Source organism: Martes martes (genome assembly GCF_963455335.1).
Source record: "Martes martes genome assembly, chromosome: 4".
NCBI lineage: Eukaryota > Metazoa > Chordata > Mammalia > Carnivora > Mustelidae > Martes > Martes martes.
The window spans coordinates 162,954,372-163,015,319 of record NC_137891.1 but is presented as its reverse complement, the minus strand read 5'-3'; the positions used below and the strand labels follow the sequence as shown (position 1 = coordinate 163,015,319).

At 48.1% G+C, this 60,948-nt stretch overlaps 4 protein-coding genes across 4 annotated transcripts in view; 1 reads left to right on the top strand and 3 right to left on the bottom strand.

The window, feature by feature from the left end:
• Window positions 1-261: 261 nt before the first annotated feature.
• Window positions 262-11,417, bottom strand: SNIP1 (Smad nuclear interacting protein 1). Its single transcript, XM_080800385.1, has 4 exons — window positions 11,128-11,417; window positions 9,774-9,876; window positions 4,038-4,636; window positions 262-3,139 (listed from the first exon to the last, which is right to left on the bottom strand). Exons 1-4 carry the CDS (start codon window positions 11,352-11,354, stop codon window positions 2,875-2,877), a joined length of 1,194 nt encoding a protein of 397 aa, XP_080656511.1. The 5' UTR covers window positions 11,355-11,417; the 3' UTR covers window positions 262-2,874.
• Window positions 11,418-13,010: 1,593 nt separating this feature from the next.
• DNALI1 (dynein axonemal light intermediate chain 1) lies at window positions 13,011-19,172 on the top strand (the record flags this gene model as incomplete). Its single annotated transcript, XM_080799951.1, has 6 exons — window positions 13,011-13,156; window positions 13,674-13,819; window positions 15,578-15,747; window positions 16,729-16,907; window positions 17,241-17,405; window positions 19,137-19,172. Exons 1-6 carry the CDS (start codon window positions 13,076-13,078, stop codon window positions 19,170-19,172), a joined length of 777 nt encoding a protein of 258 aa, XP_080656077.1. The 5' UTR covers window positions 13,011-13,075.
• A 1,701-nt stretch (window positions 19,173-20,873) lies between these two features.
• Window positions 20,874-44,133, bottom strand: GNL2 (G protein nucleolar 2). Its single transcript, XM_080802767.1, has 16 exons — window positions 43,951-44,133; window positions 42,204-42,288; window positions 41,152-41,246; window positions 39,416-39,555; window positions 36,413-36,597; window positions 33,624-33,690; window positions 32,622-32,780; window positions 31,989-32,102; window positions 28,634-28,762; window positions 27,687-27,791; window positions 26,750-26,908; window positions 26,198-26,311; window positions 22,820-23,277; window positions 22,372-22,451; window positions 21,715-21,800; window positions 20,874-21,068 (listed from the first exon to the last, which is right to left on the bottom strand). The coding sequence occupies exons 1-16, from the start codon at window positions 44,012-44,014 to the stop codon at window positions 20,916-20,918; spliced, it is 2,193 nt and encodes a 730-aa protein (XP_080658893.1). The 5' UTR covers window positions 44,015-44,133; the 3' UTR covers window positions 20,874-20,915.
• Window positions 44,134-58,295: 14,162 nt separating this feature from the next.
• Window positions 58,296-60,948, bottom strand: part of RSPO1 (R-spondin 1) — a gene marked incomplete at its 5' end in the record, with an annotated part of 12,536 nt that continues 9,883 nt past the window's right edge. The window contains 3 exon segments of the mRNA XM_080802253.1: window positions 58,296-59,045; window positions 59,799-59,987; window positions 60,253-60,402. Of these exon segments, the coding sequence (XP_080658379.1) occupies window positions 58,879-59,045; window positions 59,799-59,987; window positions 60,253-60,402 (506 nt within the window). The 3' untranslated portion in view covers window positions 58,296-58,878.

Here is a 60,948-nt window from a genome sequence, read left to right as displayed (position 1 = left end):
CCACAGAGGTTTTGGGAGAGGGACTCAGAAACAAAGGTCTGCTTTATAGATAGCTTGGTTTTGACAGCAATGTTTTGCAGCCAGTGGGGAGAACAGGTAGAGAATAAAGAAGTTGCAAATGGCTAGGAGGAACATGAGTTACCAAGAAAAGAATTCAAGAAGAAAGCTGTAGTCAACTTCAAATGAAAAGTCCACTGGCTTTGGAGATGGGTAGTGTCTTTTCTTTGAGCCTTTTTTTTTTTTTTTTAAAAGATTTTATTTATCTATGGGGTGCCTAGGTGGCTCAGTCAGTTGGGCATCTGCCTTTGGCTCAGGTCATGATCCCAGCGTCCAGGGTTCAAGCCCCACATTTGGCTTCCTGCTCTGGGGCGTGGGGAGAGCTCTCCCTCTGCCCCTTCCCGCTTGTGCTCTCTGAAATAAGTAAAATCTTAAAAAAAAAAAAAAAAAAAGATTTTATTTATTTATGAGAGAGCACAAGCACATGCACAATCAGGGAGGGGGGTGAAGGAAGAGGGCCAAGCGGACTCTATGCTGAGTGAGGACCCTGACCCAGGGCTTGATCCCAGGACCCTGAAATCATGACCTGAACCAAAGTCAGACAACGCTTAACTGACTGAGCTGTCCAGGTGTCCTGACCCTCTTTCGTTAAAAAAAAAAAAGATGTCAGCGTATTGGAGGAGGGTGGAGGGGGGCACCTTCCCAGATGTTTGGCATGAATCTTTTAATGCAAGAAGGTATTCCTCCACTAAAGCAAGTTTACTTCACAATTGGGACCTTTTACTGAAGAATGTAGGCAAGTGGTCACACCTAGTGTGCTGCCCAGCAGGTTGGTGTTTGCAGCAAAGCCAGAGGCTACCTGGAAGCAGTAGTAGGAGCACAAACTGAACAGGAGGCCCTGATTCCAGCAAGAGAAAGCCATCGGCTGGGATACATCAAAGCAAAACCTACCTTTCAGACAGACACAGATGCAATAGGGGCTCTACGGCAGATAGGAAAATGAGGAAAATAGCAGTCACAGTGGCCACTGTAGAGCACATGGGGGGGGGGGATGCTAACTGCTCTCTTGACATTAGAGCTTCCCTATGTCTAACTGACCTCATTGTGTATTCACTCTTTAAGGGGACCTTTTCCTTTCTTTGGCATAAACACTAGTCAGCACTTAGTCCTGAGTCCACATGGGTAGGTGGGAGAAAAACCATCTCACAGCATCACAAGTTTCCAAGAGGAGCAAACAGTGGACTGCAGCACTGAGCAGCATCACCCCCTCCCCACAAGTCCCCCACCCCCCGCAGGCAACACAGCAGGGACAGGGATTCACTGGTACAAGACCTGCTATGTAGAACCTGCCCCAACAGACTAGGAAAACCCTTTTGCTGCCAATTCAGAAAACACTGCTGCTGCCACAGGAGCAGGACTCACTCACTGACGTGTGAGGGTCTGGCTTCCAGAGCTGCTGCTGGCCCCAACTTCACTATTTCCTGGTCTCACCGCAGCATACCCTCTACAACTACTAGGCGCTTACTAGGTAAACTACAGTTTACCTCCAAAGTCCTGATGCAAAGACGACTGTGGCTGCACACAGACCTATAAACACAAGATCCTTCTGCCAAGAAAGAATAACCCTTTGAAATGGGGCTATATTTACAAATTTTATTATTTTTTTATCCCAAAAATACATATAAATGAAAACCTGCTATTCAAATGCAGGGAGGCCTTCGCCTATAATGTAGTATCACATTTACATCACAAAACATTCTCATATGAAAATCAGTACGCAGCTCTTTCACTCACACTTTTATGTATACACACACACACCCGCACACACACACACCACACACACACAGTGTATGTAAGTAGTTACAACTCTGCTACTTACACATATTCCTCTGTGGAAAATTAGGAAACAGGGCAACTCCCTTGCTTTCCGGCCTTGGGAAAGTAAATACAACCTCTCTGAACATTTTCTAAAAAGATGAAACGTGTCAACTATACAACCTCCTTTACACATATACATACGTTGTTAGAATAAAGCAAGGACCGTGCTACATGAACGACACTGTTTTGCAAAGAAGGAAAGAGAACATTTGAATAAAAATGCAAAAGTGAACAGATATGATGATCAAAATGGTTATGTACATGCTTTACGGAGAAATTGGAATTCTCTCACAGGAAACCGATCCATGACACATTTCAGCCTCTTGTGACGTTAGATCAGCACCCACTGGCAGGAGCCAGGATCTTCCTGCCCAGCTGTAGCTTCAGCACGTCCCATAAAGCATCTGTTTAAGTCCAACAGTTAATAATGAGGTCATGTGGTAAGTTCCCACCCTCCAAAAATGAAGTGCAAAATCAACTTCTGTGACTCAAGAGCTCAACCAGGTCAAAGCTTTGGTATATAATGGAGGCTGTTTTGGTGACAACCAAAGCTTAGTAAGATTCTCTGTATTGGGATTTGCCCCAAAAACAAAAAAACAAAAACAAACCCAGTCCACGAAGCTTAACACCTATATAAATAAAGTAACTGTACAACGAGAACAAGCCACAATTCCCCTTGAGCCAAGGGTCTGTAGTTTCCTAGGAAGCAGTTCTGAAAGCACCAAGGACAGCCACGATGCTTCTACTGCAACACGATGTGTTGGTGAGACTGTTCTGAAAACAAATGCCCACAGGCAAGGGGCTGATGTGCCACAGAAAAAAGTTCAACCAAACAAAAGTCAGTTTTCTTATGCTATAACGTAAGGTGGTCAGCAACAGAGCAAAGACTTAAGGCAATAAGAGGCATTAACAGAGAGCACCGTGGTGCTCTCTGACTCAATCCCAAAACCTTTAAAGAAAGAAAAGGTCTCTCGAGAGTTTGGGCTGCTTCCGAGTTTGCTAGCTGTCAGATACTTCCTCCTCCTCCTCGTCATCCTCATCTTCTTTCCTGTCTACTTCAGAGGTGTCAGAGGACTCGTGAAGCAGGACATACTCTCTGCTGCTGAACCCAAATTTAAGTACATCCTTTTCCTTTAGTTCATAGTATCTCTGTGGCTCAATGCGCTTGTTGTTCAAGAACGTTCCATTGCCTGAGCCAAGGTCAATGATGTAGGGCCTCACCCTTCGGCCAACTGTCCCATCAGCACGGGTATATTCCACAAGCCTAGCAGAGATAAAAGAGAAACTTATAAGCAAAATCCCACCTCGGACCATCTGGCATTTTGCTAACACAGCCTATGTGATGTAAATTACCTGGCTTGAACACAATTCAAGTCCAAACTCTAGGAAAGCAAGGGGAAGGTATGGCTTGGATCTGTTAATTGGGAGCGTTAAATATACTTAGAAGAAAAGGCGGGAACTGGTTGCTGAGGGAGTAGAGGAGAGAAATTCATGGTAGATCAAAAGCTTAAAGTCAGAATCCAAGACTTCTTGCCATGATTAAGAAAATACATTTTTGTGTTGTTTATATTCAAGATGATGCTTCTTTCACCTTTATTTGAACATATTTTAGCTCCTGTCCCAATGGGAATAAAGCAGTGGATTTTACCTTCAGAGTCAAGGGAGCTAAACTCTGAACCAGATCATTTACTAGGCTCTGCTAAGCTTCAATCTTCTCACCCGCTGAATGGAGATATTAACAGCTGACCTATCCTCCTCATAGGAGTGTTGTGATGATCAAACAGTAACAGATGTCCTACACAAACGGTCAAATACAGCTTAGCTGACATACACACCAGCCACTCAGGTACACTTCCATTTAACTCCCCAAATAGCCCTCTGAGGTAGGGAGAAACTGAGGTACAGACAGTGGCTTGCCCCAGGCCAAACCCCTGGGACGTGGCAGTGGCAGGATTCAAAATCTGGATCTCTGACACCAAATGTGATGCTTTTAGACACATGTAAGTGATAATTCAAAGGGTGGTTAGATTCATAAACTTAATCCAAAGATTAGATCTGTGAAGCATGGGATTCTTCTGTACACACGTGTACACAAATGTTAGTAATCCCGAGACTCTCGCTTCTGCCCACACTTCTGGTTCTTCCTGCAAACGTGTACTCACCGATACTGAAAGACAGCGTGCTGCTTTGAGCAGGAGGGATGATCGATTGGGATGTCCGCTATGCGGCGGTGCCGGCCTAAGAGGTAGGCACTCTGCCGATGGATGTACATGACAGGAAGCACCTCATCATTTTTAAAGGGGTAGAGGCGCCATCGTTTCTTGGGGATACGTGCTTCTGGGGGCTCACTGTACTTAATGACGACACCCCGGAAGGTGTTGGTGTCCTCGAGAAGTGCCCCAGAGAGTTCAAAGCTTGGCTTTTCTTTAGCGGGTGCCTCTTTGTCTTTATTGTTGCTCCCAGGTCGGGGAACCGACCCCTGAGACTCATTACCACCAGCACTAACTTCGTTCTTCTGGCGATTCTCCCGTCTTCGGGCATTGTAAAACTCCCGCTCTGCATCCTGAGCCTGTAGATTCTGAACATCTCGGTCCCGTCCCTGAGCCTGCCCACTCCCGGGCCTCTCATTAGAGCCTCTCCTCTGGTGAGAATGGCCCCGGTGTCTGTCGCGGTCACTGTTTCTAGCTCGCCTGTGTTCCTGGCCTGATGATTCCCGGTGCTGCCGTTCCTCCCGTCCTCTCCGGGTATGATCCTCACGTTCCTGAAATTCAAACAGATCCAGTAAATGAGAGGCAGTCCACACTCTGTCAACAGATGCATTCAAAAAGCCATTTATGATTTGGACTTTGGCATTCAGAGCAAAATGTCCCACAGAAATCAGGTTAGCAGTGGTGGCTGTATTCCCTTGCAAGGCTCCACACACTATTTCCATAGTCACCTGACTACAGCTCTAACGCTGCAAGTCCAGGTTCAGAGCCCTAGAAACTAGAGGAGCTATAGGCACACTCATAGGGAAGCATACACATAAAACAGAACTAGTGGAATTAAGTAGTCATGTACAAAATAAACACACAAAGAAAAACAGCTAGTTTTCTCTTACGACAAAAATGAAAATGTAATTAATTTTAAAATATCTCATTTCAACAGTAACAAAAATTGTTCAATACCAATACTTCAGAAGTATGTAAGACATATAAGAAGAAACTTGTAAAAATTTGATTTTTTTTAAGATCTGAAAAAAATTAATAAATAAATCATGGTTTCTTGAAAAACAGTATTGAAAATCAGGTTTGCAAAAACTGCAACACATAACATCTATTAATGTATCAATAAGAAAATAAATCAGTAAGACAATTCAAGAGAAAAAAATGGGCAAAGGATATTAACAATTTTTCTAAGGAATAAGTATCTAATGAACACACAAATATAGTAAACTTATCCTTACTAATAACTAAAACATCAGAGATCAAGAGGGAGTCCTGCACGCTATGAGCAAGTCCACCCTACCTGGAAAGGATAAAGAGGATCTGAGCACTGAGATCTCACCGCCTCCCCTACTCCCAGGGCCTTCTCCCTGCTATACACACAGGGGTCAAGCGCAGGCCTGCTTACTCAGAGCAGGACTCAGTTTTCCTAGACTTTCTAGCTTCCAAAGACAAGCATCAAGAGGGAGCCTCAGACGCACATCCTTCCTAACTTAAGGAACTCACAAGCTTGCCACCACCACCTACCAGAACTAATGTCATTACGCCCTTTATCCCTGATTAAATGAGTCACTCAAAGAAGCCACAGACTTCAGGTCATCACCCCCACCTCCCCCATATCCTAATCCCCATAAGGTTCTGTATATCCACTATTCCAATGACCAATTAATCCTCAGTCCTCACTTTAAAGAGGTGCAGACTGTGGCGCCTGGGTGGCTCAGTCGGTTAAAGCGCCCGACTCCTGATTTTGGCTCAGGTCATGATCGTAGGGTCATAAGAACCCCATGTCAGGCTCCACGCTCAGTGGGAACTCTGCCGGAGATTCTCTCTCCCGCTGCCCACCCCCCAACCCCTGTCACACAGGGTAAATAAATAAAGATGGGTAGACCAGGCAAAATTAGTAAGAACTATGGAAAAGGATAAGACAAATTATATAGCCAGATGACACAAAATAACTAAGATTTCAATTATTGGTTAAGTAGGATAATATATATAATACGGTTCCTTTAAAAAAAAAAAGATTTATTTATTTATTATTTATTTGAGAGAGCGAGAGAGATATCACAAGTAGGCAGAGAGGAAGGCAGAGGGGGAGGGGGAAGCAGGCTCCCCGCTGAGCAGAGAGCTGGATGTAGGGCTCGATCCCTGGACCCTGAGATCATGACCTGAACTGAAGGCGGAGGCTTAACCCACTGAGGCACCCAGGCTCCCCAATATGGTTCCTTTTTAAAAATTTTTTAGAAGATTTTATTTATTTGAGAGGGAGAGAGAGAAAGCAGAAGCAGCAGGGAAGGGCAGAAGGAAAAGCAAGCTCCCTGCTGAGCAGAACCCCTAACATGGGGCTGGATCCCAAGACCCTGGGATCCTGACCCAAGCCAAAGGCAGACGCTTAACTGACTGAGCCACCCAGGTGCCCCATGGTTCCTTTTTTTTTTAATTGAAAATTTTGCATGGAAAACACACAGAGATACATACTAAAACATAAAGGAAAAAAGGAGAAGGTAAGTATAAGAGAGCCGTGAAATATAAATATCAAACTATTAACATGGTTGCCTCTGGGGACTTAGGTGATTTTTTTTCTTTTTTGGGAGGGAGGAGGGAGCCTGCAACTTTGGGGATAACGGGAGAAGTAACCATACACTACATATCCCATACTCTCACTTTTTACTTTATATGCTTTTATATACCTCTGTGTTATTACAATGAGCACACAATCAAATTTATTTTTTAAATGGTGGTTCAGGTGTGGAGAAGAGAATGCCTGCAAGCACAAATCATGCTTAAGTCAGAGGCTGTGTGCATTCCTCCTTAGGATTAACCCATGTGAAAGTCACTGAGTGTCAACTGCCTGTCAAGCCCTTTTACTTGAGAACCATTTCCAAGTTTCCAACTGATTAACACACAGAAATTAGCTTTTAAAGAGATAATTTAATGTCAGAAGAGAAGTTAACATAGATAAACAAATGAAGACACATCAAAACAATAATAAACACCGAAAAGTTCCATTTTAGGCATGCCTGGGTGGCTCAGTCGGTTAGGCTTCTGGTGTCAGGCTCTTTGTTCAGCAGAGCCTGTTTCTCCCTCTGCCTGCTGCTCCCCCTGCTTATGCTCGCTATTTCTCTCTCTCTCTCAATCTGACAAATAAATAAATAAATAAAATCTTAAAAAAAAAAAAAAGAAAAGAAAAGGAAAGCTTCATTCTAAAAGTCCCAGAACTTACTGTAAAGGGTTCATTTAGAAACCGCAGGTAGGGAGCTGCCAGTTGTACAGTGGAAAAAAACGAAAACCAAAAAACGAAAGGCCTCGTCCTGGTGGTGTGGCTCTGGGAGCTGCATTCTGAGAGCTAAAGCAGGGCCTGATCAATTCACACTGCATACCACCAAGGCTGTCTGGCTTTCTATCTTTAAGATACTAGGAAGTTGGTCCACAGTCTCTCAAAGTTAACAGGAAAATCCATTTTTTTAATGTCTGTTTGCACACTGTAGCATAGTCTCTTTAAAAACACGGAATGCTTGTCTCTCAAGTTTGAGGGAAAAGCAAGGGTGTCCCTTCTCACTACTCTCATTCGACACAGTGCTGGAAGACCTACTTAGTACAATAAGACAAGACAAGGAAATACGATGCATAGAGATTATAATGGAAGAAATGAAACTGTCCTTATGTGAAGATATGATTGTCTATGTAAAAAAAATCCCAAGAAATCTACAAAAAACCTTCCTGGACTAAATCAGCTGAGTTCAATGAGGTCACAGGATATAAGAAAAACACAGAAAAATTAAAAATCAATTATATTTCTATAGATTAGCAATGAACATGTGGACCAAAACTTAAAAATATCACTTATAATCACTCCCCCAAAGAAAAAACTTCATGTAAATCTAATAAAATATACATAGAACGTAAGTGCTAAAAACTATAAATGCTGAAGAAAAAAATCAAAGATCTAAATAAATGACTTAAACAGTGCTCATGGACCGGAAGATTCGATATGATAAAAAGCCAATTCTTCGGGCACCTGTGTGGCTCAGTCAGTTAAGTGTCTGCCTTTGGTTCAGGTCATGATCCCACAATGAAAGGAGCACCTGGCTGGCTCAGGTGGTAGAACATGGGACTCTAGAGTTCACGCCCCACGATGGACATGGAGCCTACATAAAATGAAAAATAAATAAAAAGTAAATAAAATTACAATGAGGTATCATTACACATCTACTAGAATGGCTGAAACAAAAAATAATGTCAACACCAAATGTTGGTGAGGATGCCGAGAAATGGCTTCACGCACAATACAGGTGGGAACTGTAGGATGGTACAGTCACTGCTAAGGACTGAATAGTGTCCCCCCAAAATTCATGTGTCGCGGTCCCAACTACCATCCTCAGAATGTAACCATTTTTGTGGTACCTTTTTTTTTTTTTTTTGCTTTTGTTTTTGCTTCTTATTGAGATAAGGTCTTGAAAGACGTGATTAAGTTAAGATGACAGCAAAGCCCTAATCCAGTATGACTGGTGTCCTTGTATGAAGAGGATGAGACACCAAGGGTATGAGCCCACAGAGGAATGGCCATATGAGGTCACAGACAGGAAGGTAGCATTTGCAAGCCAAGGAAAGAAGCCTCAAGAGAAACAAAACCTGCTGACATCTTCATCTGGGACTTTAGCCTCCAGAGTTGTGAGAAAATTAATTTGTTGTTTAAGGTACCCAGTCTGTGGTATTTTGTTAGGGAAGCCCTAGCAAACTACCACAGCCACTAGCATACAACCTGCACTCCTGGGCATTTACCCCAGAGAATGAAGGTATGTTCACACAAAAACCTGTACACAAACTGTTACAAAGCAACCCTACATATAATAGCCCAAAACTGGAAACAACCCAGATGTTTTTTAGTGGGCAAATGGTTAAATCCATGTCACCGAGTATCACTCAGCAATAAAAAGAAATGAGCTACTGAGAGATACAACAACCTGAATGAATCTCCAAAGAATTATGCTGAGTGAAAAGAGCCAATCCCTAAAGGATACATGTATGATTCTACTGACATAACGTTCTTTTTTTTTTTTAAACATTTTATTTATTTATATGACAGAGAGAGAGAGAGAGAGAGAGAGAGAGATCACAAGTAGACAGAGCAGGAGGCAAAGAGAGAGGGGAAAGCAGGCCCCTGCCAAGCAGAGAGCCTGATGCGGGGCTCGATCCCAGGACCCTGATATCATGAACTGAGCCGAAGGCTGAGGCTCAACGCACTGAGCCACCCAGGAGCCCCTGACATAACATTCTTGAAGTGACAACATTATAGATACAGAGAACAGATTAGAAGTTGCCAGGACTTGAGAGGTAAGGGTGAGAGAGAAGTGGGTGAGACTACACAAGGACAACATGATGGATCCTCGTGATGATGGAAATGTTTTGTATCTTGACTAAAACAGTGTCACCTGTGATATCGTACTGGAATCCTGTAAGACGTCACCAGTGAGAAAAACAGTAAAGAGTATACCTCTGTATTTTTTTTTAACCACTGAATGTAAATCAACAATTACCTCAAAAAAAGTTTAACAAAACAAGCAAGGAAAACAAAAACCCAGTTTCTAGAAAAATCCATTGCAGTACACGTAGACACACATGATTGATTACGCGTTTGTCAGGATGGGAAGAGGTTTTAGATTTGGACCTGGTATCAAAACATCTCAATCCACTTACCTGCTTCACTTTGACTGTTGAGTGGTGAGGGCTTCGGCTTCTCTTACTCCGAGGAGACTTGCTTCTTCTCCCTGAGGACTTGTTTTTCTTTTTGGCTGGGGACCTTTTCAGAGCATGGTACACACAGGGTTTTATCTCAATTTCCCTTCCCCCAAATAAATTCACCTCAAGTAACAGGCTTACCTACTAACACAAACAGCACATTTGTGAAGGGCTCTGCTTTTCACATTAAAGGAGGCGAGCACTTCACTCTCCAGCCCTGATGTCTTCCTTGAGTTCCAGACCCACATACATGGCTACCTACTAAACCTTCTCACAGAGCATAACTCTTGCTTTCTCCAACCCCTCAAAACCCTTTCCTCCCTCAATCTCTGCCATCTCAGTAACCACCTTCCACCCTGCTCAAGACAAAAACCTAGAAAATGCCCTTAACTCTTTTTTTCCCTCACCACCAATAGCTCCCCACTCCCTCCCCCCACAACCACATTAATCCATCAGTGAGTCCTGCAGCTCTATCTCCTCCCTCTCCCACCTCACTCCTACTACTCTCCTTCATCACCGGACAATCCCCCCCCCCCCATGTCTAGAACAATCACATTAATTCTGCTTCAGGATCTTTGAGCGCATTGTTTCCTCAGCCCAATCCTTATGAGGCTGGATTAGTCTTATCATTCGAGTCTCAACTCAAATGGCACCTTTTCAGGGAGCCCTTCTCTCACTTCCCTTCGAACTCCATCACATGCCTATTTTAACCTCTTCTTTAACCTAATACTTGTTACTAACTGAAACTATTTTCTTTATCTGCTTACTATTTTGTCTCAAGGTGAGAGCACATCAATTTCCCCACAGCAAAGAGGACTGCTCACCCTTGAGGTCCCTGTACCTAGGACACTCTTTGGCACGCAGTAAGACCTATGTTGAAGGAATGAATCAACGAGTCCAGCAAGAGACAATTTTCCTTCCAAATCTCTACCAGGTAGCTCGCCTAAGCTCTCAACGTGGAAAACTTTGGGGGCAGATAACTGGAAAGCCAAAGCCGGCACTCCATTTGCAGGCAGATGGGGAAAATCTTTTATTTCAATTCGATCAGTGCTATCTGCTGGGCCCGTACTCGGCCAAGAGCTGGGCACAGAGATGAAGGGGTGGGATCCTACCCATTAGGCATCAGGCGCTTAACCCAAATAACAGGTACCAGAGTAAACATTCTTCAGCACAAACCCGACAGGCTCACTTCCACCGCTTTAAGATTAAATCCAAGCTGCAGCGCGCGGCATTCAAGGTGTGTTTCTGACGCTAGCCCTGTCTCTTCTCAAGGAGCCAGACCCAAGTCCATCCCAGGCGCCTTCCCACTTACCGGCTACCTCCTCGGGCTCGGTTCCCGCGGTGACCAGGGCGGCCCGGGTCGCCGGCTGGCGGGGACGCGCTACCGCCGGAGGAATCTGGGCGGCGGTGGGCGGGAGGCGCGGCTTCCGGGCTGAGGCGCTCCTGCTTCACCTTCACCACCACCGCCGCCGCCACCACGTCCCCGTCGCGGTGCCTCCGCCGGCTCCCCCGCTCCCGCTCGCTCTTTACCTCCTTCATGCTGAGATACGAGCCGAGCGAAGGAAAAACAGGTCCGTTGCGCTCCTCTCGCTGAAGGAAATGACGGCCCTGACCCCTGGACTTCCGCTTCCGGGTGCGCGTTCTCCCAGAAACCCTCGCGGCGGAGATCTAAGCACGTGACAACCGCTCCGCAGCTGGCGGGACTGTAAGGACCTGCTCGGGTGGCGGGAATTTTAAGTGTCAGAAAGAAACTTCGGGAAACAGCTCCCCTCGAGGCTGTTTGTTGCCGTGTTATTAGTAATTACTACACGGAGACAATCTGAATGCCCAGCAGTAGGAAACTGTTTAGCCAACTGACAATGGTCTGTCTCCGTTCGTAACGCGGTTTACAAGCTCTGTGACGGAGGAAAGAACCCCTGCTTTGCTCAACGAAAGAAGCGGGATCAATAATGGTGCGCAAACTGTGATTTGGAAATACGAAGTTAAGAGAGGAGTAAGTGGAATCACAGTACTGCCCGTGGGCCAGTCATTAGTATTCCCCCTCTATTCTCGAACTTTATGTTATGCTGTCATTTCAACATCTAGTTAAAAACAAACACTTTTTATTTTTTTTTTTTAAAGATTTTATTTATTTATTTGACAGAGACAGAGATCACAAGTAGGCAGAGAGGCAGGCAGAGAGAGAGGAGGAAGCAGGCTCCCCACTGAGCAGAGAGCCCGATGCGGGGCTCGATCCCAGGACCCTGGAATCATGACCTGAGCCGAAGGCAGAGGCTTTAACCCACTGAGCCACCCAGGCGCCCCAAAACAAACACTTTTTAAACATGTTTTATTTTCAAGTCATCTCTACAGCCAGCGGCAAAGCTCGAACTCACCACCTCCAGATTAAGTCTCACGCTCCACCGACTGAGCCAGCCTGGTGCCCCAAAAACAAATACTTTTTAACCTGGACCTCCAGGGGGCGCCTGGGTGGCTCAGTGGGTTAAAGCCACTGCCTTCTGCTCAGGTCATGATCTCAGGGTTGAGGGATCGAGCCCCGCATCAGGCTCTTTGCTCAGCGGGGAGCCTGCTTCTCTCTCTCTCTCTCTCTCTCTCTGGCTGCCTCTCTGCCTACTTGTGATCTTTCTCTGTCAGATAAATAAATAAAATTAAAACAAAAAACCTGGAGGGGCGCTTGGGTGGCTCAGTGGGTTAAAGCCTCTGCCTTCAGCTGGGGTCATGGGATCAAGCCCCATATCGGGCTTTCTGCTCAGCAGGGAGCCTGCTTCCTCCTCTCTCTCTGCCTGCCTCTCTGCCTACTTGTGATCTCTGTCTGTCAAATAAATAAATAAAATTAAAAACAAAACAAAACAAAAAAAACAGAAAAAACCCTGGAGCTCCAGATGCCCTCCTCTGGGAATCTTCTCCAGGCCTTCACAGAGGAGTCACGTGACTCCCATTTTACAGGCGATAAAACTGGGGATCAGCGAAGGTGACTTGCCATCTCATTCAAATTGCGAACAAGATGCAGCACAAGGACTCCAGCTCCTGTTTTGCCCGTTTCCAAAAGTATCAAGGCGACCCGGTGAGCGGGAACCCTGATAACGTAAAGCACGAGGAGAATTTTTCACCAAGGCTGAGCGGAAACTCACGACTGCTGGCCCCGCCCCACTCCGAAGCCCCGCCCAGGCCACGAGGAAGGGGGAGGAGGTTTCCATGGTGACAGCAAACAAGGCGCATACTCGAGGGGCCGCAGCCGGGCTACTACCCTCGTCGCCGCCATGATCCCCCCCGCGGACTCTCTGCTCAAGTATGACACCCCGGTGTTGGTGAGCCGGAATACGGAAAAGCGGAGCCCCAAAGTAAGGACGGGTCTCATGGGGCGGGGGAGCCCGGGAGCTCCGATGGGGAAAGATCCCTGCGGTGAGGGTCCGGGGTCCAGAGAGATGTGGGCTGCAGCAACTGGGAGCAAAGGGAATTAGGACGGGGGAAGGAAGATGGGAGAGCGGTACAAGGAACCCAGATGGGTGACCCCAGAGGGCAGATTTAGGATGAGGAAGGAAGTCATAGAGGTGGATGGGGCTCATTCTTTTTCGTAGTTGTCTGGTCCAAGAATAGATCTGGTAAGTGACTGTTTGCTCCATCACTAGAGGGTTGAGCACCCGTGCGGGAAACACTTGTTCCAGGAGATACAGGCCTTGGACTGGGGTGGCACCGGAGACTCTTCATGGCTTCCTTAAGCTGAGACATAACTTTTGAGAAGACAGATGGAGAAAGTGATCTGGGAAGAGGGGAAGGGTGTTTAGAAGACCTGGGGCAACTCAGAGCGCTTGGATATGTGGAGTTCAGTGTCTGCCCTAACTTGTCCATTTTTCTCAGGCACGGCCACTGAAAGTCAGCCCCCAGCAGCCTGGACCCTCCGGTCCAGTCCCACAGCCACCAAAGACCAAGCTCCCCTCAACTTCTTCTGTCCCAGATCCTACAAAGCAGGCAGAAGAAATCTTAAATGCCATCCTACCCCCAAGGTAAAAATTTAGGAGCAATGGCTGGGAGAAAGCCCAGGCTTTGCTATCCCAGAACTTGGGAATGTAGGAAGAGGCACCCTGTCTCTGCCCCTGGCCAGGATTTCCTCCCAGCAATCCAGCACTCCTAGAGCTTGCGGACGGCTGGATCCTGGAAGGGTGGGGGGCAGGGAGACCTCTTCTCTATCGTCCTCTTTTCCTAAGTGCTCAAACCCAGGCTCATGGCTTTAAATACCATCTATATGCTGATGACTCCCAAATGTGTTTTTCCAGCCCTGTTCTTTCCTCTAAACTCCAGACCCAAATATTTCACTGCTTCCTCATTAGCTTCATGAAGGTGTCTCCTGGGCGTCTCAAACTCAGCATGTGCAAACTAAATCACGGTGTCCCCCTCTCCCAAACTACTCACCCCCAGTCTTCTTTCTCCTAGTGGCTCAGGCCACTCTTCATTCCTTTTGATCTCTCACATCACACGTCCTATCCTTCATCAAATTATTTTGGCTCTACCTTCAAATTTATATCCCCAATCCAACCACTTTCCACCCTCTCTGCTTCCACTGTTTTGTTCCTCATCACTGTTTGTTACCTACATTGGCCTCCTATCTGCTTCTGTTCTTTGCCCCTGCAATCTATTCTCCAAACAGCCCCCAAATCCTAAGCCAGATCATGCCAGCCTTCTGCCAGGAACTCTTTAATGGCTTCCCATGTCCCTCTGACCAAAATCCAAAGTCCTTACAATGACCTTGTTAGCATGATCTGGCCCCTCGTATATCCGTGATCTCATCTCCCATTATTCTCCTTCTGTTCAGGGGGGTGATGCCACAGAGGCCTCTGCTCACTGTCTCTGGACACTGCTCTGACAGTTGCTGTTCTTACTGCCGAGGATACTCTTCCCCCGATGTCCACCTCGTTCCCTTCCATCTCTCTACTCGGGTCTCGCTCAAACGTGATTGCCTCAAGGCAGCCTTCCTTGAGAATCCTTATTAAAAAAAAACCATTTTCTCTTCTTCACCATCCCCCTACCCTGCTCCCTCTTTATCTGACATGCTTTGTTGACTATTTTTATGTAATAAGTTAACAGCACAGTTTCTAAGGCTGTAATGAAAAGAGACTCATCTGAGATGGAAGTCAAAGAAGGGAGGGGAGATTTTTCAGGTGGTTCCCTCCTGTCAATAAATGGAAATCCTCTCCCCACTGTGATTCTTCCCTCAGGCTCCCTTCTTGTGATTCTGGAACCTGGCCATGCCTCTGACATAAGGTTTACTGGGGGGCAGGTCGGTGAGGGGAGCGAGGAGGGGACCACATAGGCGCACGCCTTCAGGAAGCTCCCCACTGCACACATTTGCCTCTTTCTGGCTGGCACAAGTTTTATGGTGCCCTGTGTGTCCCACCCCACAAGTCAGTGGGGAATTCTCACTGGCCTTTCTATTCCAATCAAGCAACAAGGCCCATGAAGCTGCCCTCACCTCAGCTCATTAGGAGGGTAAGATCTGGAACATGGGTGATGATTTCACAGAAAACCACAGGAGGGTAGAGATTGCCCAGCTCCCAGGTAGAGGCCCCGTGGAGGCGGCTTAGTGGGTGTGGCTATGGAGCCCCACGCTCCCCAGAGAAGAGAGAGGGATGGAAGCTTCTGGCGGGTTGGTGACAGAGCTGCCCTTTATTCCTGCTCAGGCAGAGGACCCAAAAGGCCAGCTCTGCTCAGGTCCAGGGGCCCCTCTAGCTGTGGGTTTGCTCAGCCCGGCTGTGTCTGTGCCACAGGGAGTGGGTGGAGGACACGCAGCTGTGGATCCAGCAGGTGTCCAGCACCCCCAGCACCAGGATGGATGTGGTGCATCTCCAGGAGCAGCTGGACCTGAAGCTGCAGCAGCGGCAGGCCAGGGAGACCGGCATCTGCCCTGTGCGCAGGGAGCTCTACTCGCAGTGCTTCGGTGAGCGGCCTGGCTCGGGCTGCAGTTGCGGGGCTACGTGGTCTTCTCCTACCTCCTGCCCTTCCCCGTAAACACAGACCCGAGTTCTGAGTACCCCCGAGCCAAAGCCCACCTCATCCTGGAATTGTCTTGTCTCCCCCTCCCTGCCCCCCAACCCCAGGAATTGCTAAAGGCATCCCCATCCCCCCATCTTCCAGCCAACCTGAACACCTGGTTCCTAACCTCTTAGCAAATGGTTAAAGATCAGAACTTCCATTTTAAATCTTTTTTAAAAAAGATTTTTTTATATTAAGCATGTTCATTTTTTAATCAGAAAGATTAATGTTCCGTAGTTATATCCACCCATCAACATTCAGCCCTTGGCCCAGAAAAATATTTCAGGATGATTTGCTACTAACCAACAGTCACCAAAGAGTTAAGTGATAGTGTCAAATGGCTGTCCCCCAGCCCATACTCCCTGGCCTGAGTGGACTCTGACGTTCAGACTGCCGCCACACCCTGCAGCCAGCAGGATCCCCTCAGTCTGAGGGTGACTGGGGTTTGCTGGCTGGGTCAGCATCTGTGGAAGAGATGGGTGGGCAAGCTCGGATTCTTACCGTTTGCAGCCCCGAGCCGGTCCAGCAGAAGGGGCATGCAGGAGATCCCAGCTGCTTTAAAGTACTCATCATCCTCAAACTGAAAAGTCAAATTTCTCAGACTGGTACCCTGGGCTTTCTTTCTGAGGGTGGCTAAGAGGGGCCTTCCAGCTACAAGCAAACCTGAGGGCTCCTGTCTCCCTCTGCCCTGGGCTCGCCGACTGCCTGTCCTCCCAAGTGCTAAATTCAGAGCAGTGGCTATCTGGCAAGGCTTCTGGGGCCTCTGTCCCCAAGTGGGGAGGACACACGCTATGCTGTCCCTAGTAGGAAGGGTGGTGAGCCATAGACGTGGCACGGTTTCCCTCCCACCTGCCTTCCTGAACTCATTGTGTGTGCACTTTGGAAGACGAGCTGATCCGAGAGGTGACTATCAACTGTGCAGAGAGGGGGCTGCTGTTGCTTCGAGTCCGGGATGAGATCCGCATGACCATTGCCGCCTACCAGACCTTGTATGAGAGCAGCGTGGCCTTTGGCATGAGGAAGGCGCTGCAGGCTGAACAGGGGAAGTCAGACATGGAGAGGAAAGTGAGTGGGGTTGACCATGAGGTTTCAGCCCTCTGTGAATTCTTCTGTCAATTCTTCTGTCACAGGGTTGCCATTCCAGATGAAATTCTGGCCTCTGAGGGGGCTCTGGCCATCCCGCCAACGGGGACCCTTGGGTTCAGAGCGGCTGGTCGGCCCGTTGCTGGCAGATCCCGCTCCTCATGGACGTGCCGTGCCAGTCACCAACCCCCCACTGGGTGGCAGCACAGACCCTGACAATGTCAGCTTGGACAGCTGTGCCCAGGTCCCCTCCACCCAGTCACACGATCCTGACCCTTGGTGGTAGCCCAGGATGACCCAAATTTCTGTCCTCAGATTGCAGAATTGGAAGCAGAAAAGAAAGATTTGGAGAGGCAAGTGAACGAGCAGAAGGCCAAGTGTGAGGCCATCGAGAAGCGGGAGATTGAGAGGAGACTGGTAGAGGAGAAGAAGCACAATGAGGAGATTCAGTTCCTCAAGCGGACTAACCAGCAGCTGAAGGTGGGCCCCCCCCCCAACCTCCCCCAGGCCCACGCTCTGCCAAGGAGTGAAGGAAGCAGCGGTTGGGATGGGGCGGGGTGGGGAGGGGATGGTGAAGATTTATTATATATCTTTTCCAGCCATTGGGCTCTGGATTCCCACAACACCTCAGCCCGACTCTCCAGTGGAGGGTGTTTTCCCCTTGGAAAGAAGTCGCCCATCCCCCGGGAGGGGCAGATATGGCAGAAAGTGGAACTTCTCTCCCATGACAGCATGGGCTGGATCTCTTCAGCAGGCTCTCTTGGGAGGGCTTTTCCCGCCTGCGGCCCCTCTGAGGCATAGCCTTTGGGGTGGGCAGGGAAGGCCCTTTGAGAGGGAGAACCATTTCAAATTAGGAACTTTCCCCAGGTGCATGGTCAGGGGAAGGCGACTGGAGGTGTTTTTCCTCCAAGTCCCTTTGCCAGTGGTTTGCTTTTACCCAGCTGAGCTGAAGTGGGGCCAGGCCCCTGAAACTCTACGTTCTCTGTGGGATCTGAAGTTTCTCTAAGGCTGGGCCCCAGTCCAGCATCATCACCTGGGAACTTTTAGAAATACAAACCACTGGGCCCATCCCAGATCTACTGAGTGGGAAACATCGGGGCTGGGGTCCAGCAACCTAACAAGGTCTGCAGTGGAAGTTTGAGGACCGTTGTTCTAGACAGCGGACCTGTTCATGTTTGGTGGTGGTCTCCCATGGCCGTGGCCAGAGGGGCCCCTGGATTCTGTCTCCCTTTCCTCCCTAGTCCTTGGAAAGTTTACATTCTTGTGACTGGCAGGCTTCTTGGGGCTCCACCAAGGCCAGGCACTTAAGATAAAGACGGGCTTGTATGAACTGCTAGTGCGGGACGACAGATCTTCCTGTTGCTGAGTTTAACGAAGAAAAGCTAGAAACTTCACAGCCAGACATGAATCTATTTACTTAGCAGCTTCTGAAGCTGCGTGCCTTATCTGCCGTGTTCCCTTCACCATAAGCCCGAGTTCCTCAGTTCCTCCTTGCAGTTACCAGCAACAGGAGCACAGCAGAATACCTTGGCTTCTAACATTTATAAGCAACCTTGTCATCCCCAGGGTGTAGGACTCTTTAGAAGTGAGTTATTTTTATTGGCTCCAAGCTGCACTGCAAATAAAGCAGTGCCTGTAGTCCCCAAGATAGACCTGCTTAAAGAGCTGTCCACACACCATGATAGTAAATTATTTTACTGGCTGCCGGAGGAGCAGAGTAAATAACTCCCAAGTGTGTTAGGCTTTACATACAAGATGGACAGCTCCCTACTTACTGGTAGCAATTTCCTCTAATTGGGTGTCAAGTTGTCTCAGTGGCTGAAAGATGGCTGTTTCCCAAACCTCTCGTCCCAGCACACAGCTCCCAGGATCCCAACCCAGAGAGCCAGATGTTTACCTTAGCATTTCAGGCCCGAAATCTGAGCCGTGAAAAACCACTATTTCAACAACTTTTATTCAATTTCCTTTTCAATGCTTTATATTCTACACGGAGCCATTATCGTATGGAAACCAGGACAGCTCTGGTTTCTCCTCCTGCAGCAAGACTGGATGCCAAGCCCGAAACTAGCTAATCTAGGAAATACGGAATTGGGAACGGAGGGAAAAACACTTGGCGGGGTGGAATTGAATTCTTCTTCCCAGGGACTTTCTCACCTCTCAGCTAAAGGCTGCAAGCTTCAAATATTAATGGAGTTTGTTTTTGTTTTTCAGGCCCAACTGGAAGGCATTATTGCACCGAAGAAGTGATCATTTCCACATGGGTCTCGGCGAGCACTGCTACCCCATCCTAAGCCCGTTGTAATAAAAAAAAGCTAGTTTCCCGAGTGAACAGACCATACCCTCCCCCCAACCCCCACCTGCATGTTTGTCAGAAGTCACACGTTGCCCCAGTGGCATGGAACCACGGGTCTGGCAGCCAGGCTCCTAGCTGGGCGGTGGAAGGCAGTGCAGCCGACGGTCTCTGTACATGGCCAGCCTTGGGATTTGCCAACTCAGAAAGTAAGGTCTTTTGCCATATCCCTTGCAGGTGAAACAACTGCCTTCCCACCACTGCTCCCTCCTACCAACTTCTCCTAGCCAAATGGGCCACTTCCCTGTCCCATCTCTGGTCCGTGATGCATCTTGTACCTGACCTTGGGCTGCTGTGGCCTCAGTCTTTCCCTTGAGGTCTTTCACCATCCCCACCCCAGTGCGGTTCTAGTGACTGCTGCAGGAGCTGTGCGTTTATACTAGGTCATTTTACACCTGCCCACCATGCCCACCACAGCCTCTTCCCTAGTCTCAGGCTGCCCCGGGTGAGGCAGCAATAACAGAGTCAAAGCCACGGCTTCTGAGCAAGTAAACGTCTGCTGGGAAGAAACACAAGCCACAAGATCCGTGAGCTGCCTGCACCTCGGCAGCCCTGAGTTGCTTTGCTCATCTTACTCGGCAAGGAATCACACCCCGACCCTACAGCCCTCTAGTTAGCTGTGTTTTGTGAACTGGAGAGGCACCCAAACCTCACACGCAGGTCTAATTACTCATGAGGAGGCTGCGGCCTGGAGACTGCATATTACTACTCCTCCCAAGTTCAACCCAGAGTTCAGAGGCCCAGGGCTCCTCCTGGTTCCATAGGCAGCACAGTACGTGAGCAACACAGATCTCTCGTTCAGGGCAGCCTGGAGTGGGCTAGCGCAGCAAGAGGAGTGACTTCCCTCCTTCCTGCAGATGCAGATTGCACGAGGAACACACCTAGGAGGGCACGAGCATGTCCGCTCGTCTGCGCTGCCTCAAGTGGCTCAGGTGCCAGGAGGGACCCTCCGTAGCAGACCTCTGACCCAACATCGTCCCTCTTAAGGCTCCACGGCTCCCTGGATGGGCAGTCTGACAAGAAGAGCTGTGTTCCAAGTCAAACCTGCCCTGTGCCCCTCTCCTCTAAGATCAGAAGCCAGCCTTTACCCGTCCACGTGTCCTCAGACATTCTAAGGCGCCATTACAATCACCTGTCTGGGCTGCCATTTTTGTGGGCAAGAGCTCCGCTTGCTGAGATGGGCTAGACACGAGAGTCCTTGGCAGTGAAGCACCTATGTCCTCACCACAACTCAGGGACAGCTCAAGTGGCATTTTCCCCTCCTATTTTAAAGCCTGGGCCATGTACACTACATCCTTGAGATTTTGTTTTCACACTTCTGTTTCAAACTAATTGCCGGCATGAAAGAAATACCACCTTTTCCATGCTGTAGCCCTCATCTCTGTTTCTGTCAGAGACCTGCATGACACGTTAACGCTCTGGAGGAACTAAGAGGGCTCGTGGAGGTGTCAGAAGTGCCCCTGGACCCCATCACCTAAAGCCTTGGGGGTGCAGAGACTTTCTTTTAACAGCACTGGTGAAGGGTTCCAACTGTCAAACCTCAGAATACATCAGGGCCTTAGAAATGCCAACTGGGCATGAAGAGAAGAACACAGCTTCCAATTGCATATTTTTGTATAATTTAATAAACTTTTAAAATGTTACTGCTTATGTCTGAATTTTTTGTGTTTGTGTTTCTGTCCGTCTGAGTCACTGGTCTTCTTTTTGTTCCTGTTCCTATTTTTCACGTTGTGTGTTTCATAGTAGCGCACACCAACTTTCCTGGGCTGCTGCTGCCGCGCCGCTCGCCTCCGCTATAAACAATGGCAAGAAAGAAAAAAACCAAAATGACCAAAAAAAACCACCCCAGTCAATCGTAGGAAAGTCCCAGAAGAGCCCCTCTGTTTCTCTGTGCTCCCTTCCTATGCTGCTCCCCCAAGTACTAGAAGCAGTGCTAGTAACAAGGAAGGCCTCCCCTCACAGACTCAAGTGTGCCCTTGCACAGTAACTCGTGACCGTGCCATGTTCTAGACGGTCGTTTGGTCCAGCCGTCCTCCATGCTGGAATCTTTTCTACCGCACTCCTGACAAGCGGTCCTCTAAGGGTGAACACTTCTAGTAACAAGCTCTTCCCTCCCCGGGGGGGCCACCCCAGCTCTGATGAGCCCAGTAACAGAGCTGAGGGCAGGAATCTATCTGCTGAAACAGCTCTGCTCACCACAGAAAACCAGCGGACCCTTCTAGAGGGTAGCCCACCTGTCTGAGGACAGCAATCGAGAACTCAAGGACCTTCATCCACTAGGCCAACTCTTAATCCTATTTAACTAATCTCAACTAGGTCACTTAGAACTGGGGTTCTGAGAATTCAGCTCCAGACCAGCAGTTCTGGAAAGCATGTCTCTTAGGAAATGGATTGTTCCTCTTTACTTCCTGGGTGACGTTTAAGACCAAAACCACGTACTTCCTTAGATGTAAGCATCCTGCGAGTCTTATTCGAACGGTCCTCTTCCCTCTGCGCCTTCCTTTTCTTTCCCTTTTTGGTAGGTGCTGGAAACATAACACACGAACATACAGAAAAGAATCAGAAATTTTCTATTCAAAACTCTGTGAATGCTAACTTGAGAATGAGCTTGATTGTGTTGGAGGAAGAAGGCCAGTGTGCATGGAGTGTGGCAGGCGCGGTGCAGAAGAAAAGCAGGATGAGGCCGGGAGGGCGCCAAACCAGGGGGACCCTTGCAGGCCATACCAGGGTTTGCATTCATGCCACGGAAACACATTTTCACATAGAAGCTGTGAGTCCAATGGAGTAAAGAACAGATACCTGACCCATCCCACCTCCCACAAAAAAAATCTGGCTGACTCACCCCTAGACTGTAAGGTTACTAATGGTCTCTTTTTACAGGAAGCCTCCTGAATTAATCCCAAGAAATGTGCAGAATGAAAAGCAAATAACCCAAGCTGTACAACAAACAGTATACAGAACAGGGTCACCTGCCCATAATGATAAGCACCTATGCGGGGAACCCCACAATCCCCCAAGTGTTGAGATGAAAGTCACACGTCCCACAGTTCTAAGGGTGCACACCGCACCCAAGCGGTTTGATGAATTTAACTTTACCTGTGTCTTCTGCAACCTCTTCAGCTGCTCTTTGTTCTTCAGATTTTGCAAAAACCTTTTCACTTAGTCCCTTGGATATTCTACAACAGAAAAGCCAAGTAACACAGCTGCCCATCACTCCCCTCAGCTGCCAAATCACGTGCCAACCCCGGGGGCAGGGACCACCCCGAAGACTGCAGAGAGCCACCCTCCTTCCCGTGGTTGCCACCACAGCCCACCGGCAGGAGGCGAAGCCCCACAGCTCCAGCAGCTCCCTGGGCCTTGGGCAGAGGCGGACATAAGCTGCTCATAATTCAGGGAGCTCCCTCTCATAAAAGGACAGACCCCTTTTTTAAAAAATGGCACTAACTCCTTTCCACCTCCCATAAAAATACTGCTCCAGTCCTTGTGGCAAGCATCCTAGAAAGGAACGAGCAAACTACAATTTGTGAGAAGACGAGGATACTACCTGACTGCGGAAAACTTCTTAGCTTTGGCTTTGTTTAAAAACTTCTGATATTTAGCAATCTTTTCATCCAGCGCTCTAATAACTGCCTTGGTGTCACTGCCCGCGTGTTCTCCCTGGGACTCCGGGGAAGACTCCTCTTCCTCGTCTTCCGGTTGCTCCTGTTCCTCCTCCTCCACCTCCTCCTCTTCGGAAAAGCTCTCAAGCTCTTCATCGATATCGGACATCTCCAAAGGGACAAGGTCATCCCCGGAAAACTGAGGCACAACATTGATTTTGCCAAAATTCTGTCGAACCCGTGCCAGAATCTGCTGCATTTCTGAGTCCGTGTCACAGCGACTGTTCTCGTTTTCCTTCTCAGTGACAGGCTCTGAGGCTTCCCCTACAGTTGCGATGACTTCCTCTTCAGAGTCCTTCTGGCTTGTTTCTGTGGCAACTTCCAAAGATGAGGAGGACGGGAGCTATTCAGGCCAAAAAGGGGGACAGGCGAAGGAGAGAAATGGGATCAGAAAATAAAAACCATTTCCGAACTGACAGCCTGCTCCCGAAGGAGGCAGTCCTCTTCTCAGCACTAAGGGAAAGAACTGAAAACCCGCCCACTGGAGTCCCATCGTTCATCTACGGCAGGCCAAGCTCCATTACACCCAGAAGCCGAGACTCGGCTCCGAGGCATTCAGCTGCGGTTCCAAAGGATGAGGCCCCTGTGAGTGAGTATCGAACCACTCAGAGCATCCGCCATGCCCCGCAGAGCATCCGCCTCCCTCCACCCTCCCCGAGGAGGGGAAGGACTGGGGCTGTGGAGACAGGCACACCCAAGGCGAGCACACACAAGTGCCCCAGATGGAAAGCAGAGCGCTAAGTGGCGGGGCTCAGGGGAAGCCCCTGGAGAAAAGGTGTGATGACCAAGAGAAGGGAAGCTGGTGAGGAGAGGCCATGAGGAGGCGAGTTGGGGGACAGGGAAACAAGCTGCCTCTCTGAGGTAACAGCAAAGGAGAAGTGTATGGCAGGCTTTATCCTGGCGCCTCACATCTGTGGTATCATTTTATCCTTGCAATGGAGATTCACGAACCTTCAGGGATTTTCCGAAGGCAAGAGTGGTCACACACCAAGTACTCAATAAGTCAGGAATCCAGAACATTCAGGAAATTGTACACAAAATTTGTAGGTACATTTTTATACCTGTTCCCAAAGCTAAGTTTTTAGCTTTTGGATTCTGAAAGAGTTTCAGCCACTACCAAGAGGAAAAAAAAGAAGAAAATCGCAGACTGGGGGAACTAATGATCTAAAACTCAATGACCAGACATGGAGGAAGCGCTCAAGATAACCCCACGTTGTGCACACAGGGTGACAAGAGACCCTGCCACACCTCCTCCTTCCTACCACGACCCCCTACCCCCACCCCTGGTCCCTTGTCCCTTGTGCCGCTGCAGTCTGGCCCCATGACTGCCTCTCGGCACGTGGATCACAGTAGGCAGGCCCCCGCCTTCGGCCAGTCCCCTCTCCCAACAAGAGAGCTACTCGGCTCCTGCCTCACACCATTAAGGTCTCTGCCAAAATGCCACTTCCTCAGAGGCCACCCTCACCCACCCCACATACAAGAACACTCCTCCGTCTCCCACGCCCCGACCCTGGTTTTGTCTTCCTCACAGTAAACAGTGCTTCCTGACATTCTCTATTTATCTGTTTACTGTCTGTCTGCCTATAGTATCAGAATACATGTTTGGTTTGGCACAAGAGCTCTAAACCCCTCAATATCCCCTGAGTAAAAAAAGGGTGCCTGTCATTCTTCCTAACAAGCCCCCTTCCACCACCCAGGAGTTTATGCTGATGAGATGCTCACGGGGGAGCCTCTCTTCAGAACGGAGGCTGGTCACCAAAAGGCCCAAGCACCTGATGAGAGGGCTAGAGATGGGAGCTCGATCACCGATGGCCAATATAATGGAACGTCTGTGGGAAGCCCTGAAGGGTAGGGTCTGGGGAGCTTCTGGGTTGAATGAACTGATGTGCCGGGAGCACACCAGGCCCAGAAAGGGCAGAGGAACTCTATGCCACCCACAACCCCACACCTGGCCCTAGGTATCTCTTCCATTCGGCTATTCCTGAGCTATATCCTCTACAACAAGGTGGCCATCATAAAACACTTTTCTGAGTTCTAGGAGGCGTTTTAGCAAATTATCAAACCTGAGAAGCTCTGAATTTGTAGCTGGCTGGGCAAAAGCGTGGGCAGCTTGAGAACCCCACCTGCAGCTGGCCTCTGAAGGGGGGCCGTTTTGTGGGACTAAACCCTTAACCTGTAGGTCTGTGCTAACTCTTGGAGCAAGTGTCAGAACTGAACTGAATTACTGGATATTCAACTGGAGTCAGAGAGCTGCAGAGCTGGTATGGGCATCAGAGTGCCCAGAGAAATGGAAGGGCATGAGGCGGGGACCCGTCTGCTTCCGCTGTAACACCGCCAGCGCCCAGCGGAGTACGGAGCACAGAGGACATCCTCCGCACACTGGTGCTGCCGGAATGACTCAACCAGCCAATGACTTAACAAACCAAGAAGATGGGAGAGGACTGGGTTTTGGCTTTTTTGGTTGTTTAGGGGGGCTCAGCGGGGAGAGGGAGAAAGTTAACATACATTTCAGGTACGTCGATTCTGAAATGCTGGAGAATATATTCAACTGGAAGTTTCTAGCTGATAATTGAAACTCTGGGAACAGAGTTCAGGTAAGAGGGAACCAGGACGACATGAAACCGAAAGCACCAGCACAGAAGCAAAACTAAAGCCACCTCTTCCAAAGGCTTAGCAGAGCTCTGAAAAAGAGCCTAGAAATAGAAAAGCAAAGGGCCACAGCTGGAGCCTTGCGGCAGTCCATTGCCGGGGGAAGGAAACGCAACAGAAGGGAAGCTTCTCAATCCAGCCCGGAGGCCCGAAATCTAAGGCTTCTTTCCCTGGCTACAAACTGTACCACTCTCCTTTCCCACCCGATCACAAGCTTCCTGAGGGCAAGGGCTGTGTTACTTATTCCAACATTCCCTGTGCCAGGCACATGGCTGGGCCTAACAGATAAATGTAAAGCCAATCCTGGAAATGCCTCTGCTCCTCATGAATAAGGAAATACACAGGATCGGAAGAGCACCTACAGGCAGAGCCCTCTTTGTTCTAGGCCCTAAAGACAGGTATTCAGACTTGGTCTTCTATCACAAATCTACTTTCTAGTTTCCAAATGCCACCCCCACCCCAAGAAGGTCATAACGACAGCTCTATGGGACGGGAGACAGTGGAGGGAAACGCCCCAAAGAAAACAGGTGCTTCATAAAGGAAGGCAATCAAAGGCACTATGCCTAGGTCAGTAACCACACTTTCCAGAAGGCGGGCCCACCCTGGTCTCTTACCTGGGAGGCCACAGGGGGCTCTGCATTGGGCGGCTTGACAAAGAAAGGAATCCGGCCCCTCTGCCAGTCATTGAGAACCATCTTGCCCACAGTCTGCAAGTCAGGCTCTCCACCCTGAAATGTCACAGGAAGACCCCCAGTTAAATTCAAGAACAAATCCATCTCCCAGAGTGGAGGCACTGTAGCCGCCCCAGTTATTCATCACCATCTGCTTGCCAAGTTCCATACCATTCATAACAAAAACGTCCAGCAAAGCCTGGCTGGCTCAGTCGGTGGAGCATGAGACTCCTGGTCTCAGGCTTACGGGCTTAAGTCCCATGCTGGGTGTAGATTACTTAAAAATAAAATCTCTGAAACAAAAAAACCTCAAAAAACAAAACAAAACAAAACAACAAAAGAAGGCCCATTTAAAAATAAAATTTTTAAAATAAAAAAACCCCAAAAAACAAAACAAAAAAACCCCACAAAAGAAAGCCCATTACCCCCCGCGACCCCCCCACCTCCCCACCCTGCCGCGTGTCCTGGTCTACATTCGCACAGACCCTCGCTAACCTTCAGTAACTTCCCAGTCCGGAACGCCAGCTTCTCAAGAAAGTCCTCAGCATTCTCCCAAGAATCAATCTTATAGGTCTTGCTGATGTATTCCGGCTTCGCTCGTTCAAGTACAGCACTGATGTGGTCTTCAGGAGTCTTTATTTTTTCAACTTGAACCTAGATGTTAACAGGAAAATTCCTGCCTTATAGACTTTATATGGAAGCAGTGAAGTTCACATTTGTAACAATATCTGAAAATAGATTTCAACACCGTTGTGCAAGCGGAGCCTGGCAGGGCCGGTCTCCGAGGTGGCCAGCCATGGTCGGCTGGAAGGTCCCTGCACGCCGGTCACCACCACAGAGCCTAGGACTCGGCGCTGATCCCTGCTCACCACATACTGTGTGGTTCTGCAAGCAGTTTCAAGTTGGACAGTCTCATGCTACTCACTTGCAGAAACGGTGAAAAGCCTGCCAATGCCAGGACACACAGAGAATTCGATAGTTTAAGGAGAGAGGGAAGGAATGTGCTCAGGATGTAAGGCCAGCAGCCCTGGCTAAGGTTAAGTGAAGCCGTTTAAAGGTTTTGGTCATATTCAGAAACAAGTGAGGAAACGCTTGAGTTCCAAAATGACTCAGCCCATAAACCCTTGAAGATGAATGATCACTAAACATAAACAGGCCCTGCTTCCCTCCGGATCCCGCGTGGAAACTACAAACTCTTTTGTGGAATGACATTGAGCAGATCTGCCCGTGGCTCCAGACTCCCCAAGCAGGCTACAGCAGAATGGAGAGGCCGCCCTGCTGAGCGTCGTGTTCCTGAAGTCTGTTCAGACGGGCGGACCCCGAACAGCCTCCCCAGTGAGTGAAACGCAAAGGTATCCAAGGTCCCCCCGCCGCCCCAGACTGCTCCCCACAAAGAGCAAACAAAGAGCCTGTTGGGACCGAAAGTACTCACCACTCCTTTCAGCACAATGTCTGTCTCCGAGTCTTCAGAGGGGTAAACCACACCTGGACAGTCGATAAGGAATATCCGACGCATCAAGGTAATATACTGCCAGACCTGAAGGCAGAAAGCCAGAGACCCCTGGGTCAAACCCTCGGTCTGATCTCACAAAGCTACAAAGGCTCTCCTCTACTTGGGCCACTCATGAGGCACTTCCACGGAGTATCAACTACCGTTTCCACCGGCAAAGAGTCTATAAGTAAGACCGATCATACCAAGTCAACCTTTCCCTAATTTTTCAAAGTATTCTTCGAAGCTTAATACTGACTCCTCTTCCTTTCAGCAGAACTCATGCTGCTCCCCAAACACTCTGTGCTTTAGGGTCTGTCCCCAACTGCCAGAATCTACTATAACACTGAGTTTTCTTTCATAACCCAGGCACCAATATCCTTGGGTTAGTTTTGTTTGCCAAAGAAAGGCTGGAGTAACCATTTAAAACAGACTTAAAGGGGCGCCTGGGTGACTCAGTGGGTTAAAGCCTCTGCCTTCAGCTCAGGTCATGATCTCAGTGTCCTGGGATCGAGCCCTGCATCAGGCTCTCTGCTCCGCGGGGAGCCTGCTTCCTCCTCTCTCTCTCTGCCTGCCTCTCTGCCTACTTGTGATCTCTGTCAAATTAATAAATAAAATCTTTAAGAAATAAAAAATAAAACAAAAAAATAAAACAGACTTAAACTGAATGGCACCTCCCCGATCATACTAGAGGCACACAGTGTACTCTCAGTCTTACCCAAATGGGTAGAGACAACTCTGGTACATTCCAAACCATCACACAGAGACTAAACCCTCAATGGTGGCTTTCATTCAAGAGAAGTAGATAGATATCTCCATGACCTAAACAACCACCCTCTGTAAAAATAAAATATGAAGACATAAATAAGGCCCTCTTGAGCCAGATGTACCTTTGTTTCACCTGCAATGGGGGCCACGTTGCAAACTTTCTTGGAGCGCAATGTGTTTATCACAGAGCTCTTGCCAACATTTGGATAGCCAATGAACCCGACACTGATCTGCTTCTTGTCAGTGTGCAGCTGTTAAAGAGAATACACACCACATACACACGGTCATGAACATCCCCCAGGAAAAATAGGTTGTGTTACTTTACTCATAAAACAAAGAACATAGGGCAAAAGTGTCACTAGATCTTGATCTAAAGCCTAGACACACACCAACTATGTCATCTGAGTGGGCTGCACATACACACACTTATGAATCAATCAGAGGTGACTCATTTCCTCAATCGTCCATGTGCTATTGTTCTTCAATGTTTTAAGGTTAAAAGTATGTAGGTCGAAAAGCAAAGGGAGAAAGAACTTGTTAGTCATCAGTTTAACACCATCCACAGATAACACCACTGGCAATCCCAAGACCCATCCCTCGTTTTCTGTGCACAATACATTTTGCATTTTCACTGCCAAAAACAAATGACAGAAGAAAAGAAAAGCAACCGCAGAAGTCAGACCATTGGATGAGAGTCTCAAGGAGACGAGAGCTCAGCAACAAGTCTGCAACTGGCTGAGGGCTTCCGATTAAAGATGGCGGACTGAACGTCCACACTGGCCTCACTCCCTCCGCAGACTCCACTACGAGGACAGCAGTGAGAACGAACACACGGGAACCCACGGAACCAGGCATATAAAACCAAAAAATGAACTGGAAATGAGACAATAAAAACAAACAGACAATGTTAGCAAAATACTAGCGGCTAGAAAGTAGTATCTAACTTGGCCCGCTACAAAGATGAAAGCTAAGGTAGGAAAACTAAAAACCCAGAAAAAATATCACCAAAGAATCACAAATGCCCTCAGGAACTGGCAAGACAGCTACCGCTCAGGGGCTCTGAAATCAAGACCAGCGAGAAGTCCGTGGAGCAGGGACACCACTCTACCTCTCCCTCCCCCAGCACAGGCACCCAGCTTCTCTGCCCCACTGCCTTTCCAGATACAGACTTTTTGGAAACCCTGCATACATCTCTGAAAATATCTTTCATTTTTAGACCTAAATGGGAACCTATGTTTAGGGATAATAGCAGCTAAAGGCAAGCATTCCCAGTGTGATTACCTGAAAATCTAAATATCCACGTCCTTCCTCCCGCTGAGTTCCCAAAACCCCAGCAGTCAAGCTAATACATCCCTGAGCTGGAGACTGGAAGTCTCCTTTACGGAGAAACTCTCAGATCCAGGAGTAAAGACCTACAGACACTGACACCGAGGGTGCCCTCCAACAAAATACTGGGTTTCTGCCTAGTTACCCTACAGTGAAGTCTATTATTCAAAAGTCATCCATTTATTTGTTCCCCCTCAAACAAATAAAACTTCCATTGGGTTTTTAGTGGCTCACCCTTACATACGAACAAAAAGTAAACAATAACCAGAAATTTAAACTGTGACTAGTACAAAAGACAGAAAAAAAACCAAAAAAACTGGCAGGAAATAGAGTCAATGCAGAAAGAAAGGAAAATTTCAAAACACACTATCATTACCCTTCTAGGAAAAAGATGATAGTTCATCTGTGACACAAGAATAGAGGCAGGCCAATGCTTAAAAGTGAGAGGCAAAATAAATGTTACTAAAGAACAGCTAAATGATCAAGTCAGAGAAACTTCCCATGATATACAGCAAAACATCACAAAGGCACCAAAGTAAAGCAAAGAAAATTCAAAAATTAAACCAGGAGATAAAGCCAATTTCCTGAACAAGAACAGATTATGGGGTAGAGGGTGGGTGATCTCTAAGAAATAATACAGGACAACATCAGACAAAGTCCTGTCCAGTGCCTAACTCACTGACAGTGACTCACCTTAAACCACATCACTATGAAACTTTAAAACGGGAATTTTTTTTAGGAGATCCCAGCCACAACAGACTGGGCATCAGAAAGGCCTCAGATTTCTCTACGCCACGCCAGAAGCCACCAGAAGACAACACAGTGGTGCTCTCAGCATTCCGGGGAGAACAGTGTGAAGACAGAATAAAGGTATTTTCAAAACACAAGGTCTCAAAAGAGGTACCCTTCTAAGCTCAGCTTCTTAAGAAGCTTTTGGAAAATATGTTCCATTAAAAGGAAGAAGTAAACCAGGGAAGAAGAAAAACCAAGAAAGAAGATCCCGTGTTGGATCCCTTGATCCCAATGAACAAGGTATCCAACCCAGGACAGAGCCACAGGAATGCTCAGGATGACGGTGAAGGACATCCCAGGAGGACAACTCTGCAGCCAGCCTGGGGGGGCAGCCAGTCCTGACTGGAAGGGAGGGGCCCCAACACACTCAAAGCTCCCACTCTGCCAGCGGATTTGGTGACACATTAGTGACAAAGGACAAGGAGCTAATTAACACCAGAGAGGACAGAAGGTTCTATTAGAAAGGAATTACAATCACAGCACCATGTGGGTAAGCTGTGACTGATGTTCTAGGTCAAAATAATGTACACGCTGAAGGAAATGATCACCTAGCCAAATGACATATAACAACATAGCGAGAACAGTGGGAGGGGAGTACGTGTGGGGAAAGGACAGCTGTAAGAAACTTAATACTCATTTTCCACAGCACAGACTTAGCAAGTGTCCAAAATGGCAGGTGCTGGGGAGTGGGAGGGTGTGGGGTAGGGGAGATCAGAAATAGAATCAAAAGCAGGTACTAAAAATATGGAAGAAAATAAGGGAGGTAACTAACAGCCACGAGCTGGAAGTGTCTGCTTCCAGGAACTGGGGAAGGGTGGGGCAGAGGATGTGTGTCCTTTGTCTGAAGCCAGGTAGAATGAATGAGACACGCCAACACCTAGCTGCAGGTACAGAATGTGAAGCTCCGAGAACATCTGCGAGGGTGACCTGGTCGCAGGGTTTCCCAGAGAAAGAAACATCAGACCAGGGATCAGCAGGGGGCCTGGGGGGGTGGGGCTCAGAAACTGCACAGGCCTGAGGGCAGAGGAGGCACCGTAAGCCTTGCAAAGCAGGATGGGGAACACAGGGGGGTGTGGGGGAGGGGCCATTCTCAAACAGAGGACAGACCATCAGGAGGCAGGGATACTGCAGGAAGGGAAGCAATATTTGTAAAAGGCAGGGGCTACAACTGAGCTGGAAGACACTTTCCACAATCCCTTATAACCCCGAGGCTCTAGAAGTTTTTATGTCTCTCAGACACACACTTACTATTACCAAGATGGTGGAACTGAGGTGTGTAACCTAACACAACTGGCAAGAGAAATTCTCCCATGGACCCACAGCTACACACTCCAGGAGAGCCAGGTCAGGTCCCAGTACCTTTCCAAACTGCCGGAGAAGCTGAATAAAGGCTCCTTTGCCAAAGGGGTTGGTAAGACTTGCGTGGAAGGCGAGGGTCGGGTAATCCTGGGAGAGGACAGCCACCCAACGTTTCTAAAGGGCAAAGACAAGACACTTGTTTATTCATAAGCCAAGGAAACTCAGAGCTTGAGTTACAGGCTGTTTTTCACATACAGAGCTGTCTAAGGAAAATCTTAGCTGTAATTCTTTAAAATTTTTTTTTAAAAAGAATGACAATTAATGCTTTTTCTTTTGTCTCACAAACATGAACAATTACAAAAACGCCTTCATCAAGACCGAACACAACTAATTTAACAGAATGAGGAACAGGCCAGCAGCTGCAGCAGCTTCTCCTCCCGAAGGGGCCATATCACCCATCCTGTGGGTCCCGCAGCCGTCCCTTCGCCAACCATCAGTGGGTAAAACATTAACTCCACCCGTGGTCGGTGAAGCACATTTTCGTTTTGCTTCCAGTGAGAACGCTTCCACGACTACTAGGTCAAAAAGTCCAGTACTTTAAGGTCTCAGATCTCATTTGAAATGAAACATCCTTATTGACAGAGAGCTCAGCCTCCGTCTGCAAGTCTGTTCCGGATAAGCAGCTGTACTTACTGTCGCCCAGGTTGGAACAAGGTCACATTTGTTAAGAACAAAAATTAGGTGTTTCCAGGGTTTTTCCTTCTTCAAGTAAGTCTCAACGTGAGGGGAACGGGTACCCATCGGATCTCTAGCATCAAGAACTTGAACTACAACATCTGAGGAATCTATCACCTGCGATTCAAAGAGGTGAAAAGGATTTGTTTTAGTACAGATGAGAAGTGGGAGATGGAGGACATTTAAAGGAACCTGGGAAAAATAAAACAGTGAGAACTTCAAAACACGGGTAGGTTGTGGCCAATCTCAGTGCCCAGTGACTGGAACTTTTTCCAACCTGTGAGTAGGAGAAACTTGTCGAATTTCAAAGAGGAAAACTAACTTAGATGTAACCCATACTACTTCACAACTACTGTTCATTATTGAAGTCACTTACTTCTTAAACTTCTAAAAGTTTCTACTATCACAGGTTTTGTGTATTCTACAAAAAACCAGAACATTTAGTTTACCTTCAGGGTATACTTTCCTGTTAGGTTACTGTGGGATTATGAGATTGTGCTTGAAAGCTTTTAGTGACCAAGAATTATCTCGAGTACTTGGACATCAAACTTAGCCAACTGAACCAGGACTCAGGACACACGAAGGCTCCTTCACGAACCAGTGAGGTGAGCTGGGTAAGGTACTCAACCTTTCTAGACAGGGTTCTCATCTATAAATGACAAGGCTAAGTAACTTAAAACCCCCCTACGCAGCTCTAACCATGTATGATAAATCCAAAGTCTATGGAATGTAGCTTTTATTATTATTATTATTATTATTTTAAAAGTGCAGTTATCCAGAACAATGGTAGCATGTGCTTATTAGCCACATCTGTCCTGGTTTTGGAGGGGAATAAGGACGGAATGAACAGCGGAGTTTGTGCTTTATTTGTGAGAGCTTCCATATAACAAGATCAGTTTTCTCATATAAGATAACGAAAGCCAAAGGAAGCTCGCAACAAGAAGGAACTGAAAGTCTTACCTTGTAGAGCTCACCCCATATTCTTTTGGACTGTCCCTTCTTATAGATCTCTTCTTGGGCTTCATTTCTAAATAAGAAAACACTCCAAGTGAGCAAGTGAACCCTATAAAAAGGATGTTTAGGGAGGAGCTGACGACGTCCCGCAGGAAAAGGTCATCAAAACTACTTGGAGATGGGGCAAAAGCAAATTTCACTGAAAAAGCCAAATGCCCATCAGTGGAGGGATGGGTTAAAAATGTGCGGTATACACAATGGACTGTTACTCAGCAATGGAGAACACAGTACTGACACAGGCCACAACCTGGATGGCCCCAGCGACATTTTGGTCATGAAAGAACAGAGACTGCGGGACTGCATGAAGGACTGAGTACCTCTCAGCAGAGCAGTCAAACTGCTAAGAGACAGACTGCAGAAGGGCGGCAGCCAAGTGCTAGGAAGTTACTATCTAGGGGGTGAAGACTCTTGGTTCAGGACTACATGGAATAGTTCTGGAAGCAGACACGGAGCTGTGACGGCTGCATAACCACATGGATGTGCCCAGTGCCACTGCAGTGCAGGCTTCCAAGGGACTGAACTGGTATAGTCTTTGTGCAGTTCACCACAGTGAAAGACTTAACTTAAAAACAGTGACTCAAGTGGCACTTGGGTGGCTCAGTGGGTTAAAGCCTCTGCCTTCGGCTCAGGTTATGATCCCAGGGTCCTGGGATCAAGCCCCACATCAGGCTCTCTGCTCAGCAGAGAGCCTGCTTCCCCCTCTCTCTCTGCCTGCCTCTCTTCCTACTTGTGATCTCTGTCTGTCAAATAAATCAATAAAATCTTTAAAAAAAAAAAAAACAGTGACTCAAGAAACAGCAAGTGTTGGTGAGGACATGGAGAAAGGAGAAACCTCATGCACCGCTGGTGGGAATGCAAACCAGGAATGCTGTGAAATGTATAAGACTGACGAATCACAGACCTGAACCCCTGGCACAAATAATACATTACATGCTAATAATAATAATAATAATAAAAAAGTTAAAAATAGGACTACCACGTGATCCTGTAACTACACTCCTGGGTATCACCCAAAGAACACAAAAGCACCAATTTTGGAAAGATATAGGCAACTCTATGTTTATAGCAGCATTATTTATAGTAGCCAATAGCCAGATGGATGTCCGAGCAGCCATCAACGGATGAATGGATAAAGAAGTTGCGATATACACACACAACGGAAAATCACTGAGCCACCAGAAAGAGTGAAATCGTGCCATTTGCAACAGCATGGCTGGAGCTACAGTGTAATGCCAAGTGGGATCAGTCATTCAGAGAAAGACAAATACCACAGGACGCCACTCATGTGTGGATTTTAAGAAACAAAACAAATGAGCAAAGGAAGAAAAAAGATGTTCTACAGTGGGACTGTCGATTAAGTACTGACATGGAAATCTATTGCTAATAATTTAAAAAAATATTTTATCTAAACATTTATCTAAAATAAAATGTAAGAGTACCTGGGTGGCTCAGTCATTAAGCGTTTACCTTCAGATCAGGTCACCATCCTAGGGTCCTGGGACTGAGTCCCGCACTGGACTCCCTGCTCTGTGGAGAGTCTGCTTCTCCCTCTACCTGCCCGCCCCCCCCACTCATGATCTCTATCTCTCTCTCACACTCTCGCTCTCTCTCTCTCAAATAAACAAAATCTTTAAAAAAATAAAATAAAATATTTTAAAAATATAAAGGGCAAGTTATAATACAGTCTTAAGGGGTGCCTGGGTGGCTCAGGGCCTCTGCCTTTGGCTCGGGTCATGATCCTGGGGTCCTGGGATCGAGCCTCGCAGCGGGCTCTCTGCTCTGCAAGGAGCCTGCTTCCTCCTCTCTCTCTGCCTGTCTCTGCCTACTTGTGATCTCTGTCAAATAAATAAATTTTTTAAAAAATCTTAAAATACAGTCTTACAGTATTTGTAAATGAACATGGAATGTAAAAAAGATCTAGAATAATATATGTAACAGTGACTGGTTCTTGACCATCTTTCGGGTATGAACTCCTATGAGAATATGACAAAGCTATCGATCCTTTTCCTCCCTCTCCCCAAAACAAATACAAGACCGACAAAACACCGGCACCTTTATGCATGTACATACATTTTCCATGTTCTCTTCACAGGGTCACAGGAAACTCAAAGGCCATCCGTGAATCCCCATGGTTTAGAGTCTCTGTTTAAGGAAGCCCTGACATTCACAATTTTAACAAGTTAATAACATGGTCACTGAGATTATGAGCTCTTAGTTTCTTTGTGCTGCATTTCTAATTTAACCCTATATTCTAAACTGTCTATCCTAGACTTCACTGCTGTTATAACAAAGCAAAAAAAAGTTTATTTTTATTTTGGGAATGAAAAAAGAGACCTAGAAAAAAACCAGCCACCTCAAATTATTTTTGGTTTGGCCCTAGCTTCACAAACTTTTCTAGTCAAAGGGAAGAACACTCTCCATCTAGGAATTAAAGCACCAGGGCACCTGGGTGGCTCAGTCAAGTGTCTGCCTTTGGCTCAGATCATGATGCCAGGGTCCTGGGATCAACCCCTGGGTTGGGCACCCTCCTCAGCAGGGAGGCCGGCTTCCTCTTCTCCCCCTGCCAGTCCCCCTGCTTGTATGCTCTGTCAAATAAATAAAATCTTAAAAAAAAAAAAAAAAAAGGAGTTAAAGCACTGAGCTTTAACTCAGTATTTATGTAGGTAAAATAAAGGTAAAGACAATGTTTTGTTGCAGAAGAGCAAACGAGAGCGGTATGAACGTTCAAAATGTACCTGACACCAGTGTCTTCAGTGACCAAGTCACGATCTTTGCCCTGGTCGTAGCTCTCAGTGGACATTGCTGCATTTTCTAGAAGAGACTGCATATCACTAGCAAGTAAGTTTGGTCGCTTCCTCTGTGACTTCGGGCCGAATGTAGTTTCAAAGCTTTCAGTATCAAGAATGTGCACCTTTGAGTTCTAAAGAGAAAAGAGAATTATTCATAAAGCTAAGGCAGGCACTGAGCAAAAGCAAAAGCTAAAAACCAACCCGGGAAAGGTTTTCTTCTTTTATCTTTCCAAAGCTCAACCCATACCAAAAACTATAACATGGATGCAGCCTGGTTTCAAATCAGCCTGAAATCGCAAAAGCACTTGTTCCCCCATTCTGAAGTTCTGGAAGACTCCTTGGAGAAATACAAAGTAATATAAATAGTCAAAGCAAGTATGAACAGTTGTGTAAGACTTGCCAAAAACTCTGCTTTATTTCATTTATCATAAACTGCAGTCAAATGTAATTAAGGCTACAATGATGAACATTAACTTATCTTTTCTGACTTTTTTTTTGAGCTTTCAGACAAGTGCATAAAATTCGCCAAATTCACAGATTTTGTCAAGGACAATCATACTCAAATTTGTGTGTTTTTTTAAACCAACTGTAAATGCCAACTTTTTCTTGGAAGTTAATTTCTTTCATGGCTAAAAGGAATTGCTTGTTTTGTAAGATGCATTTTAGTTTCAGATAACATTTTCCCTAATTTAGGTAACGTTTTTATTAAATGCACATGGAAAGTCTTCAGATGAAAAACATCTAGCAAGAGTCCAAAATAATAGTTCAGATGTGATAAAAGGAACCTGATACTAACTAGAACTTGCTGTGTCTGTAAAGGGGTTACGGGCATAGGAATTTTTGAAGCAGGATAAAAGTCAAAGTTTGAGTTAGGATCTATCACGTAACAGAATGTTAACAGCCGGCAGAGAATACCCTCCAAAAAAAAAAAAAAGGCCTCTGCCCCTCAGTACAAAGCTCCTCTGTAAGCACCAGTTACTAAATGTGGATGATGAAGCCTCCCCTGTGGCTTCTGACCTTGATCCTCCCTCCTCCAATTCCTAGACCTTTAAGCTATGATCACTTTTTTTTTTTTTAATTTTTTTAAAAGATCCTATTTATTTACTTGTCAGAGAGAGAGAGAGCCGAGCGAGCACAAGCAGGGAGAGCAGCAGGAAGAGGGAGAGGCAGGCTCCCGATGAGCTGGGAGCCCAATGTGGAACTCAATCCCAGGACCCTGGGATCATGACCTGAGCCGAAGGCAGTCGCTTAACCACTGAGCCACCCAGGCATCCCACTACAGTCACCTTTTCAGATTCTCTGACCCACCTCTTAGTTCAGTTTTACCCACTACCCTCCCACAAGGGAACATCCCCAAACAGAAGGTCGGGTTTCACACTGGAACTAGATATTAACATCACCCTGAAAACTGTGATCACAGTTATCCTTGGAAATCTCCCAAGTCACCTATAGAGCACACAGAGCACAGTACACACAAGGATGTGTGCGTGGAAAGCTGTACACTGACAAGCGCCACGCAGTTAGAGGCAGTGGGGCAATAAAGGACACAAATCAAATTGGTTACAGTATTTTTGCTGTATTGCTACAGAATCAGTGAATGTAATGTGCACAGGGCTAAAAGTTAAAGCATATCTGATTGAACTGCTCTGTGCCGCCATCTCAGAATTAAGTTTTATAACCAGTAGTAGATACCGCACTAAAATAAATAAGGAAGGTTTTTCAAGGCCAAAGCCCAAAGCTCCTCCCTTACCCTGAGCACCTAGCTGCATCAAAACCCCAGCTGAGCACTGCAGCTGTGGACCCCTCGGCCTACGGACCAGCGACTGACGTTTGAATTTTAGAAGCAATGAACAACCAGGATGGGCAACAAAGCAATAAATCCATAATAAAAAACCTCTCAGTTCTTCTCATAAACAGGATTCAATAGTTTGTTAAAAGATGGCTTTAGGGAGAACAGACAAAAGAGAACAAGGGAAATGAGCAACTTGTCTGTGGTTCGTGAATTACACTCATGTGTTTCCCTGAAAGAAAACAGTCATTCCACTAATAGGCGCCATTCTTCTCGTCTGTCATAAAACAAAGCATAATTGACAAAACCTGAGGCAATAACCAGGCCTTGGTTTTTATTTTGTTCTGCGAGTAAACAATTTTCTTTGAACTGTTTAATCCATGTATGCATGTCAATGTTTCCTTCCCCTCCTTACATTGGAACCGAGGCTTATACACTGGCTACATTTCTGGGAACTATTATTCAATACGAGTAGAAACGTGCAAACATTAGGCCATTTCTTTGGTTCTGTGTGAAACTCATTCCACTTCAAGCTGGATTCAGTCCTTACTGTCCTTCAACTCCAGCGATCATTAAGAACCAATCTGACCAGTACCCTTTCCTTCCCTGGAAAGACTTCCAAGGGTCTCACAGAAGCTGAAAGTACACAGCACCAAAGGCCTCCCTCCTACCAACCCAATCCCCACCCTACATGTCCCTGAAGTCTGCTGGAGTCACCACTTAAACTAGTTTGCCTAACCAAAAACAACCATACAACTAGTATTAGTAATAGCCACAGTCTATTTAGCTATCGGGCGGTGTGCTATGTGCTCATTATATGCCAAATGCCTCATCTGCATCTGATCGCCCAAGGAGGCGGGTTTTCTTGACTCTACAGCCACGGAAGTGAAGGCTCACGGAGAAACCCATGAAGGCTCTAGGTCAGGGGAGAGCAAAGACTAAGTCAGGCCTGCCTCCCAAGGCCCTGATTCACAGGGTACCGCACCTTCCTGACACGATGCGGTTCCTACTAAGGTGAGACCCCGACAGAGGGGAAAGCTTATCAGGACTGCATCAAAGCCACTCTTCTCTACGGAAGAACAAAAGACAAAGATGGTACAAAGGGACTGGCGTCAACTGTGCCTAAGAAATTCCATTGCCAGGGATATCCTCCAACTTACATGAGGCTGGATCCGATCATGGAGAAGAGACATGGGCAACTTGCTTTGCTTCATGACAACTTTGTATGGATCCTTCAGAACTGTGCCCATTTCCTCTTGAAATTTTTGTAATGATGACTGTTTAATCACACGTGTGTTTCCTGTTTTACAGAAGAATGTTGCCTTTTAATGAAGAACTCCTTTTTGCTTCTGTATCCTTCTTCCCAATGGCATAGGGAAAAGCAAGACTCCAAATTACCCTGGCTTCACCCAAACACCTGCTATGCCCATCCCATGTATCCATTTTCAAACTTAAAACGGGGGAAAAAAACAAAAACAAAAAAACTGCCTCTCCTGCACTCATAGACTATGAACTAATCCACCAACCCAGACACACAAAGGGTTTCAAGAGTTTTCCAAGCCCAATTTCCTGACTGGATGAAACCGAAAAATCAACATCACTGAATGGAACGGAGATTCGACAAATATCCGACACTTCCTGCTACATCTGGCAAAGAAATCCAGAGCCAACCAGAGCTGATCTATCAGTCTACTGAGAGAATCCTGAAGCCCAGAACCCGGGTCGCAGCTACTACTTTTTACGGTTATAAGGGTTTGAAAGGACTATTAAATTAGCCAATAAATCCACACAAAGGAAACGAAATAAAGCTATGTAACACTACCTGGAGAACAGCTTGTAAGTGAGGGGGCCCGAAACACAAAGGCAACGGAACAGCATGCTGGAGCACAAATGCAGAACCCAAGGTGATGAGGGCTACGATGCCTGTGCCGATGACACAGGGCTCACGGCCTGCTGTGCACGGCCCTGAGCACCGCACACGGGCTTGCCAACGTAATCCCCACAGCAGTGTTCCAAGATACAGACTGTTTTTATACTCATTTTACAGACAGGAAACCAGTGAACAGAGAGATGTAATAACTTGCCCCCAGTCACAGAAATGGCAGAACTAGGATTCACATTCAGACAGTCTGGACCTAGACCCAATCATCATATACAGCCACCATGCTAAACATCTCCCTAGAAAGTTTTCTTTGACACTTTCCTGAGTTGCAGCTTCCTAGAGGGTATCCTGTCAACAGATGTAAGACACACTGAAAGGTAGCTGCCATTTGCCACCAACCACAGAGGTCAAGCACTGGGCCAATGATGGGGTCTGACCATCTGACTGGCCCACACAACCTCGCAGAGACTAAGGGAAAGCCCAGACTGAGGTGTGGGTGGAGTTTCCCAGAAAGAAGCCCTGATCCCATTCTGTTATTCTTGGGAAAGACCAACATAAGATCCTTCCACTGTCAGTCCAAATCCCCACTAAGAAACGTTTCAAAGGAATGGCCAGCAAATGCACTTAGACTTCGAGTTAAAGCTACCAACCTATCTGCAAGGCCACTCTCAAACAGCCACTCTCTCCAGGCCACCAGAAAGGCAGAGATGAGAGTTCTCCGGTCTGGGAAGGCTGGTCACTAACATGTAAAGGATGGGTTTATCTGTATTAGAGGGTTCACTTACAATTAACAATGATGAGCGCTCGACAAAAAGAATCTGTTTGTGGGATCCACCACTACTACTACTTTTCTTAGCACTCTTCCCACTACGGGCACTTCTCAGCCCTTTCTCATATAATCCTTGACAGTTTGACTCACCCCCCAAACTTCTGCCCTTTAGACACCTTTTAAGCCTACCTTTTTCCATACAGCACATGTCCAATAGAGCACAAGTGACAGAGGCCGATACTCACCAAACCACTTAATATTTGGCTCCACTCTCGCCACCGTGCCAGAAGCTACCGTGGACTGATACTGAAGAGGCTTAATCACTTTGCCACGACTGTTCCTAAATTGAGGAAGTAACAGATTCTGGTTGATGACAGAAGAAAGGCAAGAGCAAAGCTTGGTTTCCTGACCACCCTTTCCATCAAAAGGAACTTTTTTCTTTTTTTGGTTTTAAATGATCATGAAACACAGATTTCAGTAAACAAAAAGTACTTCTACATTTGAAACAGATTGTTCAAAAGTCATTTAACCTCTTGCAACAGAGCACGTAATGATTTCTGCTGGATGAATAACAAATAATGCTGATGTTTAAAAATCTGTTTATTGTTTATTTGTCTTAAAAAAACCACATACTTGAGTTTTTTGGGTAATTATTTGAAGACTGGTTTAAATGAATTTTAAGTAGAGGGTGATTTATGCTGGAACTCAAAATTCTAAAACAAACTGAAGAGTAGGTGACTAAGGCAGATTAAGTTCATTGACGTTTGTGTTTTAGACACATCTTTCAGAACGGATGAAGAATCTAATTACCAAACAAATTAAGACCAGCTAGCAAAATGCCAGGCTCAGCAAGTCCCCATGGTAGAGGCTGCCTCAGCAGAACTCACAGTTGTGATGAGTTTCCAAGTGCCACAATGTTGTGATCTAAAGTTTCGCATAAAAAAAACAAGTTTTCTGGCTGCTTTCATAACTACAGTCCTATATGCTTTGTTAAAGAAAACCAGATTTCTACTTGAGGGATATTTAACTTGAGATTTAATGCGCTATTCGTGGAGGCTGAGGCCGTTGAGGAATGAAACCTCCTTTGGTCATATAGTGTTGTGATACAATCACTACCCTCACCACCCACTACCCACATCTTGAACCGAAAATTCGCCATTTATCTTAACAGCACCCCCATAAGACGATATTTGAAAATATGCTATTCCTATCTGGGGGAAGAGGGGGTGGGGATTAGGCCTGAGCTAGGAATCCAGGGCACAAAGGAAAGGAGAGGATGGCAGTGTGGAATACTCACCTGCGCTCCTTTTGCCGGTACATATTCAGGCGCCGGATTGTGGCCCGGTCCCTCATGTTTTGGCCTCCCGCTCCCTGCACTCGATCTAGGAAAGACAGAAGTAGACCACAAACTATTTGATCACCAAGTTTAAGTATGGTCGCTGCCTCAAACACACCAACTAATTCACTCAAAGTAGGCACGCTGCCGCTTCGCTGCAAAATGTCTACTCTCTCCCTATATCATTCCAACAGAATTCTTATCACTGGACGCTACCTGGTCTGACAAAGCTGACCTAATCTTTGATCCTCAGTATGACTGTGTTTGGTAAGAGTTAATCATTTTGAGTATTAACTGTGGCACTGTGGGACCCACATTTACAGCCATCACCTCACATAATCCACGGAATAATCCTATAAGGAGAGAGACATTATCCTCATTCTGCAGGCTAAGAAACTGAGGCACAGGTGGCCAGGCACCTTGCCCACAATCACACAGCTACCTAATGGCAGAGCCAGAATTTGAACAAAAACATTCGATCGCCATCTGTGCTCTAACTGTGGGTCTCGGCTGAGCCCGCTACATGCAGGGCACCACGAAGACCACAGTTTTGATACTTAAGTGTTCCTTATGCACCAGTTTCTTAATTTCCTAATGTTTTAGTTTAATCAACAGCTAAGTAGGGATTTTTACCTTACATCTTGGAGAGAAAGAGAAGGACAAATAAGCATGCTGATACCAGCCTAGCTTTTCCTTTTGGGGATATCTTCAAGTCACCTGTCTACCCCTGAAGTGATACAGTAGAAAACAGGCTGAAATCCCAGCACTGGTGCTTCTACTGCTTACCAAGTGTGCCAACTGTGATGAGCCACTTCCCAATTTTGGCCCCACCTCTTCACCTATATCGTAACTTCTCAGGGCCCTTTTGGGTCTAACAGTCTAAGATTCCAGTCTACACCAATTGAATAATTTATCAGCAATCCAGAGAAAACATTCCATGGGATTTGTTCAAGTCCTCAAAAACTTTAAACCGTATTTTAAAACAAAGTTCCAGTAACTAAACCCAATAGAAAGGACTCCCCCAAAGACTATCTTGTTCATCCTGCAGGTGGAAACCCAGCAAAACTCATAAACATCTCTAAAAATATCTTTATTGAAATGTTCATTAGTTATCTATCTGTAGGGTTTTCTGTGCCCTTTACCAGGTGGGATGACTCCCAGAGCAGAGTGTATGATCCCTTTCTCATTTAAATGGTCCAATCAAGAGTGGCAGGCAAGTGTGGTCAAGTGTGGAACACCAGCTGGGTTGACCTACTTGTAATCTGATTTTACCTAATTTACTTTTAACAATTCCCTAAGCTGGAAAGCTGGAATCATACAAGACTGAAATACGCTGGGGGAGGGGCTGACATACACAGGAACACGAGAGGAGGTCAAGATCACTGTCCCTTCCAACGCAGAGCTTCCCAGTCTCCGCGCCTCACAAAACTGGAGACTCCCCAAGGATGCCAGGCCTAAGTGTTCACTTTTCCCGACATTAGACCGGGTGCCTGGCACCTGGCCCTGAGAAGCGTGCAAGATGTCAGCACTCCTCAGTGCCTCCGAATGAAAAAACCACCTTCTCCCTTCTCGTCCCCAGTAGCCGCTCGGCTTGTGGCCACTCCAAGCAACGCCGCCCGGGTGTCCCTCCTTCCCCCTCGACCTCCTCCGAGCCCTCCCCACCAAGCTTCCTCCAAGCTCCACCCTCCGCGAGCCCCGCGGCCTGTACCAGGGTTTGTGCTGGCCTTGGAGGGGTTGATGGTGCTCCGTCCTTTGTACTTGGGCTTCACCATCTTGCCGACGGGACCGGAACCGGAGCGCTAGGCCAGGTCTTGGACGAGTACACGAGCTCCTAACTTCCCAGGACCTGCCGTAAGCTACCCTCGGCAACCACGCTTGACCACGTGGGCGCGGGCGACGTCACTTCCGCTCGCGCGCCCCTTGCTTCCCCTGCGCGACTTCCTGCGAACGCGCGGCGCGCGCCGCCGCTCTCCTGACTCTGACTCCGGCCCCGTCCCGGCAGCTAAGCCGTCACCCTGCGTGAAGCCCCCGCCCCTTTCGCTGCCTAGCAACCGCCAAGCTGCTCCTCCCCCGCTGCTGCCTCGGTGCCGGGCACGCGCGGGCCCCGAGCTCCTAGTGGGTCCAGCCCCGACTTCCCAGGTCAACAGCATAAGCTTAAGTTCAGTTATCTCCTGAGGTTGTCCTGTAACCCTTCCAAAAGTGGCTGACCATATAGCAACCAAATATCAGTCAGACCTCATCACCCTTCTTAAAACTCCAGTCGAACATCATCACACTTAAAGAGAGAAAGAGAGAGAGAAACTCAAAACTCCCAGCCATCCCTACAGAATTCTGCAGGATCTGGTCCCTGCCTATTTATCCGACCTCATTTGGACCTCCCTTTCTCTGAATATTCTGACATTTACAGTGGATCCGTCCCCCTGAGTCACTCTTCCTTGAACCTTTCACAGCAAGTTCCTTGTGGTTATTCTGTTCTCGACTGGGATGTCACCTACTGGTAGGGTTGCAAGATTTCACAAAGAAAAATACAGAATACCCAGTTAAATTTGAATTTCAGATAAATAAGAATGTTTAGTGTAAGTACGTCCCGTGCATTATTTGGGACATAATTTTACTTTAAAAAAGAAAAAGTAATAGTGTATCTGAAATTCACATTTAACTGGGCATCCAGGATTTTATCTGGCAGACCCTTCTACTGGGAGAAGACTGTCCTGTCTGACCTTTCCAAATCAGCCATCTTCTGCCCTTCAGCAGTTATTCTGTTTTATTTATTTCATGGCATTTATCACTAGCTGAAATTATGTTATTTACAGGTTTTTCTGAGCTTCCCCAAAACTAGAATGTAAGTTTCTTGAGAGCAGAGACCTTGTAAGTTTGTTCACTACTGTAACTTCAATGCTTAGACTAGGACTTGATGTACAGTAAGGACTTCATAAATATTCACAGAATGAAGGAATGGATAGATGGTGTTTTAGCTCAGCCTGTTGTAACAAAATACCGTGGACCGAGTGCCTTAAACAACAAACATTCATTTGTCACAGTTCTGGTGGCTGGGAAGTCCAAAGTCAGAGTGCCCTCATGGTTGCATTCCTAGAACTCTCGCCCCAGCTTGCACACAGCTGTCTTCTCGCTGTGTCCTTAGAGTGGAGTGAGGAGGACTCTGGTCTCTTTTCCTCTTCTTATAAGGGCACTAATCCCATCACAGGGGCTCCACCCTCAGGACCTCATCTAACCCTAATTACTTCCCACAAGCCAACAACACCCTCTTGTTGGGAATTAGAGCTTCAGTGGATGAATTTTAGGAGAACACAAACATTTAGTCAATAGCAGACCGGAATGCTTCTTGCCCTGAAGGTAAAACCCAGCAGTTGCTACTTCTACAGCCAAAATATGGAAAATCTCTAGATGCTTGTGTTTCAACCAAGAAGGCCTCCCTCTGTTTTTCGCCCTTCAAGTTGTCAGAAGGTGCCCATCGCTGTGCCTTGCGGATAGGCCAGAAAAGAGGTGGTTAGGCAGGAGGAAGGTGGATTCCCACCGGCGGTGTAGCTCGGTCCCTAAAAACAACTTGGTATAAAGCGAGTAGTCTGTGGGGTGGGGGTGGAGGGATGATCGAGTCTTTGTTTTCTGAGTCTGAAACAAACCAAAAAACATTCTTTGGAGGGCAAAGGCAGGTTACGTCCTGGACGGCAGTGGGAAAGACCTTCTCTTCCTTGAGACTCCCTTTTACTGCCCCAAGGACAAGTATCATGAGATTAAACATAACTTTGCCGCAAAGGCCCTGACCCAGACATGGTGTCCCAAGGGAGTGTTTGAGAGCCAGTCAGAAACAACCTCATGCCCAGTGAGGATCCAAAGATGTCCCCCTCTTCCTCACACTGTCCCTTTGCCCCCCCAAACGTGGGTGTAATAGCCCACTCCTGAAGAAAAGACTAGGATAATGCGTTTCTGATGCCTCAGTTTGGTTCGAACCAGAATAAACACGAATGGCAAAAATCAGCCCATGAGCTCATTCAGGCTTTGATCAGAGACATAATTTCATTATGAAATTTTGAATCAGGCTGTTGTGAAGTCTTGCCAAGGAGTTTCATTTTCCCAGATGATATGGTGGGTTGTTTCTCTCCTGTTCTCATACTCAGCTGCGTTCATCGTACGAACTTCCCATCTATTTTTATAATCTGACCCATCAATCCTTTTACAAGTATTTGCCGATCCCAACAACCAACCTCAGTTCAACTGGCCAATAATGCGTTTGATCTATGAAGGTCAGGCCAAAGTTGTTGGTTTGGTTTGCCTGCCCGGCTCATGTAATTGTAATACATTGACTATTTTTCACCCTCCTTCCTCCTGTCATGGTCACCAGAGGAGGCAAGACGCACCTCCAGGCCTGTGATTCCTCAACTTTTAAACAGATGTATTTATTTAACTACCCTGAAAGGTTACAGTATGGTCATATGAATTACAGTATATGAAAGCATTACAGACATGTTACACATCATGCATATGGGCTGTCTGATCTTTTCCTCCAGACCTATGGTTAGATCTTCCGTTCCTGGCTCTGGAGCCTCCAGATCCCTGGAAGCTTGCTCCCAGGAACCAGAGGTTGATCTGAATGAGAAGATCACAACAGGAACCGGCTGGAGATGCCACCTTTCTGATACAGCCTCATGCCAAGTTCTGATAGGAAAGACGGGGCGGCCGTGTTCACAGGAACTGGAGAATCTTGCTTGACCTCACGTTCTTCTTTGTTCTGTAAAAACGTTTTCTTTAGGATCTAATGGGCAAGGAACAATAGCAGCTTCCTCAGTAGCATTTTTCAAAGTGTGGTCTGAAGACCACCAGCATCAGAACCACATGGGAGAGCTGATTACAACTGCAGACTCCTGGGTTTTGCCCCAGAGCTACCGAAATCAAACTCACTGGACCTGGAAAGGGGGCGGGGTGGGGTAGGATATGCATTTTAATGAGCTCCTCAGGTAATTCTGGTACGCAGCAGATCTGAAAAGCAATTGCTTTCCCCAAAGTCACCCTGAGGCTTTCTGACAGCTGACCAGAAGGCAACCCTAGGAGCACAACACCCTCCTTCCCCACCTGCCTTAAATCCTTTTTTCTTGCAAAGCCAGGGTGAGGAAGGCTGCAGCAGTGTCTAATGCACTCTGAAAATATATGTCTTGGCTCTGCCCCAAATGCCTTGATATTTATGCTGTAGCCCGAGGGTCGTTATCCTTTGGCAACGCTCCATTGTAAGGCCATTAGCTCTTAATTAATGCCAGCTTGTTGGTTTATCCTTCCCAGTTGAACTGAGAGGAGGCTTCTCTATTCAGTCCCCTGTGTCTGTCCTCTGGCAAGTCCCTGATGAATTGCCCCCACCAGCTGGGGCCAAGGCTTGGGCCCCTATCTGGCTGCTGCTCAGTGTGAAACAGTTCTTGGGCTCTGCATCCCCCGCCCCCCCAACCCCAGCAGAGGCTCTGGGACTCTGGAAGAACAGAGAAGCCCTCGGAAGATATGGTTCCGGATTTCATTGTTTTGTATCATCTGTACAAAACAAAGAGAGAGAGTCCTCGGTCTATAACCGCAACGGTTCGTAAGGGAATACAAGAAAAAGAAGGTGTGTTAACTTTGAGTTTTGTAGGCTAGGTTGCCCACCGTTTTCAGTCTAGGATGCCTGGGAAGTTTGGGGACAAGGGTCCAGCTAGCTGGTAGGCCGAGTGGGCTCACCTCTGGGAACCTCAGGAAACTTCTCCACATGAGCGATGTATCTGGTCACCACTTCTAAGTGGGAGAAACATGGTCTGTATTGGTCTTGGCGTTCATCGTCTTGCTGGGCAAAGAGCTCTTCAAAAAGATCCCTAGATTAAGCCTCAGAAAAATAACTAGCAGCATCTTGGTCCTTCCTATCGCTGAATCCCTGTGGCCCTCAGCAGATTCCGCTTATGAAAACCTGAGAAGCAATTTTATGAGAGGCTATTAATGGCTCCTAATTTTCGGCCTAGTTTAGATAACTCGAGGTTGCTGGCCGCGTCCCGAAAAATGGATCCAGAACACACACTGATGTGGGAATTTAAAGTGTAATTCCAAATCGTAGGTAATTGTTTAAGCTCCGAAGAGACTGAGGGGCCCATATTAAGTCATCTCCCCAGGATCAGTGTGTTTCCTATTACACTCGATATCTATCTGTCCAATGATCCTTTTGATTTTTAAGCCGTTAGACTAAATCTGTGTGTAATTCTTTACCCTCTCTTCTCCTGCCTACCTCCCCCCTTTTCCTTAGGAAAACACTTCTAAAAATGTTAACCAGGTCCCTTGGGTTGTTTCCAGAAGAATAATGTCACGTTAAAGAATCTGAAAAGTCAACTCCTGAAACCAGCGTGTCAAGGGGCCTCTGTCTGTCAGAAGGTCGTTCTTGCCCTAGAGGCGGCTTCTGCCCAGCAAGACACTAAGGTTTTCCATGGCCTCCTGCAACCCTCTTGCCCCCTTGTCTGGTCTAGTCTAGACTGGAAACAAAATCTGCCGCCCGAAGTAGAGACGAAGGCTGAGGTGTGGAAGAAAGTCAGGCAGCAGAGGAAGGACAGATCAAAATCTTGATTTATGTAACTTTATAGAGGCTTGATTAGAAAATTACAAGTCTGCCACTCCCCCACCTTGGTGGGGTGGAGCGGGGAGCAATCCTTCTGACTCAATGTAAAACCAGGTTGGAGGAAAATTCCAAACGCTTTAAAGTTCCCTTTGAGAGACTTCAGAGTTGATCATCTTGCTTCCTAACAGAGCGGGGAAAATCCCCCAGATTGCCTGGACATGATGTGCCCAGGACCCGGGGACTCAGGTTTCTGCTGCATACCCCTCATCCCGGTCCATCCCATGGGTGTACCAGGCATAAACCAAGGAGTAGGCAAACCACAGCCTGCCCACCAAATCCTACCAGCTGCCTTTTTTCTATGGCCCACAAGCTAGGAACAATCTTTACATTTTTAAATAGTTGAAAGAATCAAAATAAGAATATTGTTTTCTTGGGTCAACTGGGTGGCTCACTTGACCCCTGATAATCAGCTCAGGTCTCCACTTCAGGGTCATGAGTTCAAGCCCCACGTTGGGCTCCATGTTGGGTGTGGTGCCTACTTAAAAAAAAATAAAGTTTCGTGACACATGAAAATGACATGACATGCAAGTTTCAGTGTTCATAAAGTTTTATGGGAACACAGCGCCACCATTGGTTTACATGTGATCTACACCTGCTTTTTTGCACGGCAAGAACAGAGACAAGTAGCTCTTGGCTCTCTGTAGGAAAAGCTTGCCCATACCCCGCGCTAGGGGTCTGGTGTATGCTCTGTGCATTGAGCAGCAATGTACCTGACTCTAGCGGGCTGTCAGTTGCCACTGCCCTCTGAGAGTGAACCCTGTCTGTCCCCATGTGAAGGTACATTTAGGTTTGTTTGGGTTTTTTTTTTCTTGACTAGGGGATTCAAACGAGGGGGTTGGCTGCACCCCCGAATGCAGGTGATACCTTAGTGGATTAGCAGGGGGCTCTCTACAGAGGTTTACATTTCCTGGGGAGGGGGCAGAGGGAGTCTTGTGTAGGGGAAATGGGGGTCTGGGTGGAGCAGCATGGGTCTATCAGTCCCCTGGCAGATCGCTGGGTTTTTTTTTTCTGGACCCCAAAGAGAATAAAGCTTCAACCAGAAATCCAAAGAGCCCCTTTGCCCAGGGTCTTTATGGTACCACCTTTGGTGACCTTGAGGCCAAGTATAACACAGGCAGAGAAGAGACTCTCAGCTTGGCCCAAAGTGACTCTGGTATCTGGGAATCTTCAGGAGCTGCTCTCAGCACGGGCGACTGTAGGAACAGAGCGTAGCGAGGCAGTCCCCGTCCCCGTGGCCCGACGCTGGCCCCCATGGTGGCAGCCGTGCTAAGGCATTCTTGAACAGCTTCAGGAGCAATGGACCCCGGTGAGGGGCTGAAGAGGAGAGGCAGAGCCTGGCAGGACGGCTGTGAGGCCCCTCTGGCGTTAGTGGTGAGCTCATGGGATCCGTCCCCTGGATCCCATTCCTCTTCCCAATAAACAAGTGAGATCTGAACAGGCTGGGAATCACGGCACAAGGAAGAGCATGTGCAAAAAATGTGAGTTTTCACCCCGCGGGGCGGTCGTCCAGCCAGACTTCCTGTGTTCTGGTCCTGGCTCCACCATTCACCGGCTGCGTGCCCTGGGTCACATACCTTCACCAGTGTATGTCTCGGTGTCCTCATCGGCAAAATGGGCATGATCACAGAATGCACCTGGCAGGGCTGGGCTGAGGATTAAGTGAGGCGATGCAAGTAAAAGGCAGAGAGTAGTGTCAGAGCTGTTGAAACGTTTGCTATGATTATTACTAGTATGCTTCTGACAGCACACACACCTTGCTGGGACGTGGGTAAGAGCAGGGAATGCAGCAAGGAATCGCACAGTCCCTGCTCTCAGGATCTGGCATGTGGCTGGGGGCATCGACATGGGTGTGTTTCATACAGAGAGGGGAGGAGATAGCCGCAAGGAGAACATCTTTGCACAATTCTTCGGTCCGGGTATGAGATATAAGTAGAAGATCCACAGATAAGAGCAGGGGGAAAGCACATTTTAGGGGGAGGGAACAGCACAGACCAAAAAACTCTGAAAGTTCATTTGTACAGCCCCACTGAGTAGTTCTGAGTAGATCAGTAGACAGGAGCGGGAATGGAGTGACTGGTGATGACTGGCAAGCTGGGTTGTCCCCACTGGTGATGGCCAGATGACCAAAAGATCAAGATCAGGTTTCTTTTGGTTCAGGGTCCTCAGGAACTTTGCTTTTGGTCTTACTTTTTCTCCCAGAAAGAAAAAATAGTAGTCATGATCAATAAGTACGCTCTCCGGGGATAAGAGGACTTGTTGTCCCCACTCAAGGGGAACCTTCCCATCCATTCACTTTTTTTTTTCATTCATTCAACAAACATCTAGGCCAAATGCAATTGGTGGAAAATGCAGGGGAAATACGGGCTGGGAAGAACATCAAAAGGAAAGGTGGGAAGGGCCCCAGAAAAGCTCTCGGGAGAGTGAAAATGCCCACTTGGCCGACATGAAGAGCAATCAGGAGGACCAGAAAGTTGAACAGGTTGTTTGGTTTGTGCTCTTTTCTTTCCTTCTTCCATTTTGTTTTTAAAGAGGGAACTAGGCAAAGGGCAAGCCATGGGAATGTGATGATGAGAATGTGCTTGTGAGAAATCGAGCCGTAATGTCTGGGGACATTCGGTTGGTTTGGTGGCAGGAAAAGAATTAAAAATATGCGTGGTAGGAAAATACCTCGTACAATAAAGTACCTTGTGAGAGCAAGTGAGAGAGCAGGAGAGAATTCAAACATAGTCTATCGGCAGCGGTCCTGCCCCTGGGAGAAAAACCAAGTATAGATTCGAGGTGGTTGTTGCCAGGCTCCCAGCCCCCGGGGCGGATCCCAGGAGGGCTGGACGGGATGGGTTCTCTGTATCTCACTGGCACAGGCTGCCGCTGCTGGGCTGTCATTAGGCGTTTGTGTCCCAGGCGCTGCTCCCCACCCTCCACTCGGAGCCCAGCACTTGAGGTGGCCCCGGCAGGCCCTAATGCCACTCAGTGCCCAGAGGGAGGTGGCCTTGGCTTCAGTCCAGTTCCAGAGTGCGGCTCACTTTGGACTTTGCTCTGTCACGGGCTCCCCTGTCCCACAGCGCCTTGGATCCAGGGAGCCCCAGAGCAGCCCAGTGCCATTAAGGGTGTGGTTTCCTCATGCCCCTGGCGGTCAAGAGCACAGAAGCCAGCCGCTGGCTCAGCTCGGGAACCATTATCCAAACGCAAAGCTCTCAGAGATAAATAAAAGCAGTGATAGAGATGTTCAGATTAAAATGCCAGGTTCTGGCGCGCCTGGGTGGCTCAGTGAGTTAAAGCCTCTGCCTTCAGCTCAGGTTATGATCTCAGGGTCTTGGGATCGAGCCTCAAATCCGGCTCTCTGCTCAGCAGGGAATCTGCTTCTTCCTCTCTCTCTGCCTGCTGTTCTGCCTACTTGTGATTTCTGTCAAATAAATAAATAAAATCTTTTAAAATAAAATGCCAGGTTCTGCAATCGTGAGCCGGCTCTTCACGTGGCCTTCCCACCTAGGCCCTCCTGCGTCCATCCTCCAGCATGAGACGGTGGAGTTCAACGGCCCGAGCGTCCATCCTTGTGTGCCCCCAGGACAGGCGCGGGGCCCGCAGACCCAGAGCTCACGGATCCACCCACCCCACTGCCCGAGCCTCTTTCCATGTCGGTGTCTTGCTGCAGCTCCCAACCCTTGACAGGACACTTCTCATGGTCCCTGGGATTGTGACATCCTTATTGTGACCACCTTTGCCAAGTGAGCTTTCCAGGGCTGGCCTGGGAAAGCACTTTTCTTTGTTCTTGGAGCTGTCAGCTTGTTTGACAGGCTTGGATCTGGTCTGGCTGTTCCAGCATCACTTAACCCCCTCCGCTGCCCCCAATCCCTGATCCCCCCCCCCCCAATCCTGTTCCCCTGCCCTGAAGGCTGCCGGCTTATTCCTTTTGGAGATGAACTCATTGTTGACTTTAACTCACTTCGATGTTTCCCAGGGAAGCATGCTGGCGGGAAGCCCACCCCAGCTCCTTGAAGAAGACAGCCGGGCTAGTGCCAAGACTGGGTGCCAGGGGCCTCGGAACTGCCAAAATGCCTCCCATTTTATGGATAGGCCTGGCTCAACCTGAACACATTCCAAGTATTTAATCAGCAGCCCATGGTACATATTGGGTTGCAGAGGGAGCCCTCAGAAGCCAGCCTTTTCGGCCAGAGGAAGGAGCTGGCCTTCTCCATGGGCCAGGCTGATGCTCAACAGATGGCGAAAGTATATCCCAATCACAATAATCAATAATCAAAGGCTGGCAGCTGGTGTGGCCTGGCCCGAGGGGCCCTGGGGGGCTTGGCTCTGTCCTCTTTCCCACACCAGCCTGAGTCTAGCCAGGAATCCCTCTCACCCACCTCCCTGCACCAAGCTCCGGGAGAGCGAACAGGCAAGGGAGGAGCCATATTTCACATACTTTCTCTTTCAAAATGTAGCTCTGTTTCGCAATTTCCTACTTAAGTTCTGGAAGGCTCTAGGGTAGGACCCAAGCCACCTTCTCTAGCCACTGGCCTGGGTCTTTTATCCTTCTTACCGTCGACCTGGTGGCAGGCTGGAGGTACCAGAGAAAGGGGGTCCCAGTTCGGCAGGTCTCCCACCTTCCCTGTCCGCGGCTTCTCAGGCGGGGTCTCTGCGGCCATGCTGAAGGAGCCTCAACCAAGCCTCCAGCCAAAACCTGTTTCTTCTTCACCCTGTGTCGGTTCTTTCCCTCGGGAGAGCCAGGAGGTACACCACACCAAAGCAGGTGCGCCCAGCTCTGGTATGCTTGGCCTCAGCAACCCTGGGGGGAAGCTAATCTTTAGATCTCCTCTACTCTCCTAGAACAAGGTTTTTGTTCCTGCTCACTCGTACTAGCCAGACAGGGCTCTAACCCCTTTGCCGTGAATCTCTTTAATCCTCCAAAATGGCACTTGTGCTCTCTGGTGGCTTTTCTGCTTCCTTACCACCTTTAGGGGGGTTTTCACCAGGAGTTGGTGTTAAGTCCGGTCTGGACCATGGCTGGAGGAGTTGGGGCACGAAGGCGGCACTTCTGTGACTGGCCCTGGCTCAAAGGCTTGAATGGGGCCTAGGAAGTTGACCCTTTTCCTAAATTCTCTCTTAGTCCTTCCAAACCAAATCAAACCAAACCAAACAAACCAGAGAGGGGGGAAATAACCACTTAAAAAAACAAATCCAGAAAACAACTCCATCACTCAAAATACTGAAGTGGAAAACAAATCCATGCTCTATAGAGACTTGGTCTGAAACATACCAGAGCTGGCACTGGGTAAGGTGGCCAGAAATGTCTTAGTCCAGGCAGAAAGGTGACCCTGTTGAGGGCGAAGCTAACCCTTCCCAAAGGACAATGTGGGAACACAATAGCCACATACGAATCATGGGCTGTGTTTGCCTAAACCGGGGAGTAGGGTGAGAAATCTGGACAGGACTCTCTCTCTCCAGCACCTGCTCACTCTAAAACTCACCAGGTGGGACTTCTGGTCAACCTGTACGGTCTCCAGTCCCAGGTGAGCTGCTTTGGGGCTGTGTGCAGGTAACTGAACCCCATCATGAAACATACACCTCGTCGCCAGCTCAAAAAACAAAAAGAAACCCATTCTTAGTCTTGAAAAGATAAAAGTGAGACAGGGGTGAGACAGGTCCGGGTGGGCTAACTTTTCAAGGAGGGACTGGAGTCCCACCAGGAAGCACCCAGCATATCGGTTTCAGGAGACTTCCCTCCCACCAGTAATTCTGCAGGCGTGGAAACTCAGGACCCACAGAGGCCCACGTTATGTTCCCTTCCCCAGTGGCCTAGAGCTTCACGAGCAGCTCTAGAAGGCACAAGGAGATGGTGCAGAGAAGGTGAATGCCTTAGAGTGTCACCAAGGTGATGCAGGAGATGCAGGAGGATTCAAATCATTCCAGGTTCTAAGATTCTGATTTTTGCTTTGATGTTGTTTTAGAGGAAAGCTTAAGGTAATGCTTCTCAAATGCTTAATATGCATGTGAAGGACTTGGGGACCTGAAGCAGATTCAGAGTCTTTACGTTGAGGAGGGGAGTGAGATTCTGGACTTTTAGGCTCTGAGGTTGCCGACCCACGGCCACACTTTGAGTATCCAGGACCTAGGGGATCTGGGACATTAGGGCACATCAGAGCCAGAGGCAGCCAAGATGTGGAGGGGCTGAGGCTGATGCCCAGAAGAGAGGCAGAACAACAGAAAGACTAGAATCAGAGGCTGAGGTAGGAAAAGAGAAAGACACAATGGCGAAAAGAGGGACAGACGAGGACAGAGTCAGAGAAACAGGGAGGGGCAGAGGCAGAGACCAAAGCCGGAGATGGAAGACAGATGACCAGAGAGATGGCAAAGATAGCGCCAGGGTCAGGGAGAGGGGGCTGTGGGGAGCCGGACCCCCAGGATATAGCTCAGCCTCCAAATCCTGGCCTGCAGTGAGGGGGCTATCCGGTATGGGTGGGAAGAGCCCCACAGAGGGTCAGGTGCACACACCTGAGATCCCTCACCTTCCAAACCTCCATCCTTCCCTCACCTGCACCAGCCTCTCCTAGCTCCCGTCTAGCTGTCCCTCCACTGAGAGCCTTCCACTACTGATTTTCCCTTTCCTCTTTCATGGATTCAACCTCTTTCTCTAAACTGGACGCTTCCCAGTGGGTTTTAAACATTTTCGTCTTTCCCACCTTAAAAAAAAAAAAAAAAGAAAGAAAGAAAGAAAGAAAGGAAAGAGAAGGAAAGGGGAGGGAAGGAAAAAAGACTCTCTCCACCCTCATCTCTCTTTCCAGCCCCTGTCGGGCTTCTCCCCATTTCTCAGCTAAACTTCCTGAAGGATGGTGCGTACTGATTTTGGCACACGAGTTCTAAGTCTGATGGACAATTTCCAGTCTTTGTTTACTTGGTCCCTGAGCACCTTAGGCCCTCGTGATCTCTCTCCTGCTTGCGGACTCCCTTGTTTCCTCCCCTCCTGCTGCTCTGCCTTCTCTGCTGATTGAGCCCCATCTTCCGAAATTTGTACCTGGAGGGTCGCACAGCTGAGTCCCCAGCCTTCTCTTCCTCCAGCTCTCATTTTATGCTATCTCTTCCAAACCCTCAGTTACCTTCTCTACATCAGTTCATGCTCCAGCTCCAACTTGCCCTGTGCAGGCTAGACCTTCGCTTGTGTCTACACACTATCTACTCGCCATGGTCACCAGGATGTCTCAAAGGCACCTCGCACTCAACATGATCAAAACCTTGTCTTCCCAAACCAGTCTTCCTGACCAGTTCCCCATCTCAGAACACTGAACCATCACCCTGGCGGTGTTTGAGCCGGAAATGAAGATTTTGTCATTTTGTCCTTGACCCTTTCTCTCCCCTTCTTTCCTCTTCCACCTCCAGTTTATTACTAAACTCTGCCAACTTTATTCTCCAAATGCCTTGTGACTTTATCCACTTCTCTCCATTTCTACCCTAGTCCGTGTCTGCAACACCTCTCGCCTGGATGACAGCAATAGCCCCCGACGCAGCTTCCCTTCAATCTGCCTTGTACACTACAGCCATCAGAATTTGTATTTGTATTTGTATTTGTAAAATACAAATCCGTTCACCTTGGCCTGCTGCTTAAAACTCTTTAGCAGCTTCCTCTGGCTCTGAGAATAAAGACCCAAATCCAGGGGCGCCTGGGTGACTCAGTGGGTTAAAGCCTCTGCCTTCAGCTCAGGTCATGATCCCAGGGTCCTGGGATCGAGCCCCACATTGGGCTCTCTGCTCAGCAGGGAGCCTGCTTCTCTCTCTCTCTCTCTACCTGCCTCTCTGCCTACTTGTGATCTCTGTCAAATAAATAAATAAAATCTTAAAAAAAAAAAAGACCCAAATCCAGGAGACCTTTCTAGAATCATCTCACTTGCTTGCCCTCCAGACCTTCCAGCTATATTGGTCTTCTTTCAGTTCCTTGAACACCAATCTCCCTTCTGCCACAGGACATTTGCATGTGCAATGCCATCTATACAGAGCTCTGCTGTCCAACACAGTAGCCACTAGCCACATGTAGCTAGTGAGCCCTTGAAACATGGCTGGTACAACCAAAGAGCCAAATTGTTAATTTACCTAATTTTAATGATTAAATTTAAAATGTAAAATATAGTCAATTCAAATTATTGGAAAACTATTAACTCTTCCTGAAGCAGGAATTCAGTATGTGAGTCTACTTTTCCATTTTTATGAAATCTAAATACCAGTCAAGTTATTTCTGTTGGAAATTTACTGTCCAAATTAAGATATGCTACGAAGTGCAAAAATACACAGAATGTTGAAGACTCAGTTTGGAAAAAAAAAGGAATGTGAAAGATGTTGTTAATAATTTTTATATTGATTACATGTTAAAAAGATAACATTTGAGCATATACTTGGTGTAATAATAATTAAATTAAATAAGTGGCTATAATTAAAATGAACTTCACCTGTTGCTTTTTTACTCGTTAGATGTGGCTACTAGAAAAATTTTAAATTACGTCAGTGGCTCATCTGGTATTTCTATCAGACAGCACTGGTCTAGAACACCATCCCTTCTCTTTGTCCTAACCCCTACTCATCCTTCAGAGCTTGGCTCAAATACCACCTCCACTGAAAAGCTTCCCTGAGATAAAGCCTTATTTTTATTTACTTTTGTAGCTCTGTGTATGTGCCAGTAGTTGCCTGGTCTTAACCCTACCCATTGGTAATTACATATTTATTTTGTTCATGCCTGTTACCCTGACCAACTTCTAACTCCAGGAGAGCAAGGCCTATGCCTGGGTTCCCCCTAGAAACCCCTCAATCCAGGGCCCATATGGCACATATGGATGCCAGTGGACACTTGAGAACGCCACAGGAGGTCTTGATGTCCGCTGTCCTGTCCTTGGATCCAACAGTCCCCAACCATCTCGGAGAGCCTGAGCACTCCCTTCCGCTAGGGTGTCACTGCAGTGCTCTAGGACTCAGATTCTACCTCTCCCGGATGGGAAGTCTTCCTAAACAGGGGGACCAGCGCCCCTCCTGTGACAAGCTGGCCAGGACCTGGGTTCCCACCATAGACGTGATCAGAGCAGAGCTTCTTAAACTTGAACGCGCGTGCCAGTGACCCGGGACCTCACTGTAACGCAGACTCTGGTTCATCAGGTCTGAGATGGGACCCGAGACTCTCCCTTCTAAACTGTCCGGGGATAACGTGGATGCTGGTCCACAAACCACACTTTGAGTGACAAACAAGGCTGCAGAAAACCTGGCTATCACCCTCAGAGTAGCCTCGAAGTTTTCTTCCTGCTCTGGGCCTTCTGCCCTGGGGCCCATGAGGGGGGTCTCTCGAAATTCAGCCCTGTCCCGTCCTGCTCCCAGGTAACCCACCAATCCCTGTCCCCTGTGAAGGAATGTGGTGCCTGCGGCTACCGTTGTCATTTGGTTTTGTTTTTAATTTGAAATAAACCTGTGAACAGTTTTCAGAGTCGGGGCAGCCCTGATACGGATCGTGGGCATGTAACAGTACTCTCCAAGGATAAAGTCACACAGCTGGAAATGCTGAACAGTCCCCAAGCTCTGGCTCCTGTCTGCCATGCTGGGCCGATCCTATCAGCTCCTCCAGAAGGATCCATTCTCTTTGGGCTTGGACGCTGGGAAATGTTCCCTCTGACATGTCCCTTGGGAGCATCGCAAGCCAAGTCTTTGCCATTGGGCCCTCTACCAGGCAAAGGGGACCCCCTCTACCTCCCCACCCTGTTCCTGCAGTGATGTCCGAGAGATAGAAGTGTCTTCCGGTGGCCTTGGTTGTGTGTGTGTGTGTGTGTGTGTGTGTGTGTGTACACGCGCGCACGTGTGCACGTACGTGTATGTTGGTTGCATGTTTGGACATGGGCCCTGTGTGTGTATGTCTTTGTGTCCATATATGTATGGAGAGCGCATACATGCTTTGCCCCCAGCGCTCCAGTCCGGTAAAGCTTCCATCACACAGAGCAGCGCTGGACTCTTCCTGCGTGGGCCTGGAGGTGGCGATCATCCCTAGGTGGGCCCGGCAGGCGTGACCGGCCCCACTGTTCCTTGGTGCTGCGGCTGTTGGTGGCCCTTGCGTCTCCGAGAGCCGGCGCCCGCCTCCTTGCTCTCCTTCCTGCTCGGGTTCCTGTTGGCGTTCTCTCGCCGGCCCTGGCCCCCTTTCCTCCTCTTCTGCCCTGCAACCCCAACAGCAGGAAGAGTCAACAAAGGACGTCCTGCAGCAAGTGAGGAGGCCCCAGGCATGGCCCAGGGCTCGAGGAGGGGAGTGGGGAGGAAGTTGGGGGGTGGAGTTACTGCCTTTAGGCTGTGGCGGTCCCCCTCAAGGCCTCTTCTGACTAGCGGCCACTTCAGAGGACCCTGCAACATGGTTATGGAGACAGGTGTCCCAGGAGCCTTTCCCCCATCCCTCGATGAACCAGACACCCTCCTCTTGCTTGTGTCTCTCACAGACCTTGAACCTCAGTGGGCCAAGATGTTTGGTGCAGCTCTCAGGACAAGCAGGAAAACCCCCAGCTCCTCCGCCCCACTCCACTGCCTCTGGGGGCGGCTGCCACCTCATGGCCAACTACAAGCTGTGTGACCTTGGTCACATCACTACACCTCTCTGAGTCTTAGCACCTGCTTCTGTGGCCCCCCTCAGACCTCTGAGGGTCCCTCTAATGCCAACATCCGCTGGCTCAGAGGAAATGGGGAAACTAGGAGACACAGACACTGAAGCTTCCAGCTCCCACCACACGGAGTTCTGGGGACTGCTCTCTGCCAGAACCCGGCACGGGTTCCCCCAGCATGGCATCTTGAACTGGAGGTTCCCATCTGGCCCCGGCCTGCGGCCCTTTCCCCGGGTGACAGGCAGGAGGCAGACGTGATCAGACCTCCATGGCTGTCCCCGACTCCCCCCCCCGGGGAGGCACAGGCCACACGCAGCTCACCCTCGGGACAGGGTGTCCTCCGCACTGTGCACCTGCGGGTCTCCTTGGTGTCCGAGCAGATAGCATGGTCCCCCCCAGGGGCGTGGAGCACCCTCCGAGTCCGCTCCTCGGAGCCCCTCCGGAAGCCACAGAGCCTCTTCTTCTTAGAGCACGGCCCCCACAGGGACCACTCGCTCATTTCACATTGTGCTGGCAGGAAGGGAGGGAAGAGGGAGAGAAAGAAGGGGAGGAGGGGGTCACCTCAGGGTACCCCAGAATGCCCCAGGGGAGCCCCTCCCACCCGCTCTCTGCCTGAGCCTGAGGCTGGAGGCGTCTTTGGTCCAGAGGCCAGAAAAACCTTGGGACGAACCCCACAGGGCTGTCGGGGGAGGGGCTGCAGGTGGGGGATAAGCAGGCTCTCAATGCCCCTTCCCTGGGGCCCAACCCCCTTGGCCCGTAGCCCCCCCAAACTCACCAGGACTGCTGCACTCCATGGTGCCGTTGGCGGCCGCTGAGCCCTCTGGACAGGTCGGATAGCAACGGCCCTTATGCAGGTACAAGCTCTCCTTACACTTGGTGCAGAAGTTGTGGCTGAAGCAGGCCTCACAGTGCTCAATCTTGCACTCTGAGGAGAGGGCCAGATTGGGGACCTCTGGCTCACCCCCATCCCCAAGGCCCCTCCACCCTGAGGGCAGCCCCCCCAACCCTGAGGGCAGGACCCTGGCCCTGAGCTGCCATGACCGAGGAGAGTCCTGGGAGGGAGGGAAGGCAAGGGCAGGGTGAGCAGAGGAAGCCAAAGGGGTCGCTCTTCAGTGCTGGCTGGGCGGGTCAGCTACCACCACCCCAAACCCAATCCCAGGCCCTGGAACCAAGGTGAGGCACAGAAGAGCTGGTTTCAGAGGAGCAGGGAGGGACCCTCTGGGATTCGTTGGGGGGCGGGGGGAGAAGGGTCCCAGTGCATCATGGCACACCAGAGGACCACCTAATCAGAGTTGAACTGAGGAATACAATGATCCCCGCTCACAGCTGTATGGTTTCCTCTCACCATAGCTGGGCATCCGTGACACCCCAAACCCTGGTTCCCCTCCTGCCCTGAGAAAAGAATCTGCTTGGAGGGGGAAGGAGAGATCTCAGGGCAAATTCCTCTCCCACTGCAAGGCCCAGTTCCAGG

Excerpts from the sequence above, each read along its gene's own strand:
- SNIP1 (XM_080800385.1), bottom strand. The coding sequence starts at position 11,354 with ATGAAGGAGGTAAAGAGCGAGCGGGAGCGGGGGAGCCGGCGGAGGCAC. Across the intron at positions 4,637-9,773 it reads CAACAGTCAAAGTGAAGCAG|GAACGTGAGGATCATACCCG; the intron begins GTAAGTGGATTG and ends TTTGAATTTCAG. Across the intron at positions 3,140-4,037 it reads CACGCTGTCTTTCAGTATCG|GCTTGTGGAATATACCCGTG; the intron begins GTGAGTACACGT and ends TATCTCTGCTAG.
- GNL2 (XM_080802767.1), bottom strand. The coding sequence starts at position 44,014 with ATGGTGAAGCCCAAGTACAAAGGACGGAGCACCATCAACCCCTCCAAG. Across the intron at positions 36,598-39,415 it reads ATGATCGGATCCAGCCTCAT|AACTCAAAGGTGCACATTCT; the intron begins GTAAGTTGGAGG and ends TTTTCTCTTTAG. Across the intron at positions 23,278-26,197 it reads AGCCCCCTGTGGCCTCCCAG|CTCCCGTCCTCCTCATCTTT; the intron begins GTAAGAGACCAG and ends TGGCCTGAATAG.